This window comes from Hypanus sabinus, chromosome 9 (genome assembly GCF_030144855.1).
Source record: "Hypanus sabinus isolate sHypSab1 chromosome 9, sHypSab1.hap1, whole genome shotgun sequence".
NCBI lineage: Eukaryota > Metazoa > Chordata > Chondrichthyes > Myliobatiformes > Dasyatidae > Hypanus > Hypanus sabinus.
The window spans coordinates 45,700,972-45,773,060 of NC_082714.1; the positions used below are offsets into that span (position 1 = coordinate 45,700,972).

A 72,089-nucleotide genomic window follows, 5' to 3' on the forward strand; every position below is an offset into this window, starting at 1 on the left:
CTCACACTGAGACGTAAGGCGAGATATCGGCTTTTATTGACTGGAAGAAGGAACCAGGAGTGAGTGTCCATCATACTATGACCTGGAGACGGAGGCCGAGCGTCAGGCCTCAGATCGCCTTTATACAGGGGCCTGTGGGAGGAGCCACAGGAGCAGTCAGCAGGGGGCGTGTCCAGACAGGCACATAGTTCACCACACTATTATTATTTCTTCTTTTGTATTTGCACAGTTTGTTCCCTCTTGCACATTAGTTGTCTGTCCTGTTGGGTGCAGACTTCCATGATGTCTGTTATGTTTCCTGGATTTACTGAAACAAGGAAACAAATCTCAGAGTTCCAGATAGTGGCATATGTGCACTTTGATAATAAATTTACCATCTGAAGCCTATTGATTATCTGTCATGCATACTGACCAGAATGGAAATATCTTTACTCATATATTTGTAATTTTATCTCGAGTTACAGCTTTCACCTATTGTTGCTGAATAGGCCACTTGCACTACTTAGTGACTGCAACTTCATGTTGATAACTTGGAAGTTATTCCTATCATTGCAGAGAATGCAGCGGTGGGAACAGTGGTTATTTATACTCCAGGAACTGCAAAACATCATTATGAAAGAACTCAATGCAGACACCAAGGGTATGATGTATATGAAGACAGTGATCTGTCCAGGCGTAGGCAAAGGTTGAGAACATATAGTTATAGGATGGACAAGTGACAGGATAACTGAAAACAATACCCTAAAGTAGCATTCTATATATGGAAGTGGCCTTAAGTCTTCTTCAGCAATTCCATGTTGATTATTGTGGAACGATCTTTGTGCAGAAAAGTTGAGCACAGTTATGCAATGAGGCTCTGGAGGCCACTAATATTTGGAGCTGCAACACAGCTACAATCCTTGTCCAAAGCAGGCAAACAGGACGTGGTAGGATTGTTCCCACAAGCGGGACCAGCAAGAGCAGTTTTCTAAAAGAACGATGTCTTGAGGGGTGAAAGGTGGGGCCTGCTTAAAGTAGCAGGAAAAATCACGAAAGCAAAAGTATTTTAAGGACACAACTACATTTGGAATGTTTTAATACAATTTTAATTTATCAACATATCATTTCATCATCCTTTAATATTTAATACTCTGGTTTTTCACTGGATTCAGATTAATCAGATCTGCCTCCAGTAGAACTTCAATTTACCCTGTAATTGTGTGTCGTCTACCACTCATTTAATATTTCATCTTTACAATACTCATTTTGTTTAATTCTCATAGAACAAGTGTAATCTTACCAGTAAAACTGAAGCTTTATAAGGCATTGATCAGACTGCACTTGGAATATTGTGAGTAGTTTTAGACCCCTGATCTACGAAAGGATGCGCTGCCATTGGAGAGGGTTCAGAAGAGATTTACGAGAATGATCCCGGGAATAAAAGGGGTAACATATGAGAAGCATTTGATGGTTCTGGGCCTGTACTCACTGGAGTTGAGAAGAATGAGGGGAGTTATCTCATTGAAACTTATCAAATATTGAATGGCTTAGAGAGAGTGGATGTGGAGCGAATGTTTCCTATAGTGGGTTCCTAAGACCAGAGGCACAGCCTCAGAAAATACAAGGACATCTCTTTAGAACAGAGATGAGGAGGAATTTATTTAGCCAGTGGATGATGAATCTATGAAATTCAGTGCCACAGACAACAGCGAGGTCAGGTCACTGGGCATATTTAAAGCAGTGGATGATAGGTTCTTGATTAGAACCATAGAACCACAGAACACTACGGCACAGTACAGGCCCTTTAGACCTCCATGTTGTGAGACCCATATAATCCTTAAAAAAACATACTAAACTCAAAATTAGTAAGGGTGTCAAAGATTACGGGGAGAAGGCAGGAGAATGTGGTTGAAAGGGATAATAAATCAGCCTCAAACAGATTCAATGGGCTGACTGACCTAAATCTGCTCTATATCTTATCGTCTTATGAGCTTATAAAGGATCAGTGATTCAGCATTTTATCTGGAACCTGGAACTGTTAAGTTCACAATGCTCGAAAATGATATTAGACCAAAATTAGTTGTGTTCAAAATCCATTGGATTTAGATAAAAGGCTGGTAATTCCTTTGCTTAGTTATTTCAAATATCCTTTTAAGACAAATGAAATTGTTCAAATGCATTCTTAGAAATCTCAACAGCTTCGATAACAACCAGCCTTTTATGGGGCTAAAGCTCAGTGAAGTATTGGGGTAATGTTGACTTTGGTATTTAGTGGAAAATGGCCAATATTGGTTCTGGTGAGCATTATGCTTCCTTTGTAATTTTCACTTCCATTGATGGCTATTTCCTGCATCAGGCCAATAATACCACTTCTAAATAAACAGAGTGCTGTTAAATTTTTTCCTTGGCCCCTTGTGCACTGAAAAACTGATGCTTGAACATTTTCCAAATGAAAATTATAGCATTCCATTATGATGTATGGATGATCCAACTTGGCAGTGGAGCGAACTGAACCACTAATGATTTGTGGCACTTTCCTGAATCGTTTTTCTTCTTAAGAACTTCAGTCCCTTTTATACTCAACTAATGTTCCCAAATCCTTTCAAATAGTTCAGTCCCTATCCAAGAGTTCCTTTTCTACCTAAACCCAATACATTCTATGTTTACATATGAGTTTACTATAGGAGCAGCTCTTGGAAAGTTATAAGCAATGTGGTATCAATCAACATTGATAAGAATATAGGAGAGCATAAATTGAGAGAGAACTGTTGACACAATCTGCCCTGCCATGGCATTTTTCAAGATAAGAGACCTGTATAAGTAATCTCCAATTATCAAATAAAATTTCAAATTCTTCATTCATCTCTTTTGTTCTCCATTGTTGGTTTAGAACCTGCCATTATCAAAACTTCTTCCCACTTCAGGCACATACACAAAAAAACACATTTTTACTATTACACAAGAGGAATGGTCTTTTAATCCTTTCTGTTGTCTGTAGCTACCCTATTTTATACTGCTGTACTTAGCGATTAACTTAAAGGACAAATTATATACAAGGCACATGTGAGGGGTGAATGACTCAGCTTTGCTAGGGAGGGTTCAGCCCAGATAAGACAGTAAATTAAGGACTAAGATTTTATTTATTTTTATTCCCGAGAATTAGAGCACCAATTGGCAAATTTGCAATTTAAACATCATTTAAAAAGCTCCTGACTGAACTGATTATAAACACAAATCCATGTTGTCATACGTCTGTGGTAAAATCAACTATCACGAGTTGATCTACTTTTGCTCTGAAACTATTCAAAGATTCTGCATCCACCAACCTCAGAATAAGAGAATTTCAAAGATGCATGATGCAGACTGGAATGAGAAAAGAGAAATTGTGGATGAGGGTAGAGGATGATGGGGAAGGTGGAAAGAAACGCAATGATTGCAGAATATTAGTACAAGCAACATTGGGACATTTGGAACCTCTAGGCACACTTTAAATGAAATGTTAAACTATTCCTGTTACTCCGTTTGGAAACAAGTGCTTGGACAATGACTGCAGTTAGTGACAAATGCCATGTCAACACTTCCAATCAAATTCCATTTGGATATTATAGACACTCATCTGGAGTAGATGATATTAACTAGAAATAATAGAAACACATCTAAACAAAATATTGATGCCTCTTATATTTGGAGCTGCAAAGTGATAGCTAACAAGTTTGCAATGAAAATTAGAAATGGTAGTATCACACACCCAAACTAAGACCATAAGACCATAAGACATAAGAGCAGAATTAAGCCATTTGGCCTATGGATTCTGCTCTGCCATTCAATCATGGCTGATCCATTTTTTTTCTCCTCCCAACCCCATTTTCCAGCCTTCTCCCCGTAACTTTGATGCCATATCCAAGCAAAGAACCTATCAATCTCTGCCTTAAATACACCCAGTGACCTCGCCTCCATAGCTAAACGTGGCAAAAATTCCATAAATTCACCACCCTCTGGCTAAAGAAATTCCTCCACATCTCTGTTTTGAATGGACACCCCTCAATCCTGATGCTGTGCCCTTTTGTCCTTGACTCTCCCACCATGGGAAACATCCTTTCCACATATGCTCTTTCAACTTTTGAAATTCCCTGTTCTTCCTCATTATCTCATCCAAAATATTTTTTATATCTTATGTATCAGGGCTGGCAGACCAAACTATGATAAAATCAGACTCTGCATAATGAACATCTAAGTGTTTCTTAGCATTGGTATTTTCCGGAGAATAATGTATTACAAGCTTTTGAGCAATCTGGTCCTCAAGAGCTAGTTTCATAGTTCATTAATCTGTTAAGATAGTGTAACAAAACTGAACCTTAAATAAAACATAAACTCAAGAGCTTCTGCAGATGCTGGAAATCTAGAGCAACATATAAAATGCTGAAAGAATTCAGCAAGTCAGGCAGCATCTATGGAAGGAAATATAAAGTTAACGTTTTGTGCTGAGAGCGCTTAACAGGTCTGGAAAGGAATAGGGCAGAAGCCCGAGTAAGAAGATGAAAATGGGGGATGGAAAATGAGTGCAAGCTGGCAGGTGATAGGTGAAACCAGGTGAAGGGAAAGGTGGGTGAATAGGTAATAGGTGGAGGAGATTAAAGGCTGAAGAAGAGAGAATCTAATAGAGAGCAGTGAACCATCAAAGAAAGGAGAAGGGCAGCCAGAGGAAGGTGATGGGTAAGTGGGTTACAGAGAAGAGTGAGATGTTAAGAAGAATGGGGAATGAAAAATGAGAAGGAGGAAGGGGGTGAAATTACCGAAAGTTAGAGAAATTGATGTTCATGCCATCAGTTTGAAGGCTACTCAGTGTAAGTGTGGCCTCATTCTGAGAGGACAGCATGGATAGACATGTCAGAATGGGAATGGGAAGACAAATTGAAATGGGTGGCCAGTGGGAGATACTGCCTTTTGCAGCGGACAGGGTGAAGGTGAATGAATTGAAGCTCAATGAATTGGTGCCCCAGTCTATATTGGGTCTTACCAATGTAGAGGAGGCCACACCAGGAGCACCAGGTAAAGAAGGTGACTCCGAAAGACTCATAGATGAATTATCACCTCACCTGTGAGGACTGTTAGGGCCTTTGAATGGTAGCGAGAGAGGAGAAAATGTATATTTGATGTTGAATATCAAGGGCTACAAGATGTCTGTTTGAAAGGTGAAGTGCTATCCCTTGAGCTTTGTTGGAGCAGTGTAGCACTTCTGATTTGGCAGTACTGCTAGTGGGCCTATGTTGATCTGAAGGCTCCAAAAGTGCCTTTTCTACAATGCCTCATTGGTACACCTGCCCCAAGTACCTCTCTTTTGCCCTCAAAGATCCTCAATTTCCCAATGTGATGTGGGCATAGACTGTTGAAATTCCCATCACTGTGCCCTAGTTGAGAGTAAATGACATACCTGCTTGCAACTGTTGTGGCTGTGCACACGGTCAATGCTTCAGTCTTGTCCCCGGCTACCACCACATAAAGTTACTCTTGACAGAAACTACTTAGCATTTTCACACATAATGGGTTGAATTAGATCAGAAAAAAACAGTTTAATAGTCATTTCTTTCAGCTATAAGTAACATTATGGGAACAAAGGATCCTGAGTGTCTGTAGGTCAATGGAACCCTATACTTTTCGTGGATCAATGTGATTGAGAGGGAAAAAAAAAAGAGTTACTATCGAATGGCAGAGCAGAGTCAATGGGTGAAATGGCCTAATCATGCTCTTGTGTCTTATGTGGCTTCGGATCCAGTGACATACTGGCTATTCTATTATTTGTATGCCTATCGAGATAAAAATTAAATGATTGATGCTTGCTGACATGACTGTTTTGTGGGTGCTGACTGCCTATGGAGATTGGATATCAGAGTCAACTCTTGTTATCTCACTGTGTCTGTGGATAACATTAAATTCACCACAATCAGACATGCATCATTACAGGAAACTCTGGCAGACACCGAAGACCGGACTTAGTGTGGCAGACGTTCCCTCCCTGGCTAGGTCAGTGTAACCAGCTGCTTGATTTATATCAACCTTCCTGTTCCCGTTCATCTAAATAAGGATTGATTTCATTTGGTGTTTCTGCAGTTTAACATCTATCAGATTTGCATTTGGCTGTCTGATTGTACGCCCCCCTTCCTTTCTGGCTGCTATTCTGTCATTCAGTGTTATCTTGTTTTTTCAAACAGAGAATATATTCCTCTTTTGTCAACATACAATACATGGACCAGTTACACTTCATTGTTTTGAAAATATCTTTATTACATGTTGACCGCTACATTGTTAGTTGAGAAAATAGATTGAATTAAATTTATAGCTGCAGAGAGTTAAAACACTGTTTTAATAGTTAGATTTGATTAGATTGCATCTGGGAATAAACAATCATTTAAACGCAGGTCAGAAAATTCCATCTCCCATTGATGATGTTTTGGCAGCTGCAGAAGAGTGCCCATTTCTAGATATCGTAAATGTGTCTCGGGAAATTCTATTCCTTACATTTTGCAGAGTTTATATTTGCCCTGGCATCTTTATAAATATCTGCCATGTAACATCAACATCCTGACTATTCAGCCTCATTGGTATTAAAGTGAGTTTTATTTACTCACAGTAACATATTTCCTTGAAACTAGAATATTTATTTCGAAGGCCATTACTCAGACTGCAATATTTGTTCTACTGAGACCTATGACCTCCTGTAAACTCAAATGTGACATCAATCACAGCCCCAAGCAGGTTTTATTGTATCTATTCAAAGGATATGGACATCTCTGGAAATGCTGACACTTATTCTCTATCCCTATTTACCATTGAAAGGGGGCAGTTTAGACTCATCCCATTTTGGAAGCTCTGTTATTACATGTTGGCCATATTGGTTTAGGACAACAAATTAGTTTCCCTGAGTTGGATGTTTTTTCTTCAGTCCACAAGAACAACCAAGGCAGCCACAGATATTTGATTGAATTGCAAACTTCCCCAAAGTTTAGTCATACAGGAAAGGCACTCGTTTCATTACAGCAACCTCCCTGGCAACATTTTTCTAGGAACATCTGTTACATCTTTGGAGGGTTTCCATAGCTCTCATGCAGACAGAACCATGTCCACCTGAACTCCTGGGATCACTCTTCCATCACTTCCCATCACTGAAACATCAACTCATTCAGGAGCAACATTCCCTCGCAGATGGAAGAGACTCGCCTGAACATCTAGGCATCCTTTTAAGAACTGGATGCAGAGATTATCCTTGTGAAGCTAAGCGCCAACAATGAGTGAACTTGCAATCATTTAGCAAAGATCTCCACAATGAAGATTCGATTGTGGCTAGATCGTGCAGGATTACATGGAGAAATCAGCAATATAGATTCAGCTCTTCTGTACATGTTGCAAGTGAAGATCTTGAACTTTTTGCGATTTTCACTAACTACTTTAGGTAACACACATGCAGTTTTAAACCCATTCAATTACAGTAATCTATCCCTAGCCATCTGTGTCATAGATCTTTACAACTCGGAGCATAGTTCAAAGCTCAAAGTAAATTCATTATCGAACTACATATATGTCACCATATACAATCTTGTGAATCATTTTCTTATGGGCATACTCAATAGATCCAATAATCATAATAGCATAATAGAATCAATAAAAGACCATACCACCAGGGAAGACAATCAGGGTTCAAAAGATAATAAACAGTCCAAATACAAAAAGAAAGATATAATAATAATAATAATAATAATAAATAAATAAGCAGCAAATATCAAAAACATGAGATAAAGAGTCCTTGAAAGTGAGTCCATAAGTTGTGGGAACATTACAGTGATGGGGCAAGTGAAGTTATCCCTTTTGGTTCAAGGGTGTGATGTTGAAGGGAAATAACTGTTCCTGAATCTGGTGGTGTGAATCCTGAGGCTCCTCCAATCTATAATCTCATTTTAAGGATTCTTTATTTTGTTGTTTCATGTTCACATTATTTATTGCTGGTTATCTATGTTTGCATTTGCACAGTTTGTTATCTTCTGCACTCTAGTTGATCTTTCATTGATTCTGTTATAGTTGCTATTCTATAGATTTGCTGAGTATGCCACAGGAAAATGTATCTCTGGGTTGTATATGGTGACATATGTGTACTTTAATAATAAAATTTCCTTTGAAATTTGAACTGTACCTTCTTCCTGCTGGCAGCAATGAGAAGAGAGCATGGCCCACGTGCTGGGGGACCCCAATGATGGAGGCTGCTTTCCTGTGATAACACTCTGTGTAGATGTGCTCAATGGTGGGGATTGCTTTGCCCATGTTGGGTAAATGCACAGACAGGATTAATACCATTTTTTGGGTTAACACACACAATCTTTTTCCAGACTAGGGAATCTAGAACTAGAAGGTGTAGGTTTAAAGTGAGAGGGAAGAGATTGAGTGGACATTGAGGGGCAACTTCTTCACAAACAGAATGTCACATATGCAGAACAAGCTGCCAGAGGAAGTTGTTAAACCAGGTATATTAATAACACTTAGAAATATTTGGACAGGAACATAGATAGGAAAGGTTCAGAGGGATATGGATCAAATGCGGCCAAGTGGAATTAGCTTGGATGTGCATCTTGATCAGCAGGGGCAAATTGGACCAAGGGGCCAGTTTCTGTGCCATATGGTTCTATGAAGGGGAGGCTACGTAGATCATAAGCATAAGACTATATGCCAAGATGGAAGCTTGAAGATCGATGATCGAAGTTGCCGAGCCCAAAGGTAGAAGCCTAAATGAGTCATGAGGGTTGGTGATCCCCAAGTCACTGGGGTTGGAGGTCCATGTGAACCTGAAAGTTGAGGCTCAAAGTTCAAATGATCAGCCAGTCCTGGGGTCAAAACCAAGCAGTTAGCGAAGCCCGAGTATTGAGACCTGATATCTGCGAATTTGAGAATCTGGGGCTGAGGAGCGGAGGTCAAGAGGCAGTCTGTCCTGGGGTTTAGAGGTCTGACTGTCCGTGTGAACGGGTGGGTGGTGGGAGAGTGGGAAAGGGGCCTGTTTTGCTGTTGTTGTTACTGCTTGTGTTGCTCTGCTGAACATTGTGGGCACGCTATGCTGTGAGCCAGAATGCGTGGCAATACTTGTAGGCTGCTGTCAACACGCCCTTGGGTGTGTTGGTTGTTAATGCAAATGACACTGGATGTTTCAATATTCATGTAATAGATGAAGCAGAATCTAAATCTGAACCTCAATCCTGAATGTGGGGGGGGGGGGGGTGTGGGTGGGTTGTGGGGTAGAGGGCTGTTGTTGAGTCATCTGAAACTTTCAAGTCAGTGATAGTTAAATATTTGTTCAATAAATTAACAGGAGATAAAGAATAAATGAGTAGTTTAATAAAGTTAGAGTGTATCAACTCCATGATATATTTAAATACCAAGTTTAATGCCCTTCTGTTCCTCTCACCTAACATTCCAATACTGGCCAAAATTATTCAGATTCATTTAATGATTAATTCTGAGAATGCTTTACAGAGTAGTTACTGAGCAATCTGCTGGCATAACTACAGTGACCTAGTCTTTGTTTTTATTTCAGCAGCATTCAGAAGGCATAGTAAATGCAGCAAATAATAAACAGTAAAAGCTTCCTCTATGGAAACCACTTTGCTCTTGACTAACCTTGTACATGATTGTGATAAACGAGGTCCAGGGCATACCTGTTCACTACCCCCAACATCTATAATCCACAATGACGCACAAGACTAATTGCGACGTGCATTATGTGAGGGTGGCGAGTGACAGAAACTACAAATATGTAACATCTACCAGTTATCTTTGCCCTCAAGCAAGGTAAGCCATTTAGAAGTTTAACGTTTCCATTAAATGATATAAAATTCTGTGCTAAACTCATAATTCATTTGCAATTCATCCACTGTAAACATCGATGTATTATTATGTTCTAGATTGTACTGTGAGATCCTCCTTAGCCCAAGAGCTGAAGAAAACGGTAGGTTTGTCCCTCCCAATGCAACAAAAGAAAGCTAAGATTTCAGCATCAGAGGTTCCATTTCTTCATTCAAAGTTGCTCATAAAAAAAGCCACACAGCTGGATAAACTCTAGGCATGTATTGTGAATTGCATTGAATTATAAGAACATGTTTCCACAAAGAAACGGCACTATAATTGGCCAACATAGTCGTCTCTCCTCAGCCTGCCATTCCCAAACTATGACCTATGGTCAGCTAGGTTATTACAGGTGGACCAGCTGAAAGAGAGATGAAAAATATGAAACAGTACCTCATGATTTTGCTTTTTTTTTCTTTTGCACTATTTATTTATTTTTTTAATATTTCTTATTGCAGCTTGTAGTTTTTTTTATGTGTTGCATGTGTCAGTGATAATAAACCTGATTCTGATTCAGATTATGAAGCTTTATGAATGTGATCTGCTCCGAACCACTGCAACTGATCCATTGCTTAAAACTCAGGGATACATCAATAAATTGTATGGTGTCCAAACGGCACCGGGAGTCAGGGGCACTGAGAGGGTGTACTAATGAATGTGTCATCAGCCCAGTTTTCAGTTAAATTCATTGATTTATTTATTTAGAGATACAGACCAGCCCAATGAGCTGTGCCACACAGCAACCCATTGATTCAACCCTAATCATTTACAGGACAATTTGCAATGACCAATTAATCTACTAACCAGCACGTCTCTGGACTGTGGGAGGAATCTGGATAACCTGGAGGAAACCCACACGAACATGGGAGGGAACGTATAAACCTGCTTACAAAGGACACTGGAATCGAACTGTGAATTCCCATGCCCCGAGCTGTATATCATCCTAAGTGCAATAGCAGGTAGAGCACAGCTCATTCAGGCTGAAGGAATCCAATGCGTAGGTGCACGAAGGCTAGATGTTGGCAATCAATCATAGTGGTGGATCAGGTTTCATGACTAGCATGAAGAGTTAAATCCCTGTATCTGGTTTCATATGGCACAATGATCAAAGTGTATCAACAAATGTCATAATGGATAAGTCTATTTGCCCTGCACCTTAGGTCAGGCCTAAAGATCATCTTGGTGAAAATAATAGCAACAAAACGACGCTTTGAATCCTAAGCCTAGGGACATAGGGATAAGCTAAGGAAGATACTTCAGCAAGGATAAGGCAAGTCTCTGTTCTGAGGATTTACTGGGGATGAATATAAAGTAGGGAAATATAAAGTGGAATTAAGAGAAGCAGAGATAATGGATTTTCCAGATCCACCACACATCTCTGTCTAGATTACTAGATTACCAGGGGCAATGTGGTCCACCTCTACTCCATTTACAAATGTCTTTGTTCCACCAGCCATTTCAACTTCTAATTGCTCCTGAACATTCCTGAATCATGCATACTTCTAAGGTAACTTCTATACCTTTAATAGACTCCAGAATCTTTAATTAGTAAATATTAAATTGCAGCCTTATGAATATCACAAAACTTTGGAAGGCTTAAGAAGGTCTGCCCACCCAAACAAGTTAGCAACTCTCTTTCTAAAAGGTCACTCTGGAAATTGAAGTTGAATATCTTCTGTCCGCTCTGTAAGTCATTCAGCAGTTGTGCAGTGTGGAAACAATTTGCATAGATTACCCAACGACTTTACTGACATGCTGAAATATGAAGATTGAATAAACTGCAACTAACATTGCACCTGTGTGTCTGGGAATCATGGAATAATCCTGACTCATCCGTCATTTTGATCTTTATACATCAAGGCAGAATAATCACAATGCTGATGCTTAGTCTTAAAGAAGTTCATTTCAAAAATGATATATTTTTGTTATCCAAAGTAATAGTGAACTGGGATAGAGGATTGAAGAAGTGAACGCATCATTATACCATAAGCTGAAATAAGCTATTTGGCCCATCATGTCAGCCCTGCCATTCTAACATGGATGATACATTATTCCTCTCAGCCTTGGTTGTAGGTTGTGATTTGTGCCACACATCCTGGCTACTATTTGGAGGCTCTTATCCCATCAGGGTCTTTTTACACTTGCAGTTCCACTTGCAAATCTACTGACAAGGTTTCTACATCTTCTGATCCTATGTCAGCTCTTCCTAAGGATTTGAATACACTTTTTACCTACAGAACCAGCCCAACTGCTCTGCCTGAAAGCCTGTCCTTTCGATACAATGTGTATCCTTGGATGTTAAGCTTCCAGCTGTGATCTTCTTTCAGCCATGACTCAGTGAAAGTCACAAAGTTCTACCTGCTAATTTATAATTGCGCTACAATTTCTAACCATATACTGCTCATATTCCAACAAAACAACTTCAATCCTGTATTCATCACTCTTCTTTTCAATTTTGCCTCCATGTTGCCAGATATCAATTTTTTTTATCCCTTTCTAAACTTTCTGTCTTATACTTCATTCTGGAGACTTCATTAACTTCTCCTGCACACTCCTTACCTTTTACTTTTTCACACTGTTGAATGCATCCCCTCCTCCACCCCATTAGTTAATTTAAAGCCCTATCCACAGCCATAGTTATGCAATTCATCATGACCCTGGTCCAGCTTGATTCAAGTGGAGACCATTCCACTGGAACAACTCCATCCTTTCCTAATACTAGTACCAATCACCAGGAATTCAAATACACTTTGCCTACACCAACTTTAAGCTACTCATTTAACTCTCTGATCTTATGAACCCTATGCCAATGTCTCTAGCGTTTGAATTCCCTCAGCAGAAACTCTTTCCTTATTCTGCCTATGTAACTGGTACCTTCATGGACCATGGCAACTGGATCCTTACCCTTCCACTCCACATTTCTCTGCAGGTCAGATGAGATGACCTGAACTTGGGCACCAGGCAGACAACATAGCCTTTGGGACTCTCAATCTTTACCACAAAGAATTGTGTCTGTTCCCTTGATTCTACAATCACAAATTACAACTACAGTTCTTTTCTCTGCCCCCTTTTGCATGTCTCCCTGGACCATGGTGCCATTTGCTCATCTTTCTTACAGCCCCCACTCTCATTCTTACGAGGAGCAACAATGTCGGTCCAGTTAGGAAAGCTCAAGGGCTGAGGCTTTTCCAGCACTACCTCTTGGATCCTCCTACCTGCCTCACTCACAGTTACACACTATATTTCATTGTTCATAGTTCAAGTTTAATTGTTATTCAACCATACATGAACGTCCAAGAATAACTCCCATCAGGGTCTTTTTACATTTGCAGTTTTACTTGCACCTCTACTGACAAGGCTACTGGGAGAGTTTAAACTAGAATTGTTGGGGGGTGGGAACCGAACTGAGGAGACTGGGCAAGAGGAGGTTAGCTCACAAATAGAGAAAGCTTGCAGACAGTGCGAGAGGGAGGATAGGCAGGTAATAGAAAAGGGACGCACTCAAACCAAAGGCTTAAGATGTGTCTGTTTTAATGCAAGGAGTGTTGTAAACAAAGCGGATGAGCTTAGAGCGTGGATCAGTACTTGGAGATATGATGTGGTGGCCATTACAGAGACCTGGATGGCTCAGGGACAAGAACGGTTTCTTCACGTGCTGGGTTTTAGATGTTTCAGAAAGGATAGGGAGGTAGGCAAAAGAAGTGGGGGGTGTGGCACTGTTGATCAGAGATAGTGTCATGGCTGCAAAGAAGGTGGACGTCATGGAGGGATTGTCTACGGAGTCTCTGTGGGTGGAGGTTAGGAACGGGAAGGGGTCAATAACTTTACTGGGTGTTTTTTATAGGCCCCCTAATAGCAACAGGGATATTGAGGAGCAGATAGGGAAACAGATCCTGGAAAGGTGCAATAATAACAGAGTTGTTGTGATGAGAGATTTTAATTTCCCAAATATCGATTGGCATCTCCCGAGTGCGAGGGGTTTAGATGGAGTGGAGTTTGTTAGGTGTGTTCAGGAAGGTTTCAATGTGTAGATAAGCCTACAAGAGGAGAGGCTGTACTTGATGTGGTATTGGGAAATGAACCTGGTCAGGTATTAGATCTCTCAGCGGGAGAGCATTTTAGAGACAGTGATCATAATTCTTTCTCCTTTACAATAGCATTGGAGAGAGATAGGAACAGACAAGTTAGAAAAGCATTTAATTGGAGTAAGGGGAATTATGAGGCTATCAGGCAGGAAATTGGAGGCTTAAATCGGAAACGGATGTTCTCAGGGAAAAGTACAGAAGGAATGTAGCAAATATTCAGGGGATATTTGTGTAGAGCTCAGTATAGGTACGTTCCAATGAGACAGGGAAGTTATGGTAGGGTACAGGAACCGTGGTGTACAAAGGCTTAATAAATCCAGTCAAGAAGAAAAGAAAAGCTTACAAAAGGTTTAGAGAGCTAGGTAATGTTAGTGATCTAGAAGATTATAAGGCTACTAGGAAGGAGCTTAAGAAGGAAATTATGAGAGCCAGAAGGGGCCGTGAGAAGGGCTTGGCAGGCAGAATTAAGAAAAACCCCAAGGCATTCCACAAGTATGTGAAGAGCAAGAAGATAAAACATGAAAGGATAGGACCTATCAAGTGTGACAGTGGGAAAGTGTGTATGGAACCGGAGGAAATAGCAGAGGTACTTAATGAATACTTTACTTCATTATTCACTATGGGAAAGGATCTTAGTGAATGTAGTGATGACTTGCAGCAGACTGAAAAGCTCGAGCATGTAGATATTAAGAAAGAGGATGTGCTGGAGCTTTTGGAAAGCATCAAGTTGGTTAAGTCACTGGGACTGGACGAAATGCACCCCAGGCTACTGTGGGAGGTGAGGGAGGAGATTGCTGAGCCTCTGGCGAAGATCTTTGCATTATCAATGGGGATGGGGAAGATTCCGGAGGATTGGAGGGTTGCGGATGTTTTTCCTTTATTCAAGAAAGGGGGTAGAGATAGCCCAGGAAATTGTAGACCAGTGAGTCTTACCTCAGTGGTTGGTAAGTTGATGGAGAAGATCCTGAGAGGCAGGAGTTATGAACATTTGGAGAGGTATAATATGATTATGAGTAGTCAGCATGGCTACTCACATTGACTAAACACATTGATGAAGGAAGAGCAGTAGATATAGTATATATGGATTTCAGCAAGGCATTTGATAAGGTACCCCATGCAAGGCTTATTGCGAAAGTAAGGAGGCATGGGATCCAAGGGAAAAATGCTTTGTGGATCCAGAACTGGCTTGCCCACAGAAGGCAAAGAGTGGTTGTAGATGGGTCCTATTCTACCTGGAGGTCAGTCACCAGTTGTGTGCCTCAGGGATCAGTTGTGAGACCCTTACTCTTCATGATTTTTATAAATGACCTGGATGTGGAAGTGAAGGAATGGGTTAGTAAGTTTGCTGATGACGCAAAGGTTGGGGGTGTTGTGGATAGTGTGGAGGGTTGTCAGAGGTTACAGTGGGACATTGACAGGATGCAAAACTGGGCTGAGAAGTGGTAGATGGAGTTCAACCCAGATAAGTGTGAAGTGGTTCATTTTGCTAGGTCAAATATGATGGCAGAATATAGTATTAATAGTAAGACTCTTGGCAGTGTGGAGCATCAGAGGGACCTTGGGGTCCGAGTCCATAGGATGCCTATAGGATGCACAGGTTGACTCTGTGGTTAAGAAGGCATACGGTGCATTGGCCTTCATCAATCGTGGGACTGAGTTTAGGAGCTGAGAGGTAATGTTGCAGCTATATAGGACCCTGGTCAGACCCCATTCAGAGTACTGTGCTCAGTATTGGTCGCCTCACTACAGGAAGGATGTGGAAACCATAGAAAGGGTGCAGAGGAGATTTACAAAGATGTTGCCTGGATTGGGGAGCATGCCTTATGAGAATAGGTTGAGTGAACTCGGCCTTTTCTCCTTGGAGAATGAGAGGTGACCTGATAGAAGTGTATAAGATGATGAGAGGCATTGATCGTGTGGATAGTCAGAGGCTTTTTCCCAGGGCTGAAATGGTTGCCACAAGAGGACACAGGTTTAAGGGGCTGGGGAGTAGGTACAGAGGAGATGTCAGGGGTAAGTTTTTTACTCAGAGAGTGGTGAGTGTGTGGAATGGACTGCCAGCATCGATTGTGGAGGTGGATACAATAGGGTCTTTTAAGAGGCTTTCAGATAAGTACATGGAGCTTAGTAAAATAGAGGGCTATAGGTAAGCCTAGTAATTTCTAAGGTAGGGACATGTTCGGCACAACTTTGTGGGCCGAAGGGCCTGTATTGTGCTTTAGGTTTTCTATGTTTCTGTGTTTCTATGAATACAGCTAAACAAAACAATCAAAATGCAACACACAGTACCAACAGTCATTCACAGCACAAAGCACATAAAAGATAGCAAGCAAATATAAGATATCAGTATCTTATCAGTATCAGTCACACGAGAATATAGTCCAAAATTCTGAGTCCATAGATGCTGCAGAAATCTGCAGTTGAATGCAACATGGCTTGTCTTCAGCCGAGCAAACACCTGGGGTAGTACTGACTCCAGCTTGGAGCCTGCACCATACCGCCACTCGTGGAGCCCACCAACTCTGATGCTCCTCTCCTGGGCAGCTTTAAACAGGTGACACTGTGGCTTGAGGCCCAGACCTCTGAACAAACGAGACCACTTTATCTCCCGCCGTCCATCTCTGCCCTCTGCCAATAAATCAGTGAATTAGACTTGCAGCATTCCACATTAACAATGTACAAAAGGTTCTTGCAATCACAGGAAAAGCGACTATTAATCACTCGCTGTTAGACTGCACACCTCCTCTGTGCACCAATGTCTCTCTGATGCAGGCAGCAGCATAATTCGCAACAAGTCCAACTCTTTCCGTTTTTCCGTCAACAAGCAACTGGCTGATGGGTAGACCTGCAGTACTTTAAACTCTTAATGTCAGCATGGCATTGCAATTGTGAAAAAAATACACTTAAAAAGGACAATAACACCTTTGATTGGCCCTGTAGAAGCCATTGCAACCATCTGGCCATAGATCAAATTTGAAGGACTTAACCTAATGGAGTCCAATATTAGTAGATCATACTAACTGGTGGTGTGCATATCAGAAGAAGAACCTGCTTCGTCTCTGAATATGTTATCTGCCCAAAAACTTGGGTTAAAATTATATAGCAGAACAATTGGGTATAATTGACTGAACTTACTTTAATTGTCTCGCTGGTCAATTTCCACCCAACGGAAGTGTTAAATTCAAGGATATTTACACACCTGTTTATTGCACAGTTGTGGCCAGACTGTATGTTTCCAGCCTATTCTTTTTTTTTGTTTCAGATTTCTAACATCTGCAGTCTATTGCCTCATGTAAATCTGGCATCCCTTTCATCTCTGCTGACTATATAATAGCACAGTATACCAAAGAGTTCTCAGATTATCCACCCCCTGCCGACTTCCTAGCCGTGACTCATGGACCCCTCTCTAGGCAGCTGTGAATTTTGGAATTATTCTCAATTTCACATAGTTGCTATTTGTAACTGAGGCTTATCATACTCCAGATTTATTCTCCATCTAATATGGTTATATATTCTTTATGTTCTTCCAGACGTTCAGGGCACATATACATTTGCATTTTAATTTCATTCCCTCCATTTCCATCTGGTTAAAATTGCTTACCACTGTGCTGATACTCCGAAAGTACACCTTCTAATATCCAGTTTCAAAATGAATTAATACGTTTTTTCTCTCTTTCTTTCTCAATAACAATAGCATAAATGAATATGTTTCTGCGGTCCTTGTGAGCCTCTGCTATTATTGTTTGTGAATGCCAACACCCCTCTCACTATCACCACTCACAGTACCCCTGTCACCTCCTTTAATGCCTGGAGATGCTATGCATTGAAAAATGGTGCAGGTACAGCGAAGACCTGAGACTGAAGGCCAACCTGAACTTTACAACCACTGACCATGATGATCTGACTCTTCTCTGGTTCACCCAGCTTCTGTCTTCACAGCAGCAGTCTGGCCTGCAGAGTATTTTACTTCCTGTGATTCTTAGTGGGTAGCATCACCTGCCAAGGCACTTCAACCCTCCTCTCTCCTGACGTTCAACTTCCTGCTTCTTATCTTCCTTACTGTTATGCACTCCCAGTGGATTTGACACTGGAATATCCGTATCTATGCTAAACAGAACTCTTGTGATTCGTGAATAAAATTAGACCATGCTTAGGTAATCAATATAGCTAAGTATTGGAATCGATATTGGAAAAGACTGAAAGCAAAAAAAAAAAGAGATGCTCGAGGAACACAGTGGCCATATAACACCATTGGAAGGATATGGGCGGTCAACATTTCAGGTCAACAGTCAACCCTTCATCTGAATTGGAAAAGACCTAACGCCCAATTTATAAATTCGTATTCTGTTAATTAAGGTTGAAAGTTCAAAGTAAATTTATTATTAAAGTACATATATGTCACATATACAACACTAAGATTCATTTTCTTGCAGGCATTTTCTATAAAACCACAATGGAATAGTAACCATAATAGAATCAATGAAAGACTGCATTAATTTGGGTGTTCAACCAGCATGCAAAAAAACTACAAACTGTCCAAATACAAAAAGAAAGAAATAATAAGAATAAATCCGTAAGCAATAAATATCGAGAATTTGAGGTGAAGAGTCCTTGAAAGTGAGTCCATAGGTTGTGATTTCAGTGATGGAGCAAGTGAAGTTGAGTGAAGTTATCCCCTTTGGTTCATGTGACTGATGTTTGAAGGGTATTAATTGTTCCTGAACCTGGTGGTGTGAGTCCTGAGACTCCTGTATCTTCTTCCTGATGTCAGCAGTGAGAAAAGAGCAGGTCCAGGCTGGTGGGGGTCCCTGATGATGGATGCTGCTTTCCAGCAACAACGTATCTTGTGGATGTGCTCAATGGTGGGGAAAGCTTTACCTGTGATGGACTGGGCTGTATCCATTACGTTTTGTAGGATTTTCCATTCAAGAATATTAGTGCTTCCATACTAGGCTGTGACACAGCCAGTCAGTATCTGTCAAAGTTTGTCTAAGTTTTAGATGCCATGCCAAATCTCTGGAAACTCCTAAGGAAGTAGAGGTACCTCTATATTTGCTTCATAATTAAACTGGGCCCAGGACAGGTCCTCTGAAATAGTAGCACCAAGGAATTTAATGTTGCTAATCCTCTGATGAGCACTGGCTCATAAAGCTCTGGTTTCCTCCTCCTGAAGTTCATAATCAGCTCCTTGGTCTTGCTGACATCGAATGGGAGGTTGTTGTTATGGCACCACTCAGCCAGACTTAAGGGCTCCTTCCTATATGCCGATTCGTCACCACCTTTGACTTGGCCAGTGATAGTATTGTTGTCAGCAAATTTAAATATGGCATTGAAGCTATGCTTAGCCTGACAGTCATGAATGTAAAGCGAGTAGAGGAGAGGGCTAAGCAAGTAGCCTTGTGGTGTACCTGTGCTGATGGAGATCGTGGAGGAGTTATTCAATACACCCAGGGGAGGATGACCTGCAGTTCCTGAGCCCACAGAAGGTGAAGGACTTCACAAGGGCATTGGGCATGATGACACAGGACTGTGGTGGTAAGGACGGTGAGCTGCTGCAATAAAGACTTTAAACCATGGCGGACATTTCACTGGCATTGATTAATGTACGCAGCTTGAAGAGCACTGGGCGATGCGTCAGCACGCTCCAGTACTGGGACTCGGTAAAGGCCCACGTGACCTTCCTCCAGGAGTGCGGACTGCCACACCTCCGCAACTACCGGAGGTGGTCGTGTTGGTGGACCCGGGGTTTGTCGGTGTGGTCGTGGGGCAACGACTGTCACGCTTGTGGCCTGGGGATTCTGCTGCGGGGAGGCAACTTCTCAATCACCAAAGTCAAAGAGGTGGTTGCCGGGTGCCTCCTGGTAGCTGACGTCAAATACCGGGGCACTCCGCTCCGGCTGATCAACATGTACGCCTCCCCCGTGCGGAGCGAGCGGCTGGCCGTCCTCGAGCAGCTCCCACCGCTGCTGGTGACGTCCCGGCCGGTCGTTCTGGCCGGAAACTTCAACTGCACCATTCACCGGCTGGATGGTCTGACGGCAGGCTGGACGGTACCTCCAGACTCCTGACGGAAACGGTGAAGACAGCCAAGCTGCACGACGCCTTTGGCACCCTCACAGGTGGAGCTCAGCCGCAAGCCACCTGGACACGACCGGACGGCTCAATCCGCTTCCCGATCGACTTCCTCTTTGTGGTGAACTATGTGCCTGTCTGGACATGCCCCCTGCTGACTGCTCCTGTGGCTCCTCCCACAGACCCCTGTATAAAGGCGATCAAGGCCTGAGCCCGGCCTCTCTGTCTCCAGGGTGTAGTATGGTGGTCACTCACTGCTTGTTCCTTCCTCCAGTCAATAAAAGCCGATATCTCACCTTTACGTCTCAGAGAGAGTTATTGATGGTGCATCACTCTTCCTATCAGAGTCCCTCATGGTCGGATCCACCGACATCACGCTACTGTTCTTCTCTGACCACTGCTTTCTGTGAGTCACCTGTCACCTACGAGAGGACCAAAAGGCAGGCAGGGGGACGTGGAAGCTGAATGTTAAACTGCTGACCCCGGAGAACATCAAGGAACTAGAGAAGGAGTACACGGGTTGGAGAAACTTGAAAGCCTTCTTTGATTCCCCAGTTCACTGGTGGGAAGCCACCAAGGAGAACATCAAGAGGTTCTTCATCCGCAAGGGTATCCAGAGAGCAAGACAGGGGCAGAGGGAACTGCGTAAACTCCAGACAGAGTTGCAGCAACTCCTCCTTCTGCAGTCGAGGGGGTGGATGTCAGGGAGGAACTACAGGAGGTAAAGAGCTGGCAAGCTTAGCACTTCACTGTCGAATCCTCCAAGATCATCTTCCGATCGAGGGTCCAAACCATTGAACAGGACGAGACGTGCTCATGCTTCTTCCTCCAGAAGGTGCACAGGGAGAGCTCCGTGATCCACAACCTTCAGGAAGAGGACGGCTCAGTCGCGTCCTCACAGACAGACATACTGAGGATCTGCAGGTCCTTCTATGCTAGTCTGTACGGAGAAAAGGCCACAGACACCACATCCTCCCGTAACTTCCCGTCGTCCATCACGCAGGTCTTAGATGACGGCAAGCGGGAGAGTCTGGAGCAGCCACTGACCCTGGACGAGCTGACTGGCTCCACCCGTTCCTTTGAGTCGGGTAAGACTCCCGGAAGCGACAGCTTACCGGTCGAGTTGTATTCGGCTCTGTGGAACCGGACGGGCCCCGACCTGCTGGAAGTGTACAACGCTACGCTCCTGGCAGGCAGCATGTCAGAACCCATGAGGAAGGGCATCATCACCCTCATCTACAAGCAGAAGGTGGAAAGGGAGGACTTTAGGAATTGGAGGCCCAACTCATTCCTGAATGTGGACTACAAGGTCCTGTTGCCAACAGGGTCAAGTCTGCCCTGGAGCAGGTGATCCACCCGGACCAAACCTGAGCTGTACCGGGCAGGAAGATCTCGGATAACCTTGCGCTGCTGAGGGACACAATCGCCTACGTGCAGGACAGGGGGTTGGACACCTGCCTGGTCAGCTTGGACCAGGAGAAAGCCTTCGATAGGATATCGCACACGTACATGGCGGATGTACTCTCCAAAATGGAATTTGGGGAGGGAATCCAGAATTGGATCAAACTGCTCTACACGGACATCTGTAGCACAGTCCAGGTCAATGGGTGGGAAACAGACAGCTTCCCCATTAGGTCTGGAGTCAGGCAGGGCTGCCCTCTCTCCCCTGTCTTGTTCATGTGCTGCATAGAACCCTTTGCCGAAGCCTTCAGGAGGGATGAGGGCATAAGATGGGTGACGCTGCCAGGCAGTGGAGGAACTCAAGTCAAAACCTCCCTGTACATGAACGACGTCACCGTCTTCTGCTCTGATCTGAGGTGAGTTCACAGGCTGATCAGCATCTGCGAACAGTTCAAGCACGAAGAGCGAAGCCATGCTCTTCGGCAACTGGCCCAACCGATCCAGCGTCCCCTTCACCATCAGGGCTGATCACCTGAAGGTGTTGGGGATCTGGTTCGGAGGGGCTGAGGCGTGCAACAGGAACTGGCAGGAGTGGACTGCCAAGGTAAAAAAGAAACTAGGACTGTGGGGAGGGCGCTCCCTATCGATTGCAGGTAAGAACCTGGTCATCAGGTGTGAGGTGCTCTCAGGGCTGCTGTAATTGGTTCAGGTGTGGCCAGTTCCCCGCTCCTTCAGCTTGGAAATCACCTGAGCCGTCTTCAGATTCAGATTCAGTTTATTGTCATTTAAAAACCACAAATGCAATGCAGTTAAAAAATGAGACAACATTCCTCCAGAATGATATCACAAAAACATGACAAAACAGACTACACCAGTAAATCCACGTAACGTTTGGCAATCCCCAATCCAGAGTCCAGAGAGGCTGCTGCATATTAATATCACGCTACCGTCTTAGTGTGTTCTCTGGAAAGGAGCTCCAATCCCACCAGACAAACAAGAACAAAAACTAAAGCTACAAGACCTGCACAAAACCACATAATTACAACAATGCAAACAATAGCATAATTTGATAAAAAAAAACCAGACCATGGGCATAGTGAAAATAGTCCAAAGATTTTAAAAGACTAAGTTCGAAAGAAACCGCCATACAGTCTCCACAAGTCCTCAGGGTCCCCGATTGACTAGTCATCCCACGCCAGCAGCAGAAGGGAATACCCCCGCTATGGACTTCCACTGCACTGCCCGACTCAGCCTCGCAGACGCAGGACACAATGAAAGCGACCTGACCACAGCGGACACCGAGTCCGTCAACAGTCCGTCAAACCTCCGACCATCCCCTCCGGCACAGCTTCTCCGAGCACCATTCTCTGCTGAGCGTATTAAGACGGTCCCGCCAACGGCCATCAGCAATGCGACCCCGAGGACTGGGGGCCTGCTCTTCCCAGCAGAGACCCGGACCTCACAGCAGCAGCAACGAAGAAGGTCTTCCTGGAGATTTCTCGATGTTCCTCCATGCTCCCACGTCTGTTTTTCATCCGATTATGATTGCGCATGGCACCCCACTTCACAAATAACAGATAACCAGCTCTGGAGTGGCCGCTGCAAGCTGCGTCGCACTGCTATCTTGGATAATCAATCTGGAGATCCAAGATGAAGTGAGTCAGACGGACCTCCATGCACAAGTCCCTGGACAACAGGGGCAAAAACATCCCCAATGTCGCCCTCACCCTGATGCCAGCTTCGTGTGTGGCTGCATCAGGTTATGTGTGGATCCCTGGTATGTGGGCACCAAGTACCACTACGTGCCCAGGTTCTACCTGTCACCCTAGATACAAAGGATGGGTCAGGCCCCTTTCCCGCGCAACACTCCTGTTCAGCTGGTCATTGCCGCCATACCTGTCCTTTATAGAGAAGTTCTTTCAGGTCAACGCCTTTGACCACAGGACCACCAGGCAGTGGTCAGCACATAAGGTCCTGCAGGCACTGCAGGAGAAGGATGTGATGGACACAGTGGGGTGGTTCCCTGAGCAGACTGTCCAGTTCATCTGGCAAAATGCCTCATCGCCAGACCTCACCAACAGGCACCAAGACCTCACCTGGCTGGCAGCGAGATCCCAGTCCGATCCCTCCTGAATGCCCGGAGCATCGTCTCCACACCCCTCTGCCCACGGGAGGATTGCAGTGAGGAGGAGTCGGTGACCCACCTCTTTGCACACTGTGGATTCGCGGAGAAGGTGTGGAGGAGGATGGAAGGGACAGTGTCGAGGTTCATCCCCAGCAGCTGCGTAACAGAGGACTGTCTGATCTACGGGCTGTTCCCAGGGACACACACGGAGACCAACATCCGGTGCGGCTGGCAGATCATCAACTCGGTCAAAGACGCTCTTTGGTCGGCCCGAAACTTGATGGTCTACCAGCACATGGAGATGTCCGTGGGGGAATGCTGCCGACTGGCACATTCTCGGCTGCAGGAGTACGTGCTGAGGAACACACTCAAACTCGGTGCAGCCACCGCAAAGACCCGGTGGGGAAGGACCACAGTCTAGGGTTATTCTCCCACGGGAGTTGAGGGGTTTGGTGGGGTGGAGTGTATGTAAACAAGTGTATGTAAATATGGAATAAAAGAGTGCCTCGTGGGTGGCAAAAGTGTGGGAATGTAAAGACTGTAATGGAAACATTTGTAAAGGACTGAGAGCAATTGAATGGTTTATTGTACATAATTTTATTTTTGAATAAAGTATATTTTGTTTAATAAAAAATAATATATCTAATGATCTTTTAAATATGTGCAGATGAGTGTGGGATTTGTTCTTGCTTCTTTACACTTGCACATTGAACATTGGGTATTATTGATGCCCAATTTGCAAGCACTGGCATCAAATTAAGTATGCCTGCTGATTAGCGTACTGTTTGCCTAATCTGCATTTTTAGAGTGCACAAGAGCATCACGCACATCACCACCCTCTCCGTACAGGAAAAGCTGTGAATTTCATGACAAACCTCCATGGATGTCACACAACAAATGGGCAGTAAACCACAACTGGCAAAGCTCAATCAACATAATCCATGTAGCCAAACCCTGGTCTTTTTTGCCCTGATATAATGGAATATCTGCCACAGCTAACATACTATGTGATACTCTTATTATATTCTAGTGCTCCTGTTTTGGGAGTCATAAGGCAAAAAACAGTCAACACTACTGTTTAGTTGAGTGCAAGTATAAAGTTACTGAACTATGCTGCAAGAATTCCAGTAAAATTAAATACGTTATTGGCATCATGTAGAATACCAGAAAATGCTATGACACCTGCAAAAGAGTGAAAAATAAGATGCTGCAGGAACTCAGTGGTTGAACAGCTTTGGAGGGATGTGGGCAATCAACATTTCAGAGATGGAGAGGGGAGTTAGGGGTGAGCTTCGGTTTAGGGATAGTGATGTGGGAGAGTTAGAGGTCAGGTTAGGGTTCAGGGATAGGACTATGGAGGTGTTAGGGGTTAAGCATCCACTCCACACTCGAAGGTTAGTGACATGAAAGTGGGAGGGGGAGGGGGAGACCCACAATAATAGGAGAAGACAGGAGGGGGAGGGATGAAGCTAAGAGCTGGGAAGTTGATTGGCAAAAGGGATATAAGGCTAGAGAAGGGGAAGTAGCATAGGATGGGAGGCCTTGGAAGAAAGAAAGTGGGAGGGGAGCACCAGGGGAAGATGGAGAACAGGCAAGGAGTCATTGTGGCAGGGAAAGAGAGGGAAAAAAAGAAAAAAATATATAAAAAAAATAAAAATAAAAATAATGAAACAAATACATATATACATAGATAGATAGATAGATAGATAGATAGATAGATAGATAGATAGATAGATAGATAGATAGATAGATAGATAGATAGATAGATAGATAGATAGAGATGGGGTAAGAAGGGGAGGAGGGGCATTAACGGAAGTTAGAGAAGTCAAAGTTCATGCCATCAGGTTGGAGGCTACCCAGCCAGTATATAAGGTGTTGTTCCTCCAACCTGAGTGTGGCTTCATCTTGACAGTAGAGGAGGCCATGGATAGACATATCAGAATGGGAATGGGACGTGGAATTAAAATGTGTGGCCACTGGGAGATCCTGCTTTCTCTGGTGGACAGAGCATAGGTGTTCAGCAAAACGGTCTCCCAGTCTGCCTCGGGTCTCACCAATATATAAAAGGCCACACCGGGAGCACCGGACACAGTATACCACACGAGCCGGCTCACAGGTGAAGTGTCGCCTCACCTGGAAGGACTGTCTGGGGCCCTGAATGGTGGTGAGGAAGGAAATGTAAGGGCAGGTGTAGCACTTGTTTCACTTACAAGGTTAAGTGCCAGGAGGGAGATCGGTGGGAAGGGATGGGGGGGGATGAGTGGACAAGGGAGTTGCATAGGGAGCGATCCCTGCGGAAAACAGAAAGGCGGGGAGGGAAAGATGTGCTTGGTGGTGGGATCTCGTTGGAGATGGCGTAAGTTACAGAGAATTATATGTTGGACATGGATGCTGGTGTGGTGGTAGGTGAGGACAAGAAGAACCCTATCCCTAGTGGGGTAGCAGGAGGATGGGGTGAGGGCAGATGTGCGTGAAATGGGAGAGATGCGTTTGAGGACAGAGTTGATGGTGGAGGAAGGGAAGCCCCTTTCTTTAAAAAGGAAGACATCTCCTTCATCCTGGAATGAAAAGCCTCATCCTGAGAGCAGATGTGGCAGAGACAGAGGAATTGAGAGAACGGGATGGCATTTTTACAAGTAACAGGGTGGGAAGAGGAATTGTCCAAGTAACTGTGAGAGTCTGTGAGCTTATAGTAGATATCAGTAGATAACCTGTCTCCAGAGATGGAGATGCAGGGATCAAGAAAGGGGAGGGAGGTGTCAGAAATGGACCAGGTAAATTTGAGGGCAGGGTGGAAGTTGGAGGCAAAGTTGATGAAGTCAACAAGCTCAGCATGGGTGCAGGAGGCAGCACCAATGCAGTCGTCGATGTAGTGAAGGAAAAGTAGGGGATGGATGAACATGGACTGTTCCACATAGCCAACAAAAAAGCAGGCATAGCTGGGAACCATACAGGTGCCTATGGCTACACTGTTAGTTTGAGGGAAGTGGGAGGAGCCAAAGAAGAAATTATTAAGAGTAAGGTCCAATTCCACTAGACGGAGGAGAGTGGTGGTAGAGGGGAATTGGTTGGGTCTGGAATCCAAAAAGAAACGGAGAACTTTGTCACCTTCCTGGTGGGGGATGGAGGTATATAGGGACTGGATATCCATGGTGAAAATAAGACGATGGGGGCCAGGGAACTTGAAATCATTGAAAAAATTCAGAACATGAGAAGTGTCACGAACATAGGTGGGAAGGGATTGAACAAGGGGGGAATAAAACAGTGTCGAGGTATGTAGAAATGAGTTCGGTGGGGCAGGAGCAAGCTGAACACATGGGTCTACCTGGACAGGCAGGATTGTGGTTCTTGGGTAGGAGGTAGAAACTGGAAGTGCGGGGTGTGGGAACTATGAGGTTGGTGACAGTGGATGGTTGATTTCATAATTTGTGTGTGGGAGATCCCCAGAGCTGATAAGGTTGGTGATGGTGTGGGAGCTGATAAGGCTGGAGATGGCACAAATTATGAAAAAGTCGGTTAGTTGAGATCTATAGATCCCTTTACTGCCTTTCCCCCACTCCTGAAGATGACACTAATGCTGAATACAATATGTTAGATTTGACGATGTCACACAAGTGAAGATTCTGAATGTGTTATTCATGATTTTTAGAACAAGGATTGAGTCCAATTTTATCTTCAGCCAATGTCTTCACATAAGCAATAAGAAATCAGCAATAGCATCTTTGGTGATTTGCTATCTCCTGGCTCATTTGTTCAACTACTTTCCAAACCTCCTGCGGCCATGGCAGCTGTGGTGATGTAAACAATCCTAGGGCAGGAATAAAATCAGGAACCAGGATCTTTTGTTTACTGTCATATTACATCCTGCCTGTCTGAAATGTTGCTCCTCACATTTTAGCTATCTTCATAATAATGAATTGAATGAGAATTATACTGAGGCGATGGGGCTTATTTTTGTCTTCACTAATTGTGCTGTAATCTGGCAAGGTGTTTGTTTCTGCTTTGCAAAGCCTGTCCCATTTTCATTCAGATGATCTACTTGTTAGAAAGTAGGAGCTGCCCAACAAAAACAGATTTGGCCCATGTGGTCCTCCTTCCAATATCCTGGTAATCTCATGACAAACTCCTTTTTTTGTTTGTAGTGCTAAATGATATAAGAAATTCCTTAACATTAGATAACCCAGTTGATGAGATTCCGAATCTCAAGGAAAAAATAATTACTCCATTAAGTTTATAGAATAAATGTGATTAATCATTATTAGAAAAATCCAGCTTAAAATTTCTCCAGAGGAAAACAGCAATCTGAAATGAATCCTATCATGCTGTACTCTATGACTCTATTTCTCTTCTGCAATAAATTCCTTGATATTTTTGAACAAACTGATCTCCTGTAAAACCTATCTTCCATTCAACATCCTACAGTCACTCCGTATTATCCTGGGAAAGGGAAATAGGAGTCAATTTGGCTGATAAAATGTAAGAGCTTATGTTGAAAAGGTGATTGATGAAACAGCTGTCTTAACTTTATACCTTTGGCATTAGTTTTGGATCCCGTAACTCAGTCTATCATCAAGACCAAAAAGAAATCGTCTAAAGCAGGCTTCACAGAGCCCTCTCATCACTCTTAATGTGAGCAACTGGTTGGCTGAATCTCATTGTTTTGTTCTTACCCTGGTAATTTTACAAGGAATTAGATAGTATTTTTGTTTCCTCTAACAGGGTATTTTAACAGAAAATAGCTTGATTTGCTATTCCAATATGAAAGTAAAACTGATTGTGGCTGGACAATCTGGCAGTGCTGAGAGCAGATTGGATTGCGCCGCCAGATTCCTGATAGAAATGGTTAAAGTAGCTAAACTGTGTGACACCTTCAGCACCCAGTAAGAGGAGCACAGACCCAAACTACCGGGTCACATTCAGACAGTTCAACTGGCCCCCGGATCGACTTCCTCTTCCTCTTCGTGTTCGAGCCTGTCATAGTCGGAACCATCAATGCTATGCCAATGTTCTTCTCTGACCACTGCCTCCTCCAAGATGTCTGTCACCTACAGGAGAGCCAGAAGTCAGGCAGGGGGTCATGGAAGCCGAATGTCAAGCTTTTGTTCTCAGAGATCATTGAGGAACCAAAGAGAGAAAATGCAGGTAGGATAAACTTGAAGCCCCTCTTCAGTTTCCTTGTGCACTGGTGGGACGTGACCAAGAAAAACATGAGAGGGTTCTTCATCCATAACTGGGTTCAGAAAGCAAGGCATGATCAGAGGGAGCTCTGCAAACTCCAGGGAGAATCTGCAGTCAAGGGGTGTGGATGTGACGGGTGAGTTATGAGAGGTGAAAGGCCAGCAAGTCCAGCTCTTCACCTCTGAATCCAATCCAGGATGAGACATGCTCATGCTTCTTCCAAAAGGTTCACAGGGGGAGCTCTGTGATCCACCACCATAAGAAAGAGGACGGCACAGTCACATCCTCACTGATGGACATACTGAGGATCTGCAGATTCCTCTCAGCCAATCTATATGATAGTAAGGCCACAGACAGCATTCTCACACAACTTCCTGCCAAGAAGGTCTTAGCCAATAACAAGCAGGAGACTCCGGACCAGCTACTAACCCTGGAGAAACTGACTGGCTCCATCCATTCTTTTGCCTCGAATAAAACTCCCAGCAAACAAATTAGCATCTGAGTGATTCTCAGTTCTGTGGGACTGCATGGACCCAGACATGCTTAGTGGTCTTAGTGCGAACCATGTTGCTCTCTGCTACAGAAGGACTTCAGAGTGGGCGTGTGAAGGTGTGTGCAGACTAACACTGAGTGATTGTCTTGGATGTTTTTCTTGTGATCACAAGACCCTGCTGGACAGTGATAATGTAGAAAACTGCAAGTCTGGTTCACTAGTTTGTTGGCGAGACTGACGGTGGGGGAGCAACGTAGCCTCAGTTGTAGTACTGACTAGGCCTCATGCCACAGGCTCACCTGTCACAGCTGCCCGAGAGAGGAAGTGCCAGAGGTAAGGTGGCGTGGTATTCACGCTGGATTGTCAACAGGACCCTACCGTCAGTGCAGTTCTCCAGAGTTTGCTCGGTAGAAGACAAGATGGATTGCATGCGTGGATGTGTTCATCTGCAGAGTGCTGAAAACTTGTTCTTGCCAGCAATCATCCATACACCATTAATCTGCAGGACATGTCACTCAAGAACATGGGCTATAATTATTTTTTGTGTGACTATATGTTTACAGCTATCTGAAATATTCTAGATGTGCCTTGGACTGTGTGTGACCGTTGTTCAGTGTTTTACACCAGAGGAACACTGTTTCATTTGGCCGTATTCATAGATATTCATGTATGATTGAGTGATTATTAATCTTGAACTTGAACTTGAATTTGAGCTAGATGAATCATGACGCACAAGTCCCTGGACAGTGGGGGCAAAAGATATACCCCGTTTCACCCTCATCCAGGTGACCATTTTCAAATATATTTGCATCCGGCTGTGTGTGGAATCTAAGTACACGGACATTAAGTTCCACTTGTCCCGAGAGTTGCAAAGGATGGGCCTGGCCCCTTTGCTGTTGCCACAGTAGCTGTACTTTATAAAAAACAGTTTTCCAGACGAACACCTTTGACCACATCAGGCTCAGGTTCAAGAGGTCAGCTCAGAATTCTTCCTGCAGACATCCAGGGAAAGGACTTGATGAATATAGTGGGGTGGTTTCATGAGCGGACAGTCCAGACCATCTTGTTTTGATTTTGTTGTTTTTTTGTTTGGTATATTTTGTTCTGTTGTGTTCTGTGACATCCTGGCAAACAAGACGGGCATGTTATGTCAGCACCAGAATGTGTGACGGCAGTTTCGAGCTGTCTCCAGCACTTTCTGGGATGTGTTGGTTGTTTATGCTGACAGCGCATGTCACCGTCTGTTTCACACGATACATCTGGGTCTGAATGAGAGTGCCTCATCACCAGCTCCCACCACAGGCACCAAGATGCTGCTTGACTGGTGGCCAGTGGGCCCCTCCCAGTCAGATCTCTCCCATGTGCTCAGAGACCACACCCCACAGTGTGCTGCCCCTGAGAGGACAGAGGAGGGGGTGAGATGGTCACTGATGTCTCTGTGAGCTGTGAGTTTGCAGGGAAAGATGCCAGAGTCTGTGTCACCGTTCATCCTGAGCAGCTGCGTGAGAGAGGACTCCGAACCAGAATCAGAATCAGGTTTATCATCACTGGCCTGTGACGTGAAATTTGATAAATTAGCAGCAGCAGTTCAACGCATTACATAATCTAGCAGTGAAAAAAATTATAATAATAAATTAAACAATAAAATAATAATAATAATAAATAAACAAGTAAATCAATTATGTATATTGAATAGATTTTTTAAAAGTGCAAAAACAGAAATACTGTATATTAAAAAAAGTGAGGTAGTGTCCAAAGATTCAATGTCCATTTAGCAATCGGATGGCAGACTCTCTGATCTACTAGCTATTCCCAGGGATATGCTCAGAGACAGACATCAAGTGCTGCTGGGAAATCAGCAGCTTAGTGAAAGATGCCCTTTGGTCTGCCAGAAACTTGTTGGTCTGCCAGCACATCGAGACGTCTGGCGAGGAATGCTGCTGACTGACACACTCCAGGCAGCAGGACACATTGAAGCCTGTTGCAGCCACTACGAGGGCTCAGTGGAAGAGGGCCACAGGATAGAATTCTTCTGCTACCGGACAGGGATAGGCCATGTTGGCTGAAGAAACCCTCAGTCATTGTAGTAGTGTACCAGTGAAGGGGGCCCCATGAGTGAAAACAGTGTTATTTAAAAAAAATGTAATTGAACACTATTTAACGCATCATCTATGAATGTAAGAAGAAAAAGCCATTACATGGTTTATTCTTATAAATAACATTTTTAATATGAATAAAGTTTATTTTGGTAAATAAAACATCCACCGTGTTGCTAATGACTGAGATAAGACTAGTTGTATACAGTTAGCTAGATTTAATTTGTCCTGCTTTGTGTGCTTGGGAAATACCTAAGGTTCATCCACACTGCAGGAAAAATCTCAGCAATTCAGCTGTACAGGAACAGATTGGCCAGAAATGAAATTAGTTATGGAGTTTAGGAGTGTTTTCAGTGCTACAGCTGGGATGTTGTCTGGTCCTATGACCTTTGATATATCAAGTTCGGCAACTTAACAGCTGTCCCTACTGTACTCATACTTTGGATAAATCTGTATATTCCGAGGTAAACAGTCCTGCTTGCAGTCTGAATTACGGATCCTGCTCATCCTCCTCGAGACTGAATGGACCAGTAAAGATGACTCCCATGGTATGTCAGATCCAGTTAATTACTGAACTTTTCTTGGGAGTTACATCAGGGAGAAATTTTTCCTTGATTTCTGAAAAGCCAGAAACTATAAAGAACAAAGTGATTGAGCTGTAACCACTGATTCGTTTTGGGGTTATAACATGGGACCCATTACTCTTTCTGTGCTGCAAGTTAGTTTTGGCTGGGTTTTAGATATACTAGTTGACAGCGAAATTCAATCTGCCATTCTAGTACTGATTAATCCTTGTAACTCTGACATTTTGTACAAGGGGAGCATACGCTGTCATTATTCATTGTGCAAGGCTCATTTTGGAAATCTGAATGGGAATTTAGAGCATATTGTGCCAAGGGTTAGCTAGCTGTGCCATAAAGTACCATTATCTACTTTAGTAACACTACTTACCTCAATGCACTGATTGTCATGAGAGAATCTTCTTTGAATCAATACTTGATAAAGTTGCAATGAAGTTTTCATCCTTTGTGTGCCAGCTCTCTCCAAACTATCAGGGAAAAGAATTGCCACTAGATGCCTTCTGGTGATTTAGCCATTGCCTCTTCAAATGTGATTTGCAGTAGGACTTAAACTAGCCTTTACAAGTAGTTATAGGCCTCATAATTCAGTGTTGCTTTCTGTGGGGTGTTCTTACTCAGCGCAATAGTAAACAACATTCGACCTATTCAGTCTGTGTTACTTCTTGGATCAAAATCATCAGTCTCATTCCCCTGTTTACTTACCTGTAATCTATTTTGCCTCCCAAGGGGCAACAAAAAGAAATTATGTTAAAGAGGAGTGGCCATTGTGTGAGTAGGACAGTTAGAATGGGGAACTGAGAGGAACTGAGGCTTTAGCAAGAAAAAGGTAAAAGCTTCTAAGATCATAAGATTATATAGGAGCAGAATGATGCTGTTTGGCCTGTCGAGTCTGTCCCACCATTTCATCATGGCTGATCCATTTTCCCTCCCAGCTCCAAATTCCTGCCTTTTCCTTGTATCCCTTCATGCCCTGAATAATCGAGAATCTATCAACCACTGCTTTAAATATACCCAATAACTTGGCCTGCAGAGCCACCTGTGGTATTGAATTCCACAGATTCACCACTCTCTGGCTAAAGGAATTCCTCCTCATTTCCATTCTGAAAGGACGCCCTCTATTCTGAGGCTGTGCCCTCTGGTCTTATATCCCCCACCATAGGAAACATCCTCTCTACATCCACTCTTTTGAGGCCTTTCAATATTTGATAGGTTTCGATGAGGTCACCCCTCATTCTTCTGAGTTGCAATTCTGGTTCGTTTGACAAGCCTTTCAATCCCAGAATCATTTTTGTGAATGTACTTTGAACCTTCTCCAATGTCAGCACATCCTTTCTTACATAAGGGGCCCAAAACTGTTCACAATACTCCAAGTGAGGCCTCACCAGTGCTTTATAAAGCCTCAACATTACATTCTTGCTTTTATATTCTAGTTCTTTCAAGATAAATGCTAACACTGCATTTGCCTTACTCACCACCTACTCACCCTGCAAATTAATCTTTAGGGTATCCTGAATGAGGACTCAAAAGTCCCTTTGCATCTCAGGTTTCTTAAATTTTCTCTCCATCTACAAAATAGTCTACCCTTTTATTTCTTCTACCAAAGCGCATGACACTGTATTTCATCTGCCACTTCGCTGCTCATTCTCTTAATCTGTCTAAGTCCTTCTGTAACCTCCTTACTTCCTCAAAAGTACCCGTTCCTTCATCTTTCTTCAAATCCTCTGCAAACCTGGCCACAAAACCATCAATTCTGTCATTCAAGTCATTGACATATAACGTAAAAAGAAGTAATCTGAACACAAACCACTGTGGAATACCACTAGTCACTGGCAGCCAACCAGAAAAGGCTTCCTGTATTCCCACTCTTCGCCTCCTGCCAATCAGTGAATGCTTTATCCATGCTAGCATCTTTTTTTGTAATACCATGGGCTCTAAACTTGTTAAGCAGCCTCATGTGTGGCACCTTGTCAAAGGCCTTCTGAAAATCCAAGTACACACATCCACTGATTCTCCTTTCTCTATAGTGCTTATTATTTCTTCAAAGATTTCCAACAGAATTATCAGGCAAGATTCTCCTTTAAGAAAACCATGGCCTATTTTATCATGTGCCTCCAAGTATCTTGAAAACACATCCTAAACAATCGAGTCCAACATCTTACTAACCATTGAATTCAGAATAACTGGCCTATAATTTCCTTTCTTCTGCCTCTCTGTCTTTTTGAAGAATGGAGTGACATTTGCAATATTCCATTTCTCTGGAACTATGCCAAGATCAATTCATTCTTGAAAGATCTTTACTAATGCCTCCATAATATGTTTAGCTACCTTTTTCAGAACTGGGGGATGAAGTCCACCTGGTACAAGTGACTTATCTACATTCAGACTTCTCAGTTTCCCAAGAACCTTCTACCTAGTAATGGAAGCTTCACACTCTACTGCCCCCAACACTCTTGAACCTCCAGCATACTACTAGAGTCTTCCACAGTGAAAACTGATACAAAATATTGATTCAGTTCATTCACCATTTCCTTGTCCCACTTTACTATCTCTTCAGCATCATTTTCCAGCAGTCCAATATCCACTCTCACCTCTCTTGTACACTTTATGTATCTGAAGAAACTTTTGGTTTTCTCTTCAATATTATTTGCACACTTCCCTTTGTATTCCATATCTTCCTTCCTTATGACTTGTTTAGTTGCCTTCTGTTGGCTTTTAGAAGCTTCCCAACTTCCCACTAATTTTTGCTCAATTATATGTCTTCTCTTTGGCTTTTATGTTGGCTTTGACTTCTCTTGTCAGCAACAGTTGTGTCATCTTGCCTTTAGAATAGTTCTTCCTCTTTGTGATGTATGTATATATCCTGTGCCTTCCAAATTGCTTCCAGAAATTCCAGCCATTGCTGCTCTTCTGTCATCCCTGCCAATGTTCCTTTCCAATCAATTTTTGGACAGCTCTTCTCTCATGCCTCTGTAATTCCCTTTACTCCACTGTAATATTGATACATCTGACTTTAGCTTTTCCTTCTCAAATTGCAGGGCGAACGCTATTATATTATGATTGTTTCTCCCTAAGGGTTTCTTTCTTAAGCTTTCTAATTAATTCTGATTCATTGCACAACACCCAATCCAGAATAGCTGATACCCTAGAGAGCTCAACCACAAGCTGCTCTAAAAAGCCATCTCACAGGCATTCTCAAAATTCCCCCACTTGAGTCCAGTGCCAACCTGATTTTCCTAACAAGGGACATATTGAAATCCCCATGGCTATTGTAACATTGCCCTTTTGGCACGCATTTTCTATCTCCAATTGTAGACAGCATCTTTAGTACTGTTTAGGGTCTATATATAACTCCTATCAGGGTCTTTTTACCCTTGAACTCTACCCACAATGATTCAACACCTACCTACCCTATGTCATCTCCTTCTAATGATTTGATTTCATTTTTTACTGACGGAGCCACGCCACCCCTTCTGCCTACCTGCCTATCCTTTTGATACAATGTGTATCCTTAGACATAAGCTCCCAGCTATAATCTTCTTTCAGCTATGATTCAGTGATGGCCACAACATTATACTTGCCAATCCGTAACTGTGCTAGAAGTACCTTATTCCATATATTGCAGGCATTCAAATATAACGCCTTCAGTCCTGTATTCCCCCTTTTCGATTTTGTTCGCCTCTTACATTACAACTCATCCTGTTGACTGTAATTTTGCCCTATCATTTGCCAAGTTTCACTTTCTTTCTTTATTATTGCATAAATAGAGCAGGGAGAATAGATCAAGACAAGATAGTAGTGTGCTCCACTTTCACGAAGTGACAAGTCAGGGAGATCTACAATGACGCTGATGACTACCTCTGTGAGAAGTGCATCTGGCTGCAACTCTTTACAGAACAAGTTAGGAAACTGGAGCTATGGATCATTTGGAGTTGACGGACAAGAGCTAGAGGGAGGTTATTAAACCTAAGGTGCCGGAAACAAGTATCTGCATGATAGTCAGGAGAGGGAAGGGAAATAGACAGACAGTGCAGAGTACAGCTGTGGCTGTTCTCCTCAGTAACAAGTACGTTGCTTTAGGTCAGGTCTCTGACACTGAACCTGACTATGGCTCAGAAGAGAGGGTGAGAAGAACAGAAGGGTGATGATAGGGAACAGACAGGAGGTTCTGCGAATTTGAAAGGGCACCCGGATGGTATGTTGGTCTCTTGGGAGCCAGGGTCAGAGATGTCTCAGATTGGGTCCTCAGCATTCTTAAGGAGGAGCTTGAGCAGCCAGAAGTCTCCATTAATATTGGTAACAATGACATAGTGAGGTGAAGTTTGAGATCTTAAAGAGAGAATATAAGGAGCTAGGTAGAAAGCTGAAAAGCAGGATCTCAAGGGTCACAATCTCTATACTGCTGCCAGTGCCACGTACCAGCGAGGGTATAGATAAGAGGTTTCTGGTTTCAGGTGGAGCTACCAAAGTTGTGCAACAACTTACTGGTAAATCATAAGGCAAGAGATTTGATGAAAACCATTATGTAACCCTCTCAATGGGCTCTTATGTAAACCTGACTCAATAGCTAACTCTGCTAATGGCCTCGGGACTCAGTGGTGAGATGGCCACATTAAATAAACAATATATGTCTAGGGATGGTATAATTCTGGGTTCGTCCAAACAGGAAAGTTGGGATGTTCCGATTAACAAAACTTCAAATTTATCAAATGCTGTGTAATACAGAATTACCGGTCACCAAGAAATGACAAATCATACACCAGCATTGAATTATAAAGAACGTGTATTTACCAATTTCAGCTTTATCAAACAGTTAGTAAGAGAAAGAAAAGAAGAAAGGGCCCATTACAGTTACAGTAGTGCAAATATGTGCATGACCGCTGGAACTCGTCTCTTCCAAAAATTGGGTATAACCGTTACTCATGGCGCTAAATTCTCATCACCAATCACTGATAGAACTTCCCATCTTGGACTCCTTCATCTTGCGAAGCACTCCTTGCCATAGCATCTTCCTGTTGGATCAAATCCTACAGGCGTCTCCTGCCAAAAAACCATGAACCCCATCATTCTTTGTCAGAAATCTCTCTCCACCCAGCTCCCTCTAGAACCTTTTCCCAATCCCACTATCCTGATTGGCTGACACAACATACCAAAGTTGAATACATGACTCTTTTATCTTTAGCTGAACCCAAAACATTCTACCAGCAGGACACATTGCTTTTATAGAATTCCACTAAAGTAAAATACTTCACAATATACCAATAGATATCTTAACCAGAACATTACCCAATTACTTATAACATCTTTTTTGAAGAGAATTGTGGTGAACTATCATGGCAGACATTGAGGAGGTAGGTAGAGGCGAGGCTGGTTCAGGGGATGAGCTGTGCTGGGCATTGTGACGCACAATGTGTTCAAGCCACAGACAGGGACACAGTTTATATTGCTGTCAGAGCTGGAGTGAGTGACTTGGAGAGGAGTCGGTGTAGAAGAGTTTTGATGGACATCCACCTAACTTGGGTGCAAGGTTGGACCACTCCAAGTGCTGAGCCAATTTGGTGAGATTGGGAATGGATACGGGCTGGGACACCAAGGGGTATCGGGGCACTGGGGTCTAGGTCCCAGAATATGGCACTACTCAGTGCTCAGTCTATTTAAATGTCAGTCCAGATAGACAGGAATAGATAGTTCAGAGTAGACTGAAAGCCCAAGTGCTAGGTACGGAGGAAAGGGTCAGGATGATATCGCTCGGTTGCTCATGGATGTTTATTCCAGTCTTCACGGCGTCGAGACCGTGAACTGATCCAGCTGCAATGCGTTGCTGCCCCGTTGGTGTGATGACCTGGGGTTGGGTCTTTGGTACTCCCCCGGCTGCTTCGGGAAAGGTTCTGGGATTCAGTCTGGTTCAGAACGCTGTTGGCTTGCTTCTATTTTTTGCACAAAGTGTGTTTTCTTTTCTCTCTCTCTCTCTCTCTCTCTCTCTCTCTCTCTCTCTCTCTCTCTCTCTCTCTCTCTCTCTCTCTCTCTCTCTCTCTCTCTCTCTCTCTCTCTCTCTCTCTCTCTCTCTCTCTCTCTCTCTCTCTCTCTCTCTCTCTCTCTCTCTCTCTCTCTCTCTCTCTCTCTCTCTCTCTCTCTCTCTCTCTCTCTCTCTCTCTCCAGTGGTTTTCGGCCTGTTTTTCATTGGGTCATTCGTGTCTCTTGCTTTGTGGCTACCTGCAAACAGACAAATTTCAAGGTGTGTAATTCGTACATTTTTTGATAATAAATGTGCTTTGACTCCTGAATATGACAGATCAATGTGTGGCTGAAGAATTGGTGTCGGGGGCAAGGTTCCAGAATTGTGGATCATTGGGATCGTGTCTGTGGAAGGTATATGACCTGTACAATGGAGATAGGTTTCACACAAACTCGAGAGGGACCAATGTCATTGTGGGCAGGTCTACTAGAGCTTTTGGGGAGGATTTAAACTACATTGACGGGGGATGGGATCCAGACTGATAGGTCAGATGATGGACCAGTTGGTGTAAAGATAGATGCAATGTGTAGAAAGACTGGGAGGAAGGATAGTCAGTGGAGTGGGAATAATTGCAGTCATCTGGATGGCTGAAATGTGTTTATTTTAATGCAAGAAATGTCAGGAAAAAAGAGGATGAACTTAGAGCGTAGATCAGTATATGGAACCACAACATTGTGGCCATTGTAGAAACACGGCTGTCACAAGGGCAGGAATGACTGTTGGATGTTCTCGGGGTTAGGGAGGTCACAGAGATGGAGAACTAGCATTACTAATCAGGGATAGCATCAACAGCTACAGAAAGGGAGGTTGTCATGGAGGGATCGTCTATTCAGGCAGTTTTCATGGAAGTTAGAACAGGAAAGGAGCAATAACGGAACTGGGAGCATTCTGTAGCCGCCCCGCTACCTCCACCCACCTGCACCACCCCTCCGTCCCCGGTCCCACCATGCCAATAGCAACAGAGATACTGAGGAACAGATCGGGAGGCAGATTTTGGAAAGCTGCAAAAAAAAAAGCAGGGTTGTTATCATAGGTGACTTCAACTTCCCTAATACTAATTGGCACCTCCTTCACGTAAGAGGTTTAGAATGGACACAATTTTTTAAGAGTGTCCAAGATGGATTCCAATATGTAGACAGGTCAACTAAAGGAAAGCCCATCGTGGATCTAGTACTAGGCGAGGAACCCAGTCAAGTGTCAGGTATTTCAATGCATGAGCATTTCAGAGATAGAGACCACAATTCTGTGACCATTGGCTTTTCCTTGGACAGGGATAGGAGCAGACAGAATGCGTAAGTATTTAATTAGGTGAGAGATAATTATGATGCTGTTACGCACAAATTTAAGAGCATAAATTGGAAACAGATGTTCTCAGGGAAGTGTACAACAGAAATGTGGAGGTTGCAAGGGAGTAGTTGCAAAGTGCTCTGGATAGCTTTGTCCTATTGAGGCAGGGAAAGTATGGTAGGGTGAGAAAAACATGGTTGATGAGAGAAAGGAAGCATTTAGTCAAGAAGATGTGGGAAGCATATTTAAGGTTTAGGAAGCAAAGTTCAGACAGGGTTCTTGAGAGTTATAGCCGGGAGCTTAAAAGGGACTTTGGAGAGCATGTTGAGGGCATGAGAAGGACTTGGAGAGCAAAATTAAGGAAAACCCCAAGGCATTCTACACGTATATGAAGAACAAGAAGATGACTAGAGTGAGGCTAGGACCACTCAGAGATATAAAAGGAAACATGTGCCTGGAATCAGGGGAGTTAAGGGAAGTCCTTAATGAATACTCTGCTTCAATATTTACCAGTGAGAAGGACTTTGACAAATGTGAGGTCAGATTAGAACAGACTAATTGCTGGAAAATGTTCAGATTAAAAAAGGGAATGCATTGGAACTTATGTTTAAAGTTAGTATAGTTAAATCCCCAGGCCAGGAGGCATTTACCCCAAGCTACCACAGGAAGTGAGGGAAGAGATTGCTGCACCTTTGGCGATGACCTTTGTGTCCTCAGTGGCCTCAGGGCTAGTACCAGAAGATGGCAGGGTGGAAAATGTTATTCCTTTGTTCAAAAAACTAATAGGAATAACTGGTAATTATAGATCAATGAGTTTTATGTTAGTGGTAGGCAAACTACTTGAGCATTCTTAAAAGTAGAATTTAGAAGTTTTTGGAGAAGCACAGTTTGATTATGGATAGTCTGGTTTTGTGAGGGTCAGTTCTTATGCAAAATCAGGTTTGCGGGTTCATTGAGTGGGGACAGAAGATACTCGCTACCAGAAAGTACATTAATTGTGTATTTACAGGACAAAGCAGACACTAAGCTTTCGGTAAACCCTTCAGATTACACTCAGTTACAGATATGTATCTAAGACATGCGCCCAGGCTCTCTCTCACTGAAACACACTTCAGCTGTTCCCACAACACCAATTGCAACGCAATCCATCGGTGACCCATAGAGTCAAAAGGCCGGGTGCTTTCAGTGTGCTAGATTTATACTCTGCCAGTGCCATGGCGCAAAATGGCAGCCAGTGGGAGTGCTGCAATGCTCCTTAACAGGCCAATCCCTAGCTAGCATGGGGAAAGGGAGGAGTGGATTTTAATGAACAGGTGGGATTGACACTCCACCCCTCGAAAGATGAAAGACCATGACATTTGGTCCACAGGCTACTGTAACCCCCATGAACAACCCAGACTTGTAGGGGAGGTAGGTACAGAACTCCAGACCAATCACAGCACAGGTGATTGGTACATGGGTACATGCACGGGTACATGGATGAAAGAAAAATGGAGGGCTATGTGGAAAGGAAAGGTTAGATTGATCTTGGAATAGGTAAAAAAAGGTAGGCACAACACAATTGGCTGAATAGCCTGTACTGTACTGCCCTGTGCTGTTCTATGTTCTATGCCCAACAATTCCACCCTGATACTTTTATCACCCACCTACACAGGAGTAACTCACAACAACTAATTAATCAACCAACCAATTTTAGGAAGAGGGAGCAAACCTACACCATCACAGAGGGAACATACAAGCTCCAAACAGACGGCTCCAGAGATCTGTATTAATGTAGGTGTGAGGCAGCGGCTCTTCTGTACCAATGTTACATCCTATTCACATTCTGATCCTTGTCCACGATACTTACAGGATGCATACAGAGCACATTAGGAGCTACCGTCCTGGGATAACATTTAAAACTAAAGCCCCTTCCCTCTACAAAATAAATGTAAAAAGCTCCCACGGTATGATTTTCTGGATGAGTAGGAGAGGCATCCGAGGAGTTCATGCCAAGGATCTCTCTTTTAACCAATTATCTGGTCATTATCACATTTTTCAGTGCGGACTTCAGCTGTGCTGTTTACATTGTAAATATTTCAGTTCTACCTCACTGATTGCAAAGTACTTGAGGACAGCCTGAAGTCATGTCAGGTGCTACATAATTTCAAGTCTTTCTTAAAGCAACCACGCTCCGATTTTAAGATCTTGCCCTTTGTTCCCCAGTCTCCACCAGCACAAAAAGTTTATCATTATTCAATCTGCAAATTGCTTGCAAATTCCCAGAAAAAGGGCATCAATAAAGTTCTCCCTTATCCTTTTACACCCAAGGAAATTTGAAATAAATTTATGTAATCTATCTTCAAACCTAACCTGGGTGTAAAAACAAGTAATTCTGGAAGCAGTCAGCAGCAGTCCATAATTTCTTGTACTTGTTTCAGATTTCCAGCATCTGCAGTTTTTTAAAATTTCCATTAATACATGAAACTGCTGACGAATCTACTCTGAACTCCTTTAAGTGTCAATCAATTATTTCAGAGACTGAAATGCCAAAGAACACTCCTGTAACGGTCTAAACATGAATTGTACAGTTGCGACAAACCCTCCTCATTACGCCTAACCCTTATTATTTTTTGTACCTGTCCACTATATTTACTAAATGTGAGCGATACTTGCACGAGTAGAGTTAGGATCTCCCTAGATTTAGGGGTGATCTCTCGAGATCACCTGCAATCCTTTTGTAAATCTTGTGGGACTGGCCGATGTCCATGTTACTGTGCTATTTTTCCATTCCCTAGAATGTTAAACAAATGGTCAGAGGGAGAAATTTCCATTCTTTGTGTTTAGATAATAAGTAGCGAAAACCTAACCCCTTCCCAAGCCCTTCCACCCCGTAACCAATTGAGTTATCACTGTACAACCACCTCCTCACTCCCACCTTGAGTGAGTTAGGATAATTTTTCTCATGTTTTCCTATAGGTGTAGCAATTAGACCATCTTTCATTTGTGTGCAATTTGAGCAGCACAGGGATCCATGAATAGAAAGTGCCCTGCAGTCATTCCTGTTTCTAACGAAGAGTGGGTGTTTGGTATCTTGAATGGGGAATCAAGTGGGCGAGGTTTGGAACCAAGGGAGAGAACAATATTGTTCCCTTCTGTGCGGGTAAGTTATAAACCTGTATTGGCTCTGTTGAACCTTAACCACATATTAGCTGATATTTATCCTACAATCGTACCACCTACTCATTTTACAATTTATGTGTGATAGATTTTAAAACTATTACCTCATCCCAGCATGATTATTTGAGTTGGACTATATTCAAAGATTCAAAGAACATTTATTATCAAAGTATGTATGCGGTTTACATCCCTGATTCATCTTCCCACAGACAGCTATGAAACAAAGAAAACCATGGAATCCTTTCAAAGAAATAGATCAAACCCACAACATGCAAAAAAATGAAGAAATCACTCAAATGGCAAAAAATGAGTGAAAAAACACAGAATATTAAACATCAAACTACAAAGTCATCAAAATAGTCCAGGAATGTTCAGTTCTGCTCAGTACATTTCAATCTAGTGCTCTGTCGTTTGTTATCTTTACCGAAAATTACCTCCTCGATCAAAATTGCACAAAATTAGCAACAAAAAAGAAGCAACCAAAACACATCATAACATGAACTACAGAGTCTAATACAGAAACCGCACTGATAAAACCTTGCTCAAGACCCAAAAACTCCAGCAGCATCGAATGAGAAGGATAAAGAGACCAATCAAACATGGGCATCTTCCTCAAGGAGCAACAAGTGAGAGCTATAGAGAGACTGGTTATCTGCTATGACTGAACAGTTTTAAAATATAAAGCCGAGTTGAAAATGCTTTTTACTTCATTTTATTAAAATGCTCAGTGAAAAAGTTCAAGTTGAAGTGCTAGTTCAAAATAATAACTGGGTCACTAACGACTGCATTTATTGAATGAGTAGGTGGTTATTGTGTAATCCTTTTGTGAGAGTTACATAAATAAAAATTCATCACTCATTGACCAAATAAGACATACATCAACTACATGTATATGAGTGAAAATGGAATAGATGATATCTGATGATAGTTCAAGCTGAAAGTAGGCTTGTGTAGACTCGATAGGGCGACTAGCCTGTTTCTTTCACTGTAAATAGTATGTAATACTATCTAAGACTATTTGCCTTGCATTAGATAGCAGAGCTTTGATTATATCACAAAAATCTTAACATTGCTCAACTTAGGCAAGATGATTTGATATGAATCAGAGAAAAGGTTTATAACCTCTGTCAGGTTCCACTCACCAGGTTTGCTTCAAGAGCACACATGTGGGACCTCTCCAAATGTTTCCGTGATATAAAAATAATATGTAATGGAGTTTACTATGATTCAAGCCTGGGGCCCAAATGGTTTCAAGATTAATTAAATATTGAAGTTCCCAAGTTTGGTAAAAGCCCACAAGCCTAAAGGGAAGGATTTACAACTTCAAAAGTATGTGGTTTCAAATAGAGACCTCATAGGAATTGCACGACTTTCAATTTGATTGTAGTCAATACATTCTACTGCCAGCCTGCATGTGAGCTCTAAAGAACAGGCTGAAGTAATTGCAACCATGGTCAGACAGAAGTGCCAAATAGATGATCCACCTTGGCTTCCCCCTGAGGTTCCCACCATAACAGAGGCCAGTCTCCAGTCAATTCAACTCACCTTGCATGTTTTCAAGATACGCCTGAGAACACTGGGTGCAGCAAAAGATATGTACTGAAGATCTACACTACTGAACTTACTGTACCTCTGGCCAATATGTACCAATCCAAATACAACACGCTGTCTACCCAGCAAAGTGTGAAACTGGCCGTTTACTGTATGCCCAGTGCACAAAAAGTAGGATAAAGTGAATCTTGCTAATTATCATCCAGTCAGTTCTGGACCTCATAAGGACCTTGGTCCAAGCATAGACCTATGTGCTGAATTCAAGGGCTGATGTAGGAGTGACTGTCCTTGACACTAATACAATATTTGAATGTGATATTCATGGTAAAACTGGTATCAATGGACATGAAGGGTAAAAGGCTCCATTGGTTGAAGTTATACCTTGCACAAAGAAACCTGGGTGTGGATGACAGTCTTCCCAGTCCTAGGTCAATACCACGGAGGTTTGCAAGGCAGTGTCCTTGGCCCAGTCACCTTCAGCTGCTTCATTAATGATCTTCATTCCACCTTAAAGTGAGAAATAGGAATTTGTGTTGATAATTGTGTAATGCTCAATTGCACTTACAATCCATAAGTAAGACTTAAACAACATTCAAGCATGGGCTGACATGTGGCAATTAATATCTGTAACTTATACCTCCAAGAAGAGGGAGTCTAGACATTTTCCATTGTATTTCCATTGTCATATCTTCCACAATTAATAATCTGGTGACCCCAATTGAGCAGAAACTGAACTAGACCAGTCACATAAATCAAACTGGTACCAAACCAGGCCTGAAGCAGGGGATCTTATGATGAGTGATTCACCTTCTGACATCTGCAAATCAGGGGCAAGATGTTCTCCAGTTGCCTGGATTAGAACAGTGACAATTATCCTAAAGAATCCCAACAGCATCCCTGACAAACTTCCTGCTTGACTGGAAGTCCATCAACAACCCTGACAGGTGGTGATAAGCAGGCTGAAAGTAGGCTGGTTCTTTCCTTCCCTACAATGGCTGCAGTTTGTCCAACATTGAAAATCCACCTCCTAAATCCTCTCGGTCTACCACCAAGAAGGAGAAGGGTAGTAATTCATGGAGGGCAGCCTGCAGTTACCCCTCCAACTCATGCACCACACTAATGTTGAGACATATCACTGTTGCTTCAGCGTAGCTGGGTTGAAATCCCAGAAATTCCCAACAATGGCACTGAAAATATATTCACCAGAAGCATTGGAAAAAAAGGCTAATCTCCACCTGTTTGGGAGCAATTAGGGATGCAGAGCCCAGTGACGCCCGATCCCAAAAATTAATATATAAACAGCACTTCATTATCAGGAGAAAATCATTAGCAGCCATGTCCTTGTAGAGTATTTAATTGACATTTAATGACAAATATGCAGAGACAAACATCTGGAGTTCAGAAACCTTAAGTAATAGGACTTACAATCCGACCGACGTTTACTTAGAGCAGCCTTGTGCTCAACAGTACACTACAATATTAAGCTAGAACTTCGGACATTTTGAGTAAATGTTAAATGTCATAATGTTTATTGAAATGTGTTTATAGTTTAATTATAAGAATGCAATCAGATAGACTTAGATGTGAAAGATGGCATCTAGGACAAACTTAAAATGTTTGACAGAAGTTACAATGATATGTAATTCGGAGGAGTAAGTTTCAGTGCTACATCTCGAGGGCTGTAACCCAATACGCCTGGAAAATCCACTTCTGTGCTGTTGGCTACACAAAACAAATCACTGTTCTGTTAAATCAACAAGTTAAGAGGTATGATAAAGGGGCTTCAGATAAAGCTCCGTACAGTTTCTAATAAATTTATCAAATGAGACATCTGCAGCAGCAGAAAACAAAAACGCAGCATTACTTGGCAGCTTTCCCTTTTTATCATATCGTGGGAAATACTTCAGGACTGTAAATCTTCCATAAAGCTCTACACAGGGTTTTTATGGACTAGGGAAGCGTGCTAGCAGGTACTGAGCTCCATTTGTGTTGGAAAGGCAGCACACTATTTAACATCCTCTAACAACTGAATCAATAAAGTGTCGTTAGAGCCCTTCCCGGCACATAGTCACTGTAATTCAAAATAATTAACTTTTGCTGGGCAAAAGGAATCTATCTTTAGAATTTCTTTCAATCAACGCAACATGTTAGAAACATCTGTTCAGAACAAATTGAGACTGGCTTCAGCTGACGAGCATCCCAGAGGGGTGAGTGGATCAAGAATGGGTGACATTCACCACTTTCCCCACACCTAGAGCAGGACTCAAGGCACTAGCACAGCTGAAATCAGATAACTCAGCACAAGCCTGGGATTGAACATTGTGGCCTTCTGGACTGAATGGCTCAGCGCCACATTGGCAGAACATTTTCCTGATGGACCAGCTTGATGCCATTTTTTTCTTTCATCACAGGCAATAAAATCATGATCAGATACTTTGTTCTCACTGGGATATTATTTCAGTGAAGCAAATGGGGACAGTAAACTTAGGAATACAAAGTAGAATTGGACTTTTTTTTAAATTCGAGAAATATAAGCTGTCTGAACCAGATATTCCGATGTGAGTGAAGCTATTGTTTAAAGCAAAAATATTATAACAAATTAGTTGACTGAGGGTTTGTGAACATAGTCTCACTAGGTTAAGAGTCAACATTCTTGCAATGCTGCTAAAAGCGGTTACTGTGGAAGCTGATAGTAGTCTGGGTCCCTATCCAATGATCTCATTTCATTTTTGTGTCAGATTCATAAATGGAATAACAATGAATCAACTATCACTCTGCGAAGAGCTCTCTCTCTCCCACCAGCCTCCTGAATCTGGCACGAGATTCAAGGTTTCCGGCACAATCTACTCAACTCATACTTTACAAGGAAATATAAGTCTCACGCATTTTAGTGCTAGAGAACCTAGGGATTTTGGAGTGCTCTGTGGAGAATTTTGAACATACAAGATTTGCTGGATTTATTGGATTAGAAAAAAATTGAGGGGGCTGATATTCAAGTATAAATTCTGACAGGTTATTTTAAGATTAGTCTGACTTTTCCTCCTTTGTGGCAGTTTTTGTGACTAACTGGAGCAATACTTTCAATTCTTTAATTCTTTAACTCTCATTTCTTTCTTTATTTCTGGTGGTCCAAACCAACTCCAAACTACTGTCCAGAAAATTCCACGGAGTAAGAAATACTAAATGCTCATACGATCTGAGAAAGAAAGTTTTAAAAATAGATTTAATTTTGAATGTATCAGATCATCACATTTCTCCAGTAATATTAGGTTGTCTCTGATAGGAAGGAGGTGCTGTATTAACGTAATGCCTTTCTCAATAGGAAAGAATCAATTTCTTCTTGAGCAGCCTTTTGGATCAAGGATGCTTTGTTTGCACTGTGAATGCTGAGAAAGCAGCAGAGTCCCCTGTGAGATCTACAGAGCAGCAACTGCTCATCGGCAGGGAGGACGATAGGTTGTTTGCTTCCATACTCTCTTCTGTTGGAGAGAGTTTTTGATGTTCAGTGCCTTCAAAGGTGTTTCTTCGCTGGGCTGAATGGCCATGGACTAAGGGATTTCCATGAATCAATATAATCTTGCATTTCACTTGCTGTGAGAATTTATAGTAGAGGGTTTATTTCAGGAATCAGGGGTCTAATATGAGGATTATGTGCCCTGCCCACTGGAACCACTTGACAATGATCAAAACCTCGCTGCTGGGGATGTTGACCTTAGAAAGGAAGCTTATATTGGTTTGATTTCTTGCCAGTGGATGGATTGATTTGCAGAGATAATACTGGAGTTGGCTCCCCAGTATCTTGTTGAAGGTTAATAATGCCTCTGAAGCATACAGAAGGGCCAGGGTCACTGTTGCGAAAAAAGCAAAACATTTGTTGTTTGCCCTTTTCTGGAAAGCAAAGTCTGGAAAAGATCCACCACTGAGTTTCAGATGACTGCATCTGAAAAAATATAAATAGTTGGAATGGAAGTTTAATACAAAGAAGTTCTACAGTATCAAAACTCCAGAATAATAATACCATGATTTTGCTCATTTTCTTTTGCGGTCTATTTCAAGTCAACGTTTCATATGTGGTTGATTTTGCCAAGATCCAACTACTCACACCAGTTATAGAACTTGTCCACCCACACCAGTGGATTATAGATGTAGAAGCTAAAAAGAGGGTCAGACAGCATCTATGGCAGGAAACAGTTGATGTTTCAGGTCAAGACCCTTCATCTGGGTCCAGGTGAAGGGGCGTAATCCAAAACTTCAACTTTTCATTTCCCACCATAGATATTTCCTCACTCATGGAGTTCCTCCAGCACTTTATGCGTTGCTCCAGTATTGTTGCTCCAATATCTACAGTCTCTTTTGTTTCTGTGAGAAAGTGTGGGGGCTAAACCTCAGGGAACATGTCCTCAGCTTCCACCCTATCTTTTTCATTTCTGCCTTGAAAGTCTTTTGTTATTTAAATTGCTTGTCAATGCCAGAAGAACTTGAAAAGTCTTTAAAAACCACTGATCATCAGAGGCATTCTTAAAACCGTTGAAACGGATTAAAAGATGGTAAAATATAGAAATTGATGATAAACATTTTGGTAAAATAGAATGAGTAAACTGCTTATCACTGACCTTTCTCTTCAGTTTTGGGATTCCATCAGCCATTCTAGGTGAAAGCTAAGGGATTGAATAGGAGATGCATCTAGCTCTCAACTCAGCATGTCTGTGTTCATCTCCTGGACCTGATGGTGAGTTCAGGCAGAGAGGCAGAAGGCATCTAGTCCCAACTTCGCTGCTGACTTCTACATTCCAGTAGACACATTTGGAAGGAGGAGAGGAACTGAAGTACAAATAGTCAGCTGAACTTTGATTTAGAAACAAGTTTGATTTGGCCCGATGTAGAGTATAGTGACTACTCTTCAGGTCCATAGTTATCCCAACATTAGTAGTGGAGCTACAGTGTGCAGATGCTGCTTGACTTGCACGTTCAGACTCAAATTCAGATTAATTTATCACATGTACTTCGAAACATACAGACAAATGTGTTGTTTGCATTCACAACGAACACACCCAAGGATGTTCTGGGTGCAGCCCAAAAGTGTCTCCACACATTGTGATGTCACTTAGCATGTCCACATCATTCCACTGAGCAATACAAGCAGCAGCAACAACAACAGCAAAACAAGCCCCTTTTCAATCCCTCCCACCCACTCAGACACACACTCACACATCCAGACAGGCTACCTCCAGTCCTTGTCTCCAACTCTCAGACTTGCAAATGTCAGGCCTCCAACTTTGGACTTCATCCCAGGGCACCAATTATGGGTTTGACCTTCAGGCCTCAACTACTAGACTCATACGAACCTCTGACCTCAGTGATCTGAGTCCTTGTGATTCTTTCACAGCCTTTTGACTCCTTTGGGCCTTTACCTTTGGCCTTTGACCTTCAGGCTTCAGGAGTCAGAGACCAGACTCCATTGCTGAAAGTATACAAGATAATAAGCATGGCATTCAAGATTAAAACTTGCCCCAAATGCACCATTCTGCCTAAAACAATATGGAAAGCTTGGATCTCTTCCTATATCTCAAAGTCACATCATGGAGAAGGCCAGCAGAAATGTTGAAATTGAACACTGCCTTTATTGCACCAGCCCAGTCTCTGCTCAAATTGTGAAAGGGGGCATTGGAAGATCAAAATCTTTGATCTGGCACAAAACTCGTGGTCCATTGAGCATCAATAATCCCTGCCCTCCAAGTGATTCTGAGATCAGGACTTCTTAAGGCACATACGTCCGCAAAATAAAAGTAATATCAGAGTTCTATTCCAGGCCGCTGTCTCCAGTATTGAGGACCTAGTCATTCTCAGGCAGTTTGTCTTGTTGAGATGGCTTACAACGGACTCCTGCAACTGAAAATTTATTCCAAGCTTCTACATGGGAAGAGGTTACCTGCCAGAACAGAATCCTTGGCGATGTGCAAAATCTGCATTGACTCATTGGAATCATGGGTCCATAATTGCTGAAAGTGGAGAAGGAGCAGTTGGGATGACATTGAAAACTGAATGCATCAAGCCTTGTTTAAATGGAATAGGGCACCACTCCACAAACTACTCACTACTTCTCCTGTCAAGCACTTCCTGACTTGTATATAGAAGATTCTTTGTTTCCTCATTTGCTTCATCAGACATCTCCGAACTCATAAAAGTGACGTAAAAACAAGACACCTTCATCCCAAGACACCGCCTAAGAAGGAGAAATCAAATGTAGTTTAACAATACAATGCAAAGGGAAATTTCTAGATGTTAGCATGTATTTGTTTGGCTGGATAGCAGCCAACGCTATTCACTGTAAGTCCAACCTGAGCACACTGCAGGTTAATGACACTTAATTTTAGTGTGGAGGTGAGGTGTGGAGAACCAGAGATTAAAATCTGAAATATCAGAGAACCAGTTTTAACGTAATCATGTCAGTTTTGTTTCTTGTCAGTTGAGTTGAGAGTGGGTTAAGTCTGATTGACATCATTGTCCGCTGTACAAAGGTAACAAATTTCAGTCTGAGTTCCCACCCAATTACAGTGAACCCCTCCAGAAATGTACCTGTGCAGCATGACCTTCTCACGTAGGGATAGTTCCTAAAATATTCCTGAGTCCTTAATACTACAGCAGTAAAAGAATTACAGTATGTATCCCAATACAAAAGGAAGTCATGTATTTGGCTAATTTAAATGATGATGTTATTCTTTGACCTGCTCCTTTCTATAAGCAAAGTCTTTTAGAGCATTGAAGTTTCCTGTCCTACGTATTTTCTCCATTATACCACTTTGACATCAACCTCAATTACCAAAGTATAGGAGGTAAAAGGACACAGAAACTGGGACATCTATGTAACTGGCACATGTACAGCATCACACTAAAATGTAGCAAAGGATTGAATTTATTTTACCACAAGATCTTTGTACTTATAGTGAATTTGAAAGAATGAATATATTTTCCTATTTGACAATCCTCTGTGTTTGTCAGTTTATTCACTTTTCTTCAGAAAAGATTCACAGATTTGCTGGTTGAGATGCGATGTTGCCCCAGTACAGTTAGCTTAATGGTAGTGTTTTATTCCCTCACTGTGCCCTCAGGCCAAATGGCAGCAGGAAAAAAATCATTGAAGATTTAAGTCCATATAGTCACATCGACCTTTGGCAACCATGCTGAACATCTAGGCTCCCTGCAATGTATCATTCAGCACGCCAGGACCCCCAGTCAAAAGGGCAAGACGAAAAGCCAAGGAAACCAAAAGGTGCAGATGTGGAATTGGAGCTCAATGGCTATAAATTACAAGAAGACAACAATTGACAGGATGTCTGAAAAGGTAGAATACAGGGAATGTTTAAACCCAGATGATGTTCACTGCTTCTGTTGTAATGTGAGTATTATTAAAAGTAAGTTAATACTAATTGGGGAGTTGTTGGTAGCAAGAGGCAGGATCCAGGGTTGGCGGGGTCTTTATTTCTGCTCTTTTTACTCCCAGTATGCATTGTATATAGTTCCTTCACCCGGGCCGCGCGAGGTACCTGGAAGCCTCTGTATTGTAAATATCATTTGCCGTCCCAGATAAAGATGCTTTTTTGGCCATCAAGTTGTCGAGTGGTCTTTTTGTAAAGTAGAAGTTACCACAGAATCCATCTTCAGGTCTTAACCTACTGAACCATCAAGGAGTTATTCTGCAAGTGAAAGTAGTTAATAAAAACAAGCATTAGTTTAGTGCTCTGGACACATTTGTAACATGAACCATAACCTTACCTGTCGTCCTAGCGAAGGAACCACATGGACCTACATGTAAACTCGTGGCAATGTCCAAAATAAAACAGAAATTCAGACCTTTTCTTTTGAGCAGCCAGGACCTAGCTTCACCCTAACAGTGGAAACTCCCGGCCTGTCTGTGACTCAGTTAGTAGTATCCTCACATCAAAAGCTGAGACTTTAACTGTTTGCTGATTCTCCACTACAATACAGAGCAATAGCTGCATTTTAAGTGTTACTGGCTTTCAAACAAATCCTTAAATTGGCACCCATCTCAGTAGAATATTATAAGCAATGCTTCAGAAAAGACATAACAAGCGGTGAGCGATTATCCTTGATATTCTGGTCAATTTCCTCCAATCAATATCATTAACTGGTCATTATCTTATTGTCGATTGTGTGTAAAGTTTTTTTTCTGAAATGCAAGTGACTAACATTTACAAGTACTGTACATGATTGATTGTATGATAGTTTGCTTACCTGAGGCTGTGGAAGTGCAAAATTATTTATCCTATCCTTTGACTGAAATCAACAGTTCAGCATAGTCTTGGACTAAATTAGGGATTTCCATGCTTCTTATAGGTTCTTGTCATACTTCTGGAGTATTGCTAACATCAGTAATGATCTCTTACATGTCCAAAAGACACTTTACACTAAAAGAATACAGAAAAAAACATTTGTCTCCTCAAGTATGCTCCTCTGTTCTATCAGATCATAACTGAGGCTTGATTCCCTTAATATCCAAAAGCCTCTTGATTTATATTCAACAACTGAACTCCCTTTGATAGAGATTTCTATGGATTCCCTATTCTCTGAGTGAAGTATTTTTTCCTAATCCCTGTCCTGAATGTTCAGCTCCTTGTTTTAAGACAGTCACCTCTACTTCTAAACAGTTCAGCCAGGAAACTATCACTCTGGTAACTATCCTGTGAAGTGCTTCACTCCCCCCCACTAAGGGTTCAGGGTTGTCTACCATATCCCATGCCCCCGATGTGGCTTCCTCTACATTGGGGAGACCACTTTGTCAAGCCCCTTCACTCCATCTGAAAGCAGGTTTTCCTGTTGGCCAGCCATTTTAATTACAATCCCCATTCCCATTCCGACATGTCAGTCCATGGCCTGCTCTACAGCCATGATGAGGCCATTCTCAGGCTGGAGGAGATACACCTCATATTCCTCCTGGGTAGCTTCTCCAGCTTCCGGAAACTTTTCATCCTCTACTCCCCCCCCCCTTCAATTACCCATTCTGCCCCCCACCATATTTTTCCTTCTCTTTATCTGCCTATCATTTTCCCCTGGTGCTCCTCCTCTTTCCCTATTTCTCATGGCCCACTTTCATTTCCTATCAGATTCCTTCTTCTCCAGCCTGTTAACTTTACCGTCTATCACCTCCTAACCTCTCAGCTGATTCCCCCTCCCCACCCTTCTGGTTTCATCTATCACCTACTAGCTTGCACACCTTCACCTCCCCCTACCTTCTTGCTCTGGCTTCTTCCCCTTTCCTTTCCATTCCTGATGAATGGTCTCAGCCTGAAACTTCGACTGCTTATTTCCCTTCAAAGATGCTGCCTGACCCGTTGTCTTCCTCCAGCATTTGAGTGTGGACTCTGGGAAACATTAGATTATCTCAGTGGAAACATTCTTTTGCTTTAGGGATTGTGTTTAGAAAGTGTAACCTAGGTATTGACACTGGCTCGTTCTTGTAATTATTTGGGGATTGTGATGGTCTGAATGAAACTAAAGCAGGAACACGATTTCTTCAGGCATGTCATGGCTTTGTCTTGTTCTTTGCAAACTGAAAAAAATCAGTTAAAAACTCCAAAGGAAATTCATTATTGGATTTCATTGTTGCATTCAACTCCTTGTGCTAGAGTGTAATTATTATTCTCTGGAAGCTTACCAACATTACAAATGGGAAAAGATCTGAATCCATTTGACACAAATAGAAGCAGAAAATTCTGGAGCTACACAAAGGGATAGACTGCGTCACTGAAGAGAGAAAGCGCTAGAATTTCAGGTCACTGGATTTTGTCATATGAGCAATCAATTCTTGGAAGTGACAAGAACTGCATACTATTCAGGCATGGACTCATGGTAGTAAGTAATGTTTTATCACACAAGTTTCACATGTTGATCATCTCCCAAATTAGGGAATCTTAGATATCCCCATGACATTTATTGGAATTAGCATTAAAAAATTCTCCTGCACCAACATCCTGGGAGAAATACCATTGATTATGAAGTTGCCTGAAAGTTACACTCACCATCCTGACTTGGAAATATGTCATAGTACTTGCCTTGATCATAGCCATGTATCAAAATCTGAGGAATACTTCAGAGAATGAAGAAGCTGGCCTCGCAAGTTCCTTGCACACCCCTAGTAACACTGGTGCTTTATGGGTTAGCGCTTCAATGATCCTTCTCAACATCAAAATGCATCAAATTCCAGCCCTTGTCTGTGCCAATGATATACCATTCCCAAAAAAGGCATCAACAATACAAGACAGAAGAGGACTCCATAACAGACAGACAGACATACTTTATTGATCCCGAGGGAAATTGGGTTTCATTACAGCTGCACCAAGAACAGTGAAGAAATATAGCAATATAAAACCATAACTAATTAAATGATAATAAGTTAATCATGGTGTTAAGAAACTTGGAGTTACAACTGGAGGGCTACTTCTGATCCTGGTTCCTCTGTCCCAGTTGGAGAAGATTGCTTTTTATTACTTTGTCAGAGAAACAACACTACTGGAGTAAATGCACAATATTTTCTTCTAGGGTTGGTAACCTTCCCATAATCACCCTTACACAAAATACCTGAGCTGCATTCTGACCTCATGATTCTGCAAAGGTTATGGGCATTTAGCTACAATCTACCATCAAAACATTGCCAAGTTCACTTAAGTCTTCTTTGCCTGAGTGGTAGCCGTCGTGGTTTTTCCATGCTGCACTGTCTGCTAATTCACCACAATGTAATTGTGCCCCATGAGACATCGAAAAAATTCACAAGCGATAGTAGGACTTGGAACACCCACCATGTAAGTTCTTTAAACTTTGGTGTCCATAGTTTAAACACCAGTGCACACAGTTGGCACGAGCTCTCAAAGGAAAAGTAAGTATCTTCTATTTCATCCACTAAGTTATCATGATAAAATCTGCCTATAAAATGCAGTGTAGTAAAGCTCAGTTTTCTAAATATTTGTGATTCATCATGATTATTTGTAAAATACATTTTCCACACAAATCCTTGAGGAATCATTGTGGTTTTGTGATGTTTCCAACAGGCTGAAATTTCAGAAACATCTTGTGGAGTTCCCTCGGATCTAAATCTGCCCTCATGCCATCTCCCAAACCCTGCATGCCTATCACCACAACCAGCATCCACCATTTTACCTTTCACGGTTACTTGCTGTAATAATAATACTCACTCTCTCCTTAAAATTTCACTTCAACTGGTGAATTAAATTAAGATTCAGATTCAAATTGATTTATCATGTGTACATCAAAACTTTCAGTAGAATGCATTGTTTGCATTAACAACCAACACGCCTGAATATGTGCTGGGTGCAGTTGGCAAGTGTCACCATAGATTCCATAGCGTGCCAAAATGCTTGGCAGAACAACATAGAACAGAACAAAACAAAACATACCAAGTGACAAATCAGCAAGAGCAAAACAAGTCCATTCCTCTCTCCCATCCATACACAAACACAGTCCTCTTACCTCAGGGAAGGATGTCTTCAGCCTCCTGCCTACAGCCGGCCTGTGGGTTCGCAGTCATTGAGTCCTTAACTTCCGCAGTGGGCTCACAGGCTCAGGGCTCTGGCCACTGGGTCTCGACTTTGAAACTTCCAAAGAGTTTTTGGTTTATGATCTGGTCTTCTATTTGACGTTCGGGCTTTGGTCTTTGATGTTCAGTGTCTGCCCAGGGCTCACTGAAGATTACAAATGAGGACACTGGATATGGGCCTGAACTCCAGGCCTCAACCTTTGGACTTGCCAGTGATGGGACCCCAAACATGAGGTTTCAAACTCAGGTCTTGTCTCACCGACTCACATACCTAGGGATGCCCTTCATCCTTGCTTGTCTGGCAGTTTGACATCTGACCATGTCCATATCGCTGGACATCCTTCAAATGTGGAGCTGAGGCTTAGAATCTGGCCAGTCCTCTAATTCCCCCAAATCCCTGAACCTTAACTCCCATCTTTGCCCCCAAATCCCTAAGAATTTAAAAAAATAAAACAACTAACAACGCAACTAAGAGCAACTAAGTCTGAGCCATAACCTTGAACGAGATCACAGTTCAGTGCTATCTCAACTGGATGACAATGAGTGAATAAGAGGACTTTTTGCTTGCCTTCCAAATTTGGGGTCAACAGCAAATTCCAAGTATACAACGTTTTGGAAAGAGTCACATAACAGATGCAACAGATCCAAGTTTGTAAACTACATTTAAAATGAAAAATTAGAGTCTTGAAGGAAATTAAGAAGCACTGTCCTAGTAAAATATCCCCCTACACAAGTACCTATTTTAAAAATTATATATTATAAGTTTACAATAATCTCTTACTTGGAGATTTTCCTTTTCAAGGCAGCAGATTTGCCCAGAAGTTACTCAGTTATAAGTTTGGCCAGGAAGAAATCCATAGAGATATTTCTGAGCTATGTCCTTCTGCTCCAAGATTCTAACTGGGAGGTATAACCAGAGAACAGCAGCGGTGGCCAAGTAATCAGCAGTGCGTTCCTTATGCTGGAGTGAAAATGAACTCATGGAGAGCTACGGTAACCTCCACTAAAGGTCAACACAGCCCATATAATTTTTGTAGCATTACATTAGATTTTGCTGTTCATTCTGGGTTTGACATTTATTTCAAGCTGTTCTTTCACACCAATAATTGTAATTTCACATAAAATATTCTATCAAGTAAAAAGACATCATCAAAATTGCAACTTGTAGCTTATCAACCATTTTTGGCTTGATTTTTCTCTCACATATTTATTGCCTATAAAGGCTTGAAATGTCTTTAGCAATTGGTTAAAAAGGATGAGAGACTTAGAAATTAACAGAAAAGGATGAAGTAAAATTAAAAGAAACTTGGAGACCTGTACAGCTGAACTTGAAATTTATCTTAACTCAGAACAGAGTGCTTTTTTTCCCTTTCAGACAGATCAGTTGATCATTTTTAAGATTCTTTTATTTTGGCCTTCCAATCTCTATAAGACCTCAAGACATAGGAGCAAAATTAGGCCATTCGGAATTAGGTATTCATTAAGTCTGCTCCTCAATTCAATCATAATTGATTTATTATCCATCTCAACCCCATTCTTCTGCATTCTCCCTGTAACTATTGGCACCCTTACTAATCAAGGACTTTTCAAACTCCACTTTAAATATATCTAACAAGTTAGCCTTCTTAGCCATCTGCTTCAATGAATTCCACAGATTCACTACCTTCTGGCTAAAGACATTTCTCCTTATTCTGTTCTAAACCTTCTATTCTGAGGTTGTGCCCCTTGCTTCTAGGCTCCACCACTACAGAAAATATTACCTCTATCTAGGCCTTTCAATATTTCATAGATTTCAATGTGATCCCTCCTCATTCTTCTAATCTCAAGCAAGTACAGGCCAAAAGCCATCAAACATTCTGCATATGGTAACCCTTTCAATCTGGGAATCTTTCTTATGAACCTCTTCTGATGATCTCCAATGGCAACATATCCTTTTTTATATAAGGGCCCCAAAACTGCTCAAAATACTCCAAGTGCAGTCTGACTAATGCCTTTGAGCCTCAGCATTACATTATTTCTTTTCTATTCTAGTCCCCTCCCAAAATGAATGCTAACATTGCATTTGCCTTCCTTACCACTGACTCAACCTGCAAGTCATCCTTTAGGGAATCCTTCATGAGGATTCACAAGTCCCTTTACACCTCTGATTTCAGAACTTAGACTGATTTCAGAAAGTAGACTATGCCTTTATTCTTTCTACCAAAGTGCATGACCATACATTCCCCCACGCTCTATTCCATCTGCTACTTCTTTGCCCAATCTCCCAATCTGTCTAAATGCTTCTTTATCTTATCCACAAATTCAGCACAAAGCCATTAATTCCATCGTACAAATCATTGACATATAACGTGAAAAGAAAAGGTCCCAACACCGACCCCTACAGAACATCACAAATCATCAACAGTCAACCAGAAAAGGCTCCTTTTATTTCCACTGTAATTCCTGTCGGTCGTCTATTGTTGATCTTCCTTAACAGGAAAATATTGTTGATCTATTCCCCTCATCAGTTAGGTAGATATGTGCCATGCCCACCTTACCAAGACAGAGTTTAGATTAGGCCCATTTAGTCTTTTTCACATACTCAGCATTCCAGGTTTGTTGTCAGAATAAATTTTATCCTTTCCCTGTATTACATGAGCTTGATTAAGATGTCATAATCTTCCCTTAACTACCAAAGAAGGGAGAGACCTTTCTTCACTCTCTTCTATGATTTTATTAAGTCCAATGCACATGACCCACCTGGATCTGGGAGAACACAGGCACACACCCAAATCAAATCTGCCAGCTCTTGACGTTTGCGCTGTAGACAATAACCCCAGCCTAAGAAAATGGAACATCATTCTCAGTCAGGTCAACTCTGCTCCAAAATTCTTCTGGCACTTGTCCCAACCAACTGTTCATTATATACATTGAATGGTAAGAAAACAGTCATTTGATCTAACCAACCAAAGGACTTCCAACTCCATCAACTTTGGCTTTAGCTTCCTAATCCCTTCTCTCTGTGGTTCTTCTGTAGGAGCAGATAGGTATAAGATCTATTTTGTAGGTGTTGAATGTAAGTATAATTATCTTCTAAGTTTCAATGAAAGAAAATTTAATTTCTTACTGAATAAACGTATTCATTAGCATGTTATACACATCTATGTGGAAGACTAATGAGAGTAATCGGACCTTGCAAAAAGTTCTGTTCAGAATGATAGGTTGTTCTGCTGATTTCACCACCAGGGTGGAAAACAACATAGGCTTTTTGTAAATCATAATCAACAGAAAATGATGTAAGGAAGGCTATCTACATCAAAGATCTCCTCTTAAAAATATGCTTGAGTATTGTACTGTTTCATCATAAGGGTGAGTACAAGACCTCAGAGCAACACTCCAAGTCCAGTCGTTGACTTTAATGATATTTTCTGCAAGTGAAGGACCATAAAGCTGTTTGCATACCTATACCACAACAGATATCAGTGGCTGCTGGACTGATCTCCACATAACCTGTTCTATTATTTCTATCAATCTGGCCACACTTCATCATCAACAAAAAGATTGTTCCAAAGTCAATCTCAATACTTTCAAACACCACACACAGACTATTCTTCCTAGACTCCAGATCATATGTCCACTCACATCCAACTAAAGTTGCAAAGTGTGCACAGTACATGATAATTGGTACCTGCAAAGAAACTGTTAGATTCTTTACCGAAAAGGTCTAGGACTGGTTTGATGAGAATGCACAGATGGTCGAGAGCTAATCAGTCACAAACATAAGGCATATCTAGGTTGGAAGCTTCACCATTCCTCAAGGGAAAGGAACCAGAGGGCTGAGGGGAGAGGGCCAGCAGTAATCTATGGCCTTAAGAAGGGAAAGTGGATAGAAAGAGCATGAGATCTCACCAACTTACTAACAGCTCTATCACGTTTGGGTTTATCAGCTCCTGCAAGACCAACTACAGCCCAAATTTCTTAGGTCCTACAAACCTGCAAACAAGAGTGAACTCATCAAGGACAGAGAAGCTGTCAATTCCCTATGGAAGAAACATTCAGGAAACCTTCCCAACAATAACTCTGTCTATGACATGACTGTCCTTAACTCCATCCCACAATATTTGTTCAAGTCTTGGAGTCACTCTTAAGGATAAAAAATCAGTAAGGCCATATGCCAACTAGAAAATAATAAAGTCTGAAGAACAAATTGCATTCTTGCTGAACATCTCAGTTTGTTAGAGAAGAGCTTCAGTCATAAATCTATCCTCAAATCACCCACAACTCGGAAGAAGATGATACACTAAGATATCTTGAAAACTGCTCCAAAGAGACAAGTCCGGTTCTGATAATTACAGAGGGGTCTCCCTGCTTTCTGCCACAGACAAGGTCATCACCAGGATCCTTCTCAACCTCTTCCTCCCAGTCGTCAAAGAACTGCTCTGTAAATTACAATCAGTTGTAAAAAATAGACCAGAACCCAAAAATTATATTTTTCAGAATAAAAAGCCATATAAAATGTTTTTTTTTTAAAAAAGACTTAACAAGATCATATGGAATTTTCTGGTGATCTAACTATCCCATAATGGGAATTATTTCAGAGCCAAGGTCTAACAATCACTGGCATAATCTCTCCCACATATTGATTCCATGTGTGGGTGTGGGAATTTACATTATTCTATTTCTGTTTAATTTTTGTGCTTTTTTAAAGCACAGATGATAAAAAAGTACTCAAAGCTGCACAAAACAGTTAATCAACTAAACAATGCAGGAAACAATGATAGATACATATTTTTGATGAGCGAGGTTCCAGGAATAATTCTTTAGTACTCAGCAGATTCAAATAACTTCGAATAGACACATCCAGTTTACAGGCAACAAAATCATTCAACGGGGCATTAATATTCTTCCTCTACAAAGTATAACATAGAAAATTACACAGCAAAACAGAAATGCAAAAGGCTAATTGAGATCAAACTGTCTATTTATCTCCCAATTAGTCTGCTTTGAATAATCAGCAAAGCAATGGATGACAACTTTGAGTATGATTGATCGGCAATCACTTGCCCACAGATCAATTAAGTTTCGCCTGGACCGCTCATCTCCAGACCTCATCGCAGCTTTTGTCCAAACGTGTACCAAAAAAGCAGGGTGGAGAGTAAGTGAGATAAAGGTTAATACCCTCAATGTCAAGGCAGAAACTAAACCAAGTTTCACATCAAGGAGCTCTAGTAAACCAGATATCATTGGGGGCCTAGAAGAAAAAACTTCCAGTAACTGGAGTCATGCTTTGCACCAAAGAAGATCGCAGAAGATCTGGGATCAGCCATTCCTACCCCAAGGTATCATTGCAGGAACAACCAACACGTACAAACACGCTGGAGGAACTCAGCAGGTTGGGCAGCATCCGTGGAAATGAGCAGTCAACGTTTCGGGCCGAGACTCTTCGTCAGGACCCTTTTGAGTCCTTTGGAGTCCTGACGAAGGGTCTCGGCCCGAAACGTTGACTGCTCGTTTCCATGGATGCTGCCCGATCTGCTGAGTTCCTCCAGCATGTTTGTATGTATTGATTTGATCACTGTATCTGCAGTGTACTTTGTGATCACTGCAGGAATCCTTCCAATGTTTCAGGCCCAGTCATCTTCAACACGTTTCTTTCAACCATCAGGTCCATATTCCATGGGAACATCTGCTGATGGATGTAGACTGTTCAATTTGATTTATAACTCCTCAGCAAGTAAAGCAGCTCATGCCAGATGTGACAAGAGCAGGACAATATTAAAAGTAGTATGTAATATTTGTCCTACAAGTGTGACAGGCAAGAGAATCTAATCACAAATCCTGGACATTGAATGGAGTTACGCACCCCATTACAAACTTCCCACCATCAACATCCTAGAACTGATATTGGCAGAATGCATGAAGCAGGCATTTAAGTACTGTGACTCGGAGTGAAGATCAGACGCAGTTAGCCAGCATCAGGACTATCATGTCCTGACATCCCAAAGCTTTTACTCTTTCTGCAAAACACAAGTTAGGAGCAAGGGTGGATGCCCCCTTCTTTCCTGAATGTGTGTAGGTTTAACGACAGATAGAAAACTCAATACAGAGCAGGACCAAGCAGTCAGCTTGATTGGTACTCATCCATATTCCACGTATCCAATCTACAAAATGCACTGCAATTATTCTTCTGGGTTACTCTGTTAACATCTCCCAAACTCATGATCTAGACCAAGATTCAAGCTTATTTATGGCCTGTACATCAAAACATTCGGTGAAATGTGTAATTTGTGTTAACAACCAGCAAATGCAAGGGTGTGCTGGGGCCAGCCCACAAGTGCTGCCACACATTCCAGCAGCAACATGGCATGCCCACATTGCTCAGCAGCACCATCACAAAGAAAGGCAGCCAGCAGATGGAACACCACCATCTCCAGGACCACTTCCAGCTCACACCCCATTGCGATTTAGAAATTTAAAAACATCACTGCGTCTGAATCCTGGAACTCCCTAGCCAGCAATATTGTGGGAGTACTTTCACCAGGATTATAATATTTTTTTAAAAAAGCTCACTATCATGCTCTCAGGGATGAAGGGGGTTCAGCAATAAATGAAAGCTTTGCCAGCAATGGATGCATCTAGAAAATGAAAGAGGGAAAACAGAAGCTAATCCATCAAAATTCATTCTGGCTCTGTATTTGCTGTCCAGGTGGCTCCACTCCAGGGCCAACCAGACGTAGCCACTTACCTCAGAAGCAAGGTAAGAGGGCTGGGCTACAGGTGAGGCTGAAACAGTGTGGGTTCAAGACTGCTCTCCCACCTCTCCCCAACATACCACTAGCTAACATCCAGACAATTGAGAATAAATTTGATGAACGAAGGACTGGACTGATGGGCTGTTCTGTGCCGAGTGTCACTGAAACATGGCTTACATCTACTTCACCTGACTGTGCATACAACTGGAGGGCTTCTCAATTCACTGGATGGACCACATAGTGTCCTCAGACAAAATTAGAAATGAAGGTTTCTGGTTTTGAATCAACACCTCATGATGACTGGACATGATAGTCCTGGTAAGCTCTTGACGGGCAGAATGGTTTAATTCTTCTTCCGTGTCTTATGGTCTTCTTCCTTAATCCAATTTTTATTCTGTCTTTTGTTATATTGCCTCCACCTGATTTGATATCACAATCATCTCCTGCATTACAATAGCGGTTGAACTACATCTATCTTGGTCACACGGTGTTTTGGGAGATCCCCTAATTCCTAAAACAACCCTAGAACCCATCAGATGATTTCAGTTGTGATACAAAACTGTGAATCTATACATTGAAAGAGACGTGAGGACAAATTATTTATCAGCTTGGATCAGGTTTGCTTGTGCATAAGTATGGACACAAAAGGTTTTCCATAATTAGAAATGCTCTATGAAAGAATTATTTTTTTTAGTTGTCTCTTTATGAAACCACCGCAAAGGAATATCAAAGTTCCAAGACCAATCACCAGATCAGCTCCTAACACCCTAATTTTTTTCATTTAGTAAGATGAGTCTCTATATATATGAATATAAATTTGTTTCTAAACTATAATTCAAACTGCAAAGATAATGGAATAATAATGTTTCAGCAAGGCTTAATGGTTCAACGGATTTTAGCCTTTTGGCATCTGGTTCAACTGTTTGCCGTTCCTGTTATGTCCTCCTTTTTAGTGAACTATGTTGGGGATTGAAATTCCGAAAGGTTTTCCCATGCGAATGTGGTGAAAAAGCCATCCAGTCCAACACCAGGTTCAGGAGGAGAATACTAATGTAGTGGATTGTTAATGACCATATAAGCTAATGAGCAGACTTGACCAACTACACAAGCCATGGACCCAATAGGCTGTTTGTTTGTTTATCAAATGATCACTTTTATTTTAGTAATATTGAATGATGTGGGGAAATTTTACATTGGTTTTCTACTGATAAGCTTTGGTATTTATGAGTGAGCACTACAAATTTATTCAGCTTTGTTTACAGAGCTGTTTCATAAAAGGTGACTGAAGGAGCTCTGCACATTGATAAACACATTACCAAAATCAACCTTAGTCCTTTAGTTGAGTGTGTAGTAGCATACATACTTAGTAGAGATATAAGTTGTAACAGTGCAAAATCATCTCCAAGAGGCACATTCATATCTGGTTACAATAATCTAAATAATCTGAGATGTATTAGTACAGTCCCATGCTTAATCGTTTCAACCTATTAAGTGGCCAAAATAAATCTAGGGTTGTATTACTCAATAATCTGTTTTTATAACTAATGCAGAGTGAAAACACTGTAGAAGCCTATCTTTTTTCATGTAGTTTGCTACGCATTTGTGATGAATAGTAATAGTCCCCAAATATCCCAAATGTTCAGAGCCCCAGTTGATTGATTTCAGATGATTATTATTTCAAATCTCCTTTAGAGCTACTTGCAATGTATGATTACACACTAACAAATAAGTATATTTCAGCTGCAAATTTTTATACTGCTTGCCCCAACCAGTGAAATAATCTGAAAGTTACAAACAACTATTATTTTACACTTATACTTCATATTTTGTATACCAAGTATTATCTTTTGAAATGTGAATTAGTCCTTACTTTCAGACAATGTCTTGAAAAACATTCAAGTTTGAGCTGGTATTGCAAAGAACATTAATGGTCTGCAATCAAAATTCTGGAATCACCATTGACCAAAAAATATGTACATATACACACACAAAACCTCAGATATATATATATGTGTGTGTGAATGTAATATATATTTCCCATTTTCTTGCATCATTCTATAGTTCTTACTGTCCATATTATAAATGAGACAGCAGTTTCTCACACTAATATTGTGTTACCATAATTAAGGTCTGTAAGTTGCCCAAAAACATCTTCTGACGTGTTTCCCATATAAACCACAGAATGTGACATTTCCAATAACCCACAGAATGTGACTATTAGTACAAACTCCCCGTGATGGGATCATACATAAAGAATGTTTTCCTCTTGGATCATATGGCCATTACAGAGATGGTCAAACAAGCATGGGGCAAAGGTGAAGGGTGTTGTCAAAAAGCCAGCATGACAAATGTTGCTGGAATCTGGCATTTGATAGAAATTTGTGTTTATTTAAGTGAATTACTGCCCCATAAGACTGCAAGATATTGAAAGGTGTAGGATGGACAACCATAAAGAAGCAGCCCAACATATCAGCGATGGTCAGAGAGGAACTAGTGCTCTGGAAGGTGGTGACTTTTAAAATCTGACACTGTTTAAACTGCATCAGAATAGCTATCATGAAAGATGGCTGGAATTCCCTACATGATATAGAGAGACAGCAGACTCAAGTTGAAAAGGAATTATTGGCAGTGTGATTTCCATTTGAAAGATTTGACCAGCGCTCATATGTAAAACATGTACATGGTCACAAACGATTCTGATGAAAAATTTTCAATAGCATCAAAGAGACTATAATGACTGGTTCTGCCATTTATAGACAGATCAAATAGATGCCCTGCCCTCCAAGGAGTAAGATGTGCATCACAGACACAGAGTTGAGAATACCGTCTTAAAGGGAAGACAGTTCACAGCCACATGGAATTGGAACAAATGAATATGCTGAAAGATTTGCCCAAAACAAAGGCATTGAGGAAGAATCTAGAGCAAGGCTGATCACATGATAAATTACTGCAAGAACAGCAGGCAGCTGCTAAGGAATGATGGGCAAAGAAGCAGCAGGAACTCCCACACAAATTACCACTGTATTTCCAAAATCTACCAGCAGAGAAAAGCTATAGACCATAAACACACCATGTCTGAGGGAGAACTGTCATTATGAGTCACTGCACAGGCCAAGAGAGACCACAGAAGAAAAATGTTTGTTCTGAAAATGCTTTGAGTGCAGAACCATGGAGGCAAGGCTAGTGAGGGAGCCCGTAATTAATATAAGGTTTTGTACTGGTTTGGGGTTGGGTAGCAGAGGTTAAGGACATAAGCTACTGATGATAGCTGTCTGTATCTCAGCTGTGGAAAGATATTTTTTAAGCCCCTTGAAAATGTGTTGCCTCAATTCAACTACATCTGCAGTTGTCAATCACACTCCAAAGTCTTAGTATGAAAGCTGATGTAGGTTTTACCTGTGTTATAACAATGATGGAACTGCATCCATCTTAGGCACAAGGTGTTTTGGGAGGGCCTCTAACAAAATCTGTGCAGATTGGTGATAATATCTCCTCCTCGCTGATGATCAACACTGGTGCACCTTGGGGTGTGTGCTTGGCCCACTGCTCTACTCTCTCTATACCCATGACTGTGTGGCTAGGCATAGCTCAAATACTATCTATAAATTTACTGATGATACAACCATTGTTGGTAGAATCTCAGATGGAGACAAGAGGGAGTACAGGAGCAAAATATGACAACTAGTGGAGTGGTGCCGCAGCAACAACCTGGCACTCAACGTCAATAAGATGAAAGAGTTGACTGTGGACTTCAGGAAGGGTAAGACGGAGGAACACGTACCATTCTTCATAGAGGGATCAGAAGTGGAGAGGGTGACCAGTTTCAAGTTCCTGGATTTCAAGATCTTTGAGGTCCTAACCTGATCCCCACATATAAAGAAGCTATAAAGGAGGCAAGACAGCAACTATACTTCATTAGGAGTCTGAAGAAATTTGCTATGTCAACAAAAACACTCAATAACTTCTATAGATGTACTGTGGAGAGCACTCTGACAGGCTGCACCACTGTCTGGTATGGGGGACGGGGGGAGTCTACTGCACAAGACTGAAAGAAGCTGCAGTGGGCCATAAACTTAATCGGTTCCATCTTGGGTGCTAGCCTACAAAGAACCCAGGAAGTCTTCAAGGAGCAGTGTCTCAGAAAGGCAATGTCCATTATTAAGGACCCCCAGCACCCAGGGCATGCCCATTTCTCACTGTTACCATCAGGTAGGAGGTACAGAAGCCTGAAGGCACACACTCAGTGATTCAGAAACAGCTTCTTCCTCACTGCAGCTGATTCCTAAATGGACATTGAACCCATCACTCTGCCTGTTCTCCATCTCCCTCTGGTGCTCCCCTCCCCCTTTCTTTCTCCCTAGGCCTCCCGTCCCATGATCTAGCTCAGTATCCCTTTTGCCAATCACCTGTCTGGCTCTCAGCTTCACCCCACCCCCTCCTGTCTTCTATCATTTCGCATTTTTCCCTTCCACTCCTACTTTCAAATCTCTTACTATCTTTCCTTTCAGTTAGTCCTGACGAAGGGTCTCAGCCTGAAATGTTGACTGCGCTTCTCTCTATAGATGCTGCCTGGCCTGCTGTGTTCCACCAGCATTTTGTGTGTGTTGATTGAACCCATGAACACTACCACACTTATTTAATATATATATTTTTCTGTTTTTCCACAATTTTTTAATCTGTTCAATATACATATATTGTAATTGATTTATTATTTACTTATTTGTCTTTCTATATTATTATGTATTGCATTGAACTGCTGCTACTAAGTTAACAAATTTCACGACACATGCCAGCGATAAAGCTGATTCTGATTCTGAAGACAACACTATCACATCTCAAATGATTTCACCTGTGGAAATGCACTCTTACAATTTTGTCATCACACTATCTGCAATCCAGGAAAAGGTAGATTATGCTGTAAAAAAGAGCAAAGTCACCCCCAAGCAAGTCAACAGATGAAAGCACACATGAACACCTCTGTCTACTGGTAGTTAAACATACTCCAATAGTGGTTTAACCTCCAGCTCAGCCTAGAAACCAATGAACTGCTGAACTAGAACGATACCACCAACAACTGCAAAGTTGGGGAAGCCTAAATTTTTCACATACAGAGGAAAAGAAAGAAGGCAAAGCAAGTTCCTGGACTTGTGAAACGCTAAGTGAATTCCACATCTTAAACCAAGTTTATGTGTTATGATTTTAATCACATCAGCAAGAGAGATGACTAATAGTTACTTCATCAGGCAGTTGTCACAATCTGAATCTTCTGAAGTCAGACAGACAGACATACTTTATTGATCCCGAGGGTTATTGGGTTTCGTTACAGTCTCACCAACCAAGAATAGTGTAGAAACATAGAAATATAAAACCATAAATAATTAAATAATAAGAATAAGCAAATTATGCCAAATGGAAATAAGTCCAGGACCAGCCTATTGGCTCAGGGTGTGCAGAACAAGGAATGTGATACATATCACAGAAATTGGTGTCATCTGGGGAAGACTACGGAGGTGGATCAGAAGACAGTTGTGAGCTGACAGAAGTTTCACAGCTCCTCTTACAGAACGAGGGGTGTGATTCAATAAGCAGCAAAGAGTGATGAACATCAATCAGTGAGAACAGTTCAGCAACAAAAAATCTCATGGATTTTGTGTGGAAGTAGCTTTGTATATGTGATGTAATGATTTGAAACCTTGGATGTGCTGTGCTACTGGTAAAAGAAAGGGCTGTCTTCTGGTTTGGCTACTGCTATGCTCATTTAAAGAGTGTCTGAGCTGTGACAAATGAGCAGCACTCTGTTACTGGAGACATCATTATGGCGATGCCTTGTCATTCTGGGTAGGGTGGGGACTTGGAGTTATGAGGAAAAGATGCATCATTAACAAAAAAAATACACCCATAGAGTATTTAGAGATACCACATCTTAGCTAGACTTCTCTGAGGACTGATGTATTCCAGGCTTAAGATTTCAGTACAAAGATTTTCAGCCACTCTCTCATTCCCAGACAGTAATTTTTTATCTCAACTTCTTTACTGCAAGATCTCTTCTATATTTCATTATTACCTTCTCACCACTGCATTGCAGAGATCTTGCACATCCTGTTTTCCTGGTTATATCTTTTTTGGTTTCTGTGTATTTGCCGGATATTCTCCACACCCAATTCCCTCTGGAGGAGTGAACCTTATGAGAAAAGTGCTACCCTTGCCTGTCCTGGCTCCAATTCACACTCCTCCCATAGCAGTTGAATCCTAAACCAGCAGGACTCACAGAAATGCCCAAATCGTTGTGGGAAATGCTGCTGATCTTCTAAAAATTAGATTTCATTGTCTGCACTGACTTAGGAGCAAACTGTAGTGCAAAGTAAGCAGATCTTGAGCTGTCATTGTTATGTGCACAACCTAGCCAAAGATAGGTGCCAAAGGGAGAGTGGAAAGCAGAGCTGGAGAACATGAGGGCATGAAAACGGAACAGCAGGAGAAAGAAGATCATCTAAGATACATCCCAGCAGCTATGACCATCCTCAGAGGAGACAAGCATTGGCTTCACAGGATATATGCTTTCCTGATAAACAAAAGTCTCAGAGGCAAATAATGTGACCGTCTGTACACTCTACTGGCTCCAAGTAACATAATAAACTGATAATCAGGTAGGAGACTACAGACCATTCCTCATCATCATTTACAGTACAGTACATGCTGCCTTGAACTGTAGCCCACATTGATGAAAAGAGGCAGTGAATAAATCATTGATCGAGTTCTGGACTGACCCGCTCCCACCATTTTCAGCTCATTCCGACAATTTTGTGAAGACACGGAATTTATTGAGCAACTGCTTAGCTGAATGAGGATTCATGTCCCTGGTGAATATAACCTGAACCCGCTTCTGTCACATTCTTCTTTCTGGCAGTTCTGGCAAACAGGAACTCTGTCTTGGTAAGCTTCTCGCTGACAGGATTGTCCAAGTTTCTTTTTTGCTCTCTCCCATTTCTCTGCTATTCATGGCAGCTGCACTGTGTGTTGTTCCTGTCTGGCTGCCTCGGAGAGTGCCTTTAAAGTATTAACACTCTTTTTGGAACGGAACTGGCTTAAAGCTGCACTCAATTGAGTTTGGGATCATCAGGAATGTGTAGATCCGAGTTTAATACTTTTCCCAGTGCAAACCCCCCTAATCCTTTTTTAAAAGTCTTTTTAGCTAATTTCACATCTTGTTTCACATGTGTCTCAAATGGCATTGGCGCCGAGGACAACAGTAATTTAAAGTTTCAAAAATTGGTGAAATTGAGTTTCCAAGTTATTGCTTTTTTGAGTACACTGTCACTGTCTCCTTTTCAAAAATTTGAGCTCTAATTCCTACTAGTAGGTTGGCACTTTACAGCATAATTGACCAATTTCATTCGATGGGAATTAGTGCTGACATATAGTTATAGTGTGTGCAGCACACAGATAAAGGCAAATTTCTTATCCTCTTACATTTTGATTAAAGCTACAGGGGAAAATCATTGCAATGATGTGGGAAAAGATTTTTCAGTGAGACACCCACACGTGCAAGTAGTCACTAAATTTGTGTCCTTATACTGGAAAGGAACAGATCACTGAAGCAGACAACTAAGAAGTGAATATTTCTTTTCACTCATCACCATTCACTGACGCGGTTAGCACTGAAGGTTACCATGGAAGGTTACTTTGGCTCAGTTTGAATTGGTAGAATAGTAGTGTGCTGCCAATGGAGGCATCAAGGAGACAGTTGCCCCATGTTATCTGACAGCTGAACAAAGCAAGCAGATGCATGATGTGATGTTGTTTGACCAATGTAAAGAACTCACACCATGGGTCACTCCAGGGCACAGTTTATTAGAGCAAATTTGAGGTCTCCCAGACATTACACTTTTCATAACAGGGACTTGTGAAGACAGAAGATGTTATTCTTTTTATTGTTCAGTGCCAATATTGCTGCCCAAATATGTAGAAGGATAAATGTTCATTGAACTAGGTTAAAGCTAAAGCAATCTGATTTGGATCCATTGAAGTTTCAAAGCAATTAAGATATTTTATTTTAGTGGTTTCATGTATGGCAGAAAAACACCCATTTTCAATCAAAATAGTTTATATCACGCCATAAGTTTATCTTGTTTATGATGAATTGTGGCCATCTGTAGGGAAATTGCAGCTCTAATTACCGGAGCAGTGGGTTTCATTTTAATTCCTCAACTACATTGAGACTTGTCTCACCGCTCTTTGGTGGTCTTGTCCATCTGGAAATAACTAGTCCTGCAACATTCAACAGCTACAGCTGGCATTTATGTAGCACCTTTTGTCCAGGAGTCCATCCCTTCATCGAAGTAAAAGCTGATCCACAGGTAAGGAGGAAGGAATTAGGACAGGTCAGTAGTGTTAGTCAGAGGTCTTAGAAAGAACAAAAGGAGGAAGAAAACTTTGAGGAGAAAATTTCACCCTCATTTTTAGTTGAAGGCATGGATGTTAAAATACTTGAGATGAAAGGACAGAAAATATGTAAGAGACAAAGAGTCTTTGAAGGATACAATACAAAAATAAGCACTTCAACTCATTAAGTCAGTGTCACCCTCCAAAAGCTGAATTTTACTCTAATCCTATCCGAGACCATTTTATTGTCATTCTCTCAGTACCATCAACTTACTACCTCCCCTCCAGCCACCCTCACCAGACTCCTCACTATTTATCTCACCTATTAAATTAACCTACCACTCTGAACTCGTCTTGGGATGTAGGAGGAAACTGGAGTATCTGGCTGAAAGCCATGCGGTCACAGGGCAGTGGTCTTGGGTTTGGGGTAAAGTCCCACTTGAGAGACCACAGCAAATATCTAAGCTGCTTTCATATGGAGGCCTGAAGGACTACTGCACTGTTAGTGTTGATGTCTTTCTCAAAAGGAATTAAGCCAAGGCTTGACACCAAGTGGACCCAAGGGTCTCACTAAAAAGAAACACTGTTGTCACACCTGCAGAGGGAAACGAACAGTCACCATTTTGGATAAAGCAAATTAACATAAAATGTTGACTGTCAGTTTCCTTCCATAGCAGCTGTCTGGCCCTCTGGATTCCTCCAGCAAATTATTTGTTGCTTCACATTCAAGCATCTGCAGTCTTTTGAGTCTCCTGATCAATATATACTGTAGCTTTAACATGGCACAATCACAGAAGCACAGAGTATCAAGTGATAATTTAATTGCTATTTGTGGAATCTTTTTGTGCAAAAATCAGTGACCACATTCCTTGCACTGAAACAGTATCGGCACTTTAAAACTATATTTCTGGCCTTAAAGTGCTTTGGGACATGCTGAGATTATGAAATGCAATCTTTCTTTCCAAAAAACACAGCAATGTTGGAAGTCACTATTACATCTGGAAGCAGTGAATAAATACACTTCAGTCCAGGAAAGAAGACATACTTTTTTTTAAATCTATGCTTCACACGGCAGCCAAATAAAGCTATGATACCCACAGCCCAAAGTCACAAGTTCACCTGAGCTATTGACTTGCAGCTGAACATTATATTGTAGAATCCTGAAATACTCTGGATGTCTGTGGTAGCAAATGTTGCTCCTTCATCCATCCTTCCTCTGCAAAATCCAGCAACTCAAGGAAAAGAAGCCAATATATTTTGGCATTGTTTAATGTCAATCATGCCTTTCTGGATCCACACACTTGATCTCCAGGAGTGTAATCTCTCTCTCCACTGAAGCTCAAGATGTTGCCCACAGAAAGTCACGGGTAAACTTGAAGTGAAAGCTCCAGTGCAGGAAGTCCCTGATTTTGATTTTCCACTCAGAAGGTGGGTGAGCCTGAGCCTAATGCCCAGAGCTGATGTGGATTCATGTTAACCAAATAGATAATGTAAATTTCTCTATTGTG

General features: G+C 41.9%; 1 long non-coding RNA gene across 1 annotated transcript; it reads left to right on the forward strand.

Moving 5' to 3' along the window:
* Positions 1–9,230: 9,230 nt before the first annotated feature.
* On the forward strand, positions 9,231–44,286 carry LOC132399344 (uncharacterized). The gene is made up of 3 exons (XR_009513967.1): positions 9,231–9,804; positions 9,918–9,961; positions 42,558–44,286. It is a non-coding gene; the product is annotated as an uncharacterized LOC132399344 (long non-coding RNA).
* The last annotated feature ends 27,803 nt before the right edge of the window (positions 44,287–72,089 follow it).